The 72,089-nt window shown below is 44.2% G+C and overlaps 1 protein-coding gene across 1 annotated transcript; it reads right to left on the bottom strand.

Moving 5' to 3' along the window:
* Positions 1 to 21,716: 21,716 nt before the first annotated feature.
* Positions 21,717 to 49,347, bottom strand: IL1R2 (interleukin 1 receptor type 2). The gene is made up of 8 exons (XM_075562568.1): positions 49,213 to 49,347; positions 47,878 to 48,124; positions 41,147 to 41,327; positions 38,817 to 38,991; positions 35,978 to 36,040; positions 27,213 to 27,348; positions 24,907 to 25,049; positions 21,717 to 22,493 (listed from the first exon to the last, which is right to left on the bottom strand). The coding sequence occupies exons 1-8, from the start codon at positions 49,277 to 49,279 to the stop codon at positions 22,345 to 22,347; spliced, it is 1,161 nt and encodes a 386-aa protein (XP_075418683.1). The 5' UTR covers positions 49,280 to 49,347; the 3' UTR covers positions 21,717 to 22,344.
* Positions 49,348 to 72,089: the final 22,742 nt, after the last annotated feature.

Raw genomic sequence — 72,089 nt, 5'->3', positions numbered from 1 at the left:
TTTTTGCATGTTGTTCTTTATAAAGTCAATTATACCAGGCCCTGCTTTCTTAAGCAGAGGTTGTTGTACATACTTAGTCACTTCCTGAGAACTTCCATTGAAAACACTAATTACTGCGCATTCTATGGTGCAGAGCTATAGAAGGTGGGGGTGAACGTGTGGCTCGGGGAGATTGATAAGAAATCTGGCCAGTTCAGTGGGCTCATCTGTGAAATCAGGATAATAGTAGTACTCGCCTGGTAGAAATGTGGTGAGGGGGGAGTGAGTTCATTCAAGGAAAGCAACAAGACACAATGGTGGGCACCCTGTGTGTGGTAGTTACATAATTTCACATGAACTTGAAGATGTAGAAAAGACTATGGGGTAGTGTTCAACCTGCCTATCAGGTCACAGCCTGATGGTGACTCCTTGTAGGCGTGCCCTTCTCACAAGCAGGGCTCCGGGAACCTCTCCCCTCTCTCTACCTTCACGCTCCTGCTGGCTGACCCTGGTTGCTACCAGAATCTTTGAGATGCATCCACCTGCGCCATTGGATCCACACATGTTTGCACCCACCTGTCTGTGATCTCCCTGCACTCTGCATCATTGCATGGGGCTGCATGAGCTGGAAGAGGGCTTGAGTTGGGCTGGGATGTTCTCGATATATAATGAGCTCTTGATATAAAGCTCTTTCTTACACATACATAAGCGTCACCGGATTTGTTTCTCTAGACAACCGGACCTAACACACAGTGTACACACCCACTAGAACATGCCTGCAGTGGTTCTCACTCTGACTGCTCACAAGGATCCCCTGGGAGCTTTGTCAGAATAATGCTGTGGCCGCTAGGCAGTTACTGCTGCTCCGGCAGCTTTCTGGGAGTAGAAAGCCTCTTCTTTCTCCCACCTATACTGAAGACCTAGGTTCATGCGTCTTTAGTAAAATGTTTAAAACTGCACCCTACCATGTTAGCCCCTGCCCACTAGGCACTTCTGTGAACATCTGGTACGACACCGATTTTGTTTCCTTGTCCTGATCTTTTTCCTTCACTTTTTTTTAAGGTGATTATTGAGGTGTTGTTTGCATACAATAAAATGCACCCATTTTATTGTTTAGAATTAATTGTACAGAATGATATGTTTTAACAAATGTATGTAGCCACTTAACTAGCATTACAGACAAAATATAGAACATTTCCTACACCCAAAAAAGAGTTTCTTTCAGTCAGTTGTGATTCATACTGACCCCCTAGAACAGGATAGAGCTGCCCCTGTGGTTTTTGGGCGCTATAACGTTTTACCGGAGTAGAAAGTCTCATCTTTCCCTGCAGAGCGAGTGGTCGTTTCAAACTGCTGCCCTTGTGGGTTGGCAGCCCTGTGCATAACCACTACTCCATTGGGGCTCCACATCTTTCCTAAAGTTTAATATAAATGCAGTCATACAATGTAGTGTGTGCTCTTTTGTATCTAACTTTTGTCACATGCTTTGGGGATTGTTTCATGATTTTGCATGTACCAGCAGTTCATTTTTTTCTTGATGAATACTATTCCAATAAATGAATATACAATAGTCTGTCTGCCAATCGTCCTGCACCTAGGCGATTCCTAATTTGAGACTATTATTGCTAAGGCAGTATAGGGCTCTCTGGAGATTCATGAGCTTGAGTAGATATCTAGGATTGAAATCGGTGAGTCAGAAGAGAAGTGTGTGCTTAGTTTTTCAAGGAGGTGCCAGACCTTTTCCTGAAGTGGTTATGACATTGTGTATTCCCATCAGCAGTAGAGGAGAGCTACAATTGCTCCATCCATTTCTTTGTCAACATCTGTCAAAGTCAATCTCTTTTATTTTAACCACGCTGGTAGACGTGAGATTCTCTCTTGCTGTGTTGATGCATACTTTTCTTATCACACCATGTCTTAATCAATACTTAAGAGTTATTCTCCCTCTCAGATTTCAGTGTAGGGACCAGCTTCATATGCCTTTGTGGATTCAATGAACACAATGTAAATATCATACAGGCTCTGCCCTCATTCCACTTGAAACCACACTGAACTATCCTGAGAAGGTAGAGCATTTGTACCAGACGAGGTGGCCATCCTTCCTAGGGACATCAGGACAGGAGTTTCTCATGTTGACAGATTTTCAGTATGTAAAACATGGACAGTTCTGGAAAAACTGAGCTACTTGGCCATTCCAGGATTGTGGGAGTCAGTTTAGGAGGAGGGATAGCATTTAATCATAATAACACAAAAGTATAACTTTATTTCCTAAAAGAACTTTACTGTCTCATTAGTCCCTACTTCCCCTAATGATTAAAAAAAACTCAGTCTTTTCAGTTCAAAGCAGCTCAGATTCATATGGTCACTTAGGAATTTAAGCCAGGTTGAAACTTCTCTGCTGCCCCTTCTCCCCTTCTTCTCTCAGCACTGTCCACAGGGGCATCTGTCCTGCTTGGGGTGTGATCTGATCACTGTGTGCCATGCTGTGGATTTCCAATTTTTCTGCGATACCTGTGATTTCATGAGCCATGTGCTCTCCAGGGTGCCCCAGGGTCTTTTCCGCATCTTTCTTTAATTTTGTTGGGTGTCCTAGTCAGCTATTGTTACCAGGCTGACACAGAAACGAAGTTGAAACCTATCATGAAAATTATATGAACTTTTGGCGATTCGATCTTCGAAAAGACATAACAAATAGGGGATAAAAGGGTCTTAGTCTTATTTTGCTTTTGAAGAGCCTGTATCCTATGATGAGGGGAAAGTGGTTGCTTCTGACGCATGATGGTCCCTTAAACTTCAGAGTAAAACTGCCCCACACAGTTTGCAATGATTGGGGCCTTCAGGGAATCAGTGGCCAGATCTTTCTTTCCAGGCACTTACTGGCATATTCAAATCCCTGACATATGAGTAGGAACTCTAAATGTGAAGAATGCAGATCACAGCTGAACCCATAGGTAACATCATTCCAAAGCGAGAAGAGGTCGAAGTTGTCAAGGATTTCGTCTTGCTTGAATCCACAAGCAATGCTCATGGAAGCAGCAGTCCAGAGATCAAAACTCTCTGTTGCATTGCGGAATCTGCCCCACAAGACCTCTTGGTGGTATTGAAGAGCAAGAATATTATTCTGAGAACTAAGGTCTGCATGGTACTGTCAATCACTTCATATGCATATCAAAGTTGGACATTGAATAAGGAAGACCGAAGAAAGATCACTGCATTTGAATTGTGGTTCTGGTGAAACTTATTGATGCTCTCGTGGACTTCCAAAAGAATAAAACATCTGTTTGGGGAGAATACAGACAGAATATCCCTCAGAGGCAAGGATGGCAAGACTTCATCGCAAGTACTTGGGACATGTTATCAGGGGAGGCCAATTCCTGGATGAGGAAATTATGCTTGGTAAAATAGAAGGGCGTCAAAAACCAGGGAGGCCCTTGACAAGCTGGGTCAGCACAGTGGCTACAGCAACGGCTCAAAATGAGAACGGTTGTGAGGATGGTGCAGGGCAGTCAGTGCTACATTCTGTCATTCATCGGGCCAATATGAGTCAGAACTGCCTTGAGGACATCTACTAGCAACAAAACCAGCAGAGCTAACTTTGAAGTCACATTGAGGGCTAGAAGAATTAGTGATTGGTTTTGGGAAGCACACCAAATTTTATCTTAATATTCCTTACCTTCTTAATTCATTATCTTCATTACCTTAATATTCCTTAATATTCATTGCCTTATTCATTCCTTAATAGTCCTTAATATTCATTCCTTACTTCATTACCTTAATTACCTGAATATTCCTTACCTTCTTAATTCATTACCTTCTTGTAATACATGTAGCTTTAACCTAGGATAAGGAGGAGACTAGAATGTGTTATTCAGACTGTGGGCTTGCGCTCAAACCTCACCTGGATTCAAGTCCCAGTTCTGTCATATACTGGCTGTCAGAATTTGGGCCATTCAAACCTTCCGATCCCCAGTTTAAAACTGAAAGTGGTGCTCATAACAGATGTTTCAAGGACACCTCATTCCTGATCTGCGTCCATTCCTTCAAGCAAAAGGCATGTTGGGAGGCTTTCTATTCACTTCCCATGAGTCTGGTGGACCAAGAACTGTAAGGACACCAGGTGTGCTCCATAACGACTCTGGTCTTGGCTTTTGCTCAATTCCATCCTCACTCCTGGTGCTGGCTTTGCTACGACTCCTGGATTTCCTCCTCATGGTGTGCGGCAACTCTTTCGTTCCTTTCTAAGGAACTAAAATGAAAAGCACCCATAATTTATATCGTTGAGTTAAACATAAAATAAGTTCAGAATAAGAAACATATCAGGCCCCCAGCCTAGTACATCATTTCCCTAAATCCCTGCTCACTGGTCCCAAGTGTAGTCCACAATGGCCGCTCAGCCGGGGCTTTGCAGGATGCCAATCTCACTCACTCCTGCTCACCTTACCTCCTCTTGACCCTCACTCCCCTGAATTATATCCAACAAAGCACCACAACTCTCCGCTTCACACCACCCCATGATTTGACACTGTATTGAAATCATGATACTGTCTCTGTCTATTTTGTTAGTAGACTTTAGCCCCCATGGAGCAGGGTATATGTATGGTTTTGCTATAGCTAGCATGGGAAGAAGTCATATTTGTTGAGTGAAAGGATGACTGAACAGAACCTTCATTCTCCCATGACTCATGCACAGTCCTTTCCCCTTGGTTCCACCAACCAACACTCCAATCCACCGCGGGAAAGGGCCTCTCTCCTCCTGCGCGGTCAGAGCACGTTGTCGTAACTGGCACATATCATATTCTACTCAATGGTACACTTAGATTATCTGTTATGTGTTTGCTTTATGAAAGTCCCAATGCAAAAGCCTTAAACGATGTGCTCACTGGGAATTCAAGCAACCTGTGTAAGGAGCTCTGTCCATCCAACCCTGATGTTTTCTGGAGAAGCTCCCTGTGCTTTACGTCGGAGCTGAGAGCTCACCTTAATGCAGATCCATGGTCTCCCACCAGCCTCCAAATCAGGGAGCACTATCCATTCCTAAACTTCCAACCCAGTTTTCCTTTTGTACAAGGAAGGTGTCCAAGGTCAGCCACAGGGACCACGTCTGGGAATCGCTGTCGAAGGGTGTGGAGGAAGGAAAAGCAGAAGGCGCCAGGCTGCTCTGGCAGACCAGCTGTTTTCAGACTCAGCCCATAGAAAGAGTCGGGCAGGTCCCTAGGACACTGGGCTAGAATAGGTGAAGAAAGAAGGCCGGATGAAACTAGGAAATGGAGTACATAAGCCTGGGTCGTGGCTTTCCCAGAATCCTTTGGAACCTGGAAAGCCCATGGGGCAGGTCTCATCAATGTAACATCTGCAGAAGCCTGCAGGGAGCTTCAGGAAGGATTAGGATCAAGACAGGCCTGGTGTTTCCCTCTCCCCTTCTTCCTGTTTTGAATGAAGACACTGTGTCTAGCTTTCTACGACCCCGCATGTGACCTTGAGGAAAAGGTCAAGAATGAACCTGACATGGTCCAGCTGCTGAACTGCCGCACTACTTTTGGTAACGTGAAGAAAATTTGCTCACATTTTCACGTAAACAATTTTCTGTCAGCTTTCCTGGTTCTTGCCGCTAAATGCAGCCCTAAGTGATAGAGCAAAACACCTACAGAAAACTTCTAGCAATCATTCGTGCGGCCCTGTGTTTTCATGGCATCGCATGCTGGAGCGGCCTGGGGAAACACACAACCGTCTATGAATATGTTTTCTCTAGTCGGGTTCCATGAGCTCCTAAGGCAAATAATAAAAACACTGCCTATGCAAGTGTCTCTCCTGTGAAAGAGTCTCACGCACAGCTTCTCAATCACGGTAGATGTTCAATCGATTGCTTTTCCCCAGCATTATCTGATTTTAACCTGGAAAAAGTAGAAAACCTGCTTTGGACTACTAAGGAAAAGTGATTGAATAAATATTTGTGTTGGTGTTGTCAGTTGGCATGTGGTCAGGACACGACGCCGAGCACGCACACGCCACTCCCACCAGGCTTGCTGTGCGTGGAGGATGGTGGGAGAGAGCAGGGAAAATCCTCAGGTAGGCCCTGCAGACAAATTACTCTTGGAATATTGTCTTGTCAAGTGACAACAGAAATTTTCTATTGAAGGAGTTAAATGAATGAGATGAGAAAAATACGTGCAAACAAACAAAACGAGTGCCCGGTTTAGGATGTATCTTATCAGGATTCTGTATCCTTGGGAGGGATCCGAAATCCAATAAACCCAGGCTTTGTCTTTGAGGATGTTTCCCGAGTTTCCTCAGGATGGGCTCTGCTGAGTAAGTGCCACCTAAAACATGGAACAGAGAAGTGTTTACGGGACAAGAGTGTGCCTTGTACTTTGCATAAAGGATTTTATTCTAAAAATATTTTCACCAGAGTCTGAAAACACTTAAGCACGAACTTGGATTTAATCAGAGCTCAGAACGACTAACAGCAATCGTCTCAGACTTTGAAACAGGAAACAAAGTACAGAGAACAGAAAATATTTAAAACCTTGCCAATGACTCATGAAAGTTCATTTTTCTGTTCACACCAAATTCCAGTTTTCCCCGATTTTATTGGCAAGTGCTCCAAGTGTAGAACTGAAGGGGGGCCGGGGGTGGGTGGGGAGTGTTGTTTCTTTTCAGAATGAGATAAAGGAGATCCAGACAGAAAGTGCAGCAGACAGGACACACCCGGCAGCATCAGATGTTACAGCAAGGGAACTCTGCTCTGAGAGGGGGAGGGACTAATTCCTGGAACTGGACTTCACTCTGCTGTTTTTTATATTATAAAGGAAACCTCCTGCTTAGTTCTCAGAAGTGTCCGCCTCCAGAGAATACCAACTAGTCAACATAACCATCCATTTATTTAATGAATGGACCTTTGACATCGAGGAATCTATAACCCTCTACTTTCCAAATAGCATTTACAGGAGGGTTAGCATGGATAAGTACACAGATAGTTGAATGGGCCATGAGAGGGAAAAGCTCAGGTGAGCTTCCTGGAGGAACATAGGAGAGGAGGTGGGGCCTTTACACTTCTTGTTATTGTTTGCTCATAACCTAACACCACCTTTTGCAAATTATTCTTTTTTTTAAGATCTATTGAGTGCTTACTGTATGCCAAGTATTGTACTAGTCTCAGAGACCCCCAAAAAAGTGTTTAGATGTCTGTCCTCAAGATGCTTATATCCACTGGGGGGGAGGGGACATAAAAGTCTATTGAATCCAGCATATTATCAGGAATGGGGGGTGGGGTTGGGGAGCAATCACCGAGTGAATCAGGGGGAAGGAAACATTAGAACTGATTTTGACAATGTACCTACAACTCTTTCTAAAAGAAATTTAACTATGAAAGTGTATGATATCTGAATATTATATCAAGAAAACTACTAAAAAGACAGAAACTGACCTTGACCTATGGTTACCATGAGTGAAGGAGAGAGAGGTGTTGTTTCGGGGCCATTGAGTTTATTTTAATGTAGTGGAACAATTTGGAGAGGGATATCGATAAGGATTGGACAACACAGAGAGTTTAATCAATGTCACTGTAGAAGTTGTTGTAGAAGTTCTACATGTAGAAGCTGTTGAATTGGAGAATGTTCTGTTGTGCATATTTTTGCCAAACTTGAAAAAAAATACATGAATAACAGTGAACATAAGGAAAGAGAAAATGTTTTACAATTGATTGTAGTAAAGATTGTACACCTCTTCTTGATATGATAGAACTATTGAATTGTATGATATGAGGATGAAGTGCACCCAAAAAGGCTATAAAAAGAGAGAGAGATTCGAGCAGAAATAAATGAACTGGAAAACAGAAACAATGGGAAAATCAACAAGATAAAAGGTTGGTTCTTTGAAAGCAATAACAAAATTGATAAACTTAACAAGGGAAAAGAAAGAGAAGAAGCAAATACAATAACTTAGATATGAAGAGGGTAACACTACAACAGACCCAAATGAAATAAAGAATATTCAATGCATTTGATGATGTAGAAGAAATGAAAAAAATGCCTAGAAATACCCAAATTAACAGGGATAGATGTGGAAAATCTGAACAGACCCATAAAACTGAGTAAATAGAGAAGGCCATCAAGAAACTGCCAACCTAGAAAAGCCCAGGGCCAGATGATTGCACAGAAGATCTGAGTTAGTTAAAATTTATTGTGCTAACCTGGCCAATAAACACATGTGGAGTTAATTAAAGGGCGGAGAGATAAATGGCTAAGTGAGCCTCACCTTTCTAGTTCTCTGGTCTCTTGCTTTGTGATGGGTGGACCAGGGTGCAGTTGCCGTAGCCAGTTCCCTGCTTCAGCTGGCAAGGCTCACTTCCTGCAAGATCCCCGAGGAGAAGTCACATGGACCTACCCCGATGCAGCCCTGGGTGCTGGAGCAGCCATGTGGAGACCCCTGCCAGCACTGAGATGCTCACATGTTCACTGATTCAGTTTTCCTCCTGCAGTTGGCATCATAGAGTGTGTTTTGTGAGATGGAGGAGGTCTTAGTGGATTGGTGTCATACATATAGGTTAATGTTGGACTTGTGGGCTTGGGCAGCACTGGGTTGGAATGTTTTCTTGATGTGAACTTACTCTTTATATAGAACTCTCTCTTATGCATATGAGTTTCTGCGGATTTGTTTCTCTAAAGTACCCAGACTAGCACAAGAACTATACCATGTATTCAGTGAAGAGCTGTCACCAATTCTACATAAACAATTCCAGAATATAGAAAGGGACAGCAAACTCACAAACTCATTCTATGAAACAGCATCATGCTAACACCAAAAGCAGGCAAAGACCCCACAAAACAAAAAACTACAAACCAACATCCCTCATGAACACTGATGAAAAATGATCAACAAAATTATGTCCAACAACATACCCAAAAAATTCACCATGACAAAGAGGGATTAATACCAGGGATGCAGGGATGGTTCAACATTAGAAAAACAATCAACATAATCCACCACTCAAACTAGACATATCAAGAGATGCAAAAAAGCATTAGACAATAGCCAACACTCATTTATAATTCTAAGAAAAACAGTCAATAAAGTAGGAATAGAAGGGAAATTCCTCAATATAGTAAAGGCCATATACAAAATCTCATTGGCCAACATCACACACGACAGGGAAAAACTGAAAACCTTTCCCCTGAGAATGGAAAGTAGACCAGGATGTTCCCTATCACCACTATGAGCCAACGTTGTGCCGAACGTCTTAGCCAGAACCCTTACAAGGCAGAGAGAAATCTAGGGAATGCAATTGGGCAGAGAGGAAGTAAAAGTCTCATTGTGAGCAAATGATATGAACTAACAGATAACCCCCTCAAAGACTCCACAAAAAGAATGTTGGAAATAATTGGGGGATTTGATAAAATAAACAGGATACAAATTTAACAAGCAGAAATCACTTGGATTCCTGCATAACAACACTAAAAAGAGCTCTCTGCAAAAGACATTAAGAAAACAATACCATTTACCAAAAGACACATACACTATGAAGTACTCAGGAATAAACCTAACCAGAGATATAAAAGATTTGCCAAAAAGAACCCTGATCCAGAGAGTTATTATTTGAAACTCAAAGAGATCTACACAAATGGAAGAATATCCTGTGTTCATGGACTTAATATTGTGAAAATGTCATTACTATCCAAATCAATCTATAAATACAACAAATTCCTATCCAAACCCCAACTTTAAATAAATGGAAACACTGATTACTGACTTCATAAGGAGAGTGAAGAGACACAGGATAAGCAAAGAAGTAGGAAGGTTTGCATCACCAATCACAGTCACAATAGTTAAAATAACCTGGTACTGGTGCATTGATAGATATATAGGCCAATTGAACAGAATTTAAAACCCAGAAATAAATCCACCCACCTACAAGCAACTGAGTTTCAGCAAAGGACCAATGGAAACTTTGGATGAGTAAGGGACATGCTCTTCCATCAATGGTGCTGGAAATTGGGTCTCCATCTGCAGAAGAAGAAAAAAGGATCGATACCTCACCCCATGCACAAAAGTGAACTCAAGTTGGATTACAGACCTAATATAAACCCCAGAGAAGGATCATCAATGAGAAAATTGGGACAAATTTAAGGGCCCTATTGCAGGGCACACAGAGACTAGCAAATCCAAAAAGGAAAGAGGAACATGCCTTCACAGACAACAAATAAAATGCCGTGTCCACCTAAAGACCTTCTCAAAAGCATAAAATGAGAGCCCACAGACTGGGGGAAATCTGTAGCAATGACACAACAGATAAGTGATTAATTTTTAAAATTTATAGAAATACTTCAAAAGAGAAAAGCCCAATTTTTTAAATGGACAAACTAGAGTTCATAAAAAGTACACTCAAATGGCTAACACACATATGACAAAATGTTCATAATCACTAGTCATCGGGTGATGCAAATTAAATCAATGATGAGATATCACTTTACACCCCCAATGATAGCCCAGTTCAAAAACACAGAGAATAGCAATTACTCAAGAGGGCTTGGAGAGGTTGAAACCCTTTTACACTGGTGCTGGACCAGTAAACAAATACAATTGTGACACGCAATATGGCACTGCCTCAAACAACCGGGAAATGCCCTCTGATCCAGCAACGCTCTTTTTGAGCATGCACCCCAAGGAAATGAGAGACGGAACAAGAACAGATGTATGCGGGCCTATGTTGATGACACAACAGTTCACAACAGCCAGAGGCTGGAAACAGCCCGAATGCCCTTCCGTAGAAGAATAGATCAAGAAACTCTGATGTCAGGGGAGCCTCACGCTCTGATACATACACACAGTAGAATACTGTGCACCTGTTAAAAAAAAAGAGGGATGAAACCACAGAGCAGTTCATGATACAGGTGAACCTAGAAGCTATTGTGCTGCATGAATTTAGTCCATCACAAAAGGATAATATTTGATGAGTCCACTTCCATGAGAATAAACACCGAGACAGAGGCAGGCTTCTGTTCAACGGTCATACTCTAGTCTAATCCCATCTCCCGCGGGATGTGGTGGCAAGCTGGTCTAGTGTGCACGAACTATCTACCGTCCCCTTATTTGGTCATCTTAAGAACACTTTGAGAAAGGAGGCCTCACGTCAGCGAGCATGATTAGTGAGTCTCACTGGATGTTCAAATCAAACCCAAGTGACTGGAGGAGGCAGGGGGGCGGGGGCATGGGCAGGGAGGGCATGCTGGTCTCAGAGAAGGCACACTTACACTTCTTTTCTTTCAGATCATAATATTGGGGCTCTTACACCTGCAATTGCACTTCTGTTGGTGAGTCAACCAGATGGAGCAGCTGGTCATTGTGAAAACTGCTTACTACTACTCAAACCCAAAGGGGAAACCGGCTCCAAATCACATTCCTAATTGGCTACTGTTGCTCTTATTTCTAGCCAATCTTGATGACTCGGGCCACGTGCTACAGGCACCTGGGACTTTAGACTCTGCTCTTTCAAGGTGCACCACACTCTTCGCAGGCCACACCAGCGGGATCTCAACACTCTCTAGGTGTGCGCCACACTCTTCGCGGGTGTGCGCCACACTCTTCGCGGGTGTGCGCCACACTCTTCGCGGGTGTGCGCCACACTCTTCGCGGGTGTGCGCCACACTCTTCGCGGGTGTGCGCCACACTCTTCACAGGCCACACCAGCGAGATCTGATTTGGAAGCCCCACGAAGTGAACCAGACTTGATCTTAAAATCACCTGTAGCAGGTTTGAGGCACTGAAATATTCCCTGGGGCTTAAGACTGAAGCATCCCAATGTGAGAAAGAGCGATAACCACTATCCCAAAGATGTGGAATTGATGGTCATTGGATCTGAGTTCATATCTCTTCATTTTCGGTGTCCAATGTATGGTGTAAATGGTGTGCAGTCACTTAAGCTGTTAATCTCTACAAGTCAACTATTCACGGACTGTGGTATAAAAAGCTGGGCTATACATAAAGAATTTCCTTTTCTCAACTGTTTTTAATTATATACCACTGACTAAACTAATGATACTGTCAATAAAATTACCTTATGCCCATGGGGAGGATTTATAATTTTCTCCAATAAAATTATAAATCTGTCTGCAAAATGAACCAGGGATATGTGTAAACCATAGATATACAAATGAACTTTGGACTCACACTTAATCATAGCCCTAATCTAAGAATAATGAGTTCTAATGACATGGCCTTACTCAATACTCGCCCACATGGAGTGATCACTGAAAATATGGGTGTGGTGGCAGAATGTGGTGAAGAAATCAGATGGTGTTAGGCTCTCAGAAAGACTATTGCCTGGGTTCCTCAAGGACTGTCATAAAGCAAGCAGTCATCTATCTCAAACATCAGCCCTGTCCACACAGGAGAAATACACCTACCTGTGTGATACAAAAATTATCAATAATAAAGCCCAAACCCAGTCGAGGAAATGGTACAATAGCTTAAGTTCTGGTTTGCAGAAAGATGACAGTGGAGGCCCAAAATCCATTTGCAGGGTCTCCACATGGACAAAGCCAAGCCTTCTGTGACTGTGGTCCAGGCCTATAAGGAGCCTCGCCATCCAGAGTGGTTATGGCGCATGCAGTTTGCTTAAAAGGTGACACCTTATCAGTAGATAGCTCCCTTTTGACCATTTCAAAGCTGTTGCAGTTTTTAATGTTTTCTGCTTTCTTTTCACATCATTTTGTCTGGTTGTTTTTGTTTTCTGATTCTGTTCTGTATGTCTTTTCTGTATATGAAATCCAGGATGGATAAATCCATAGAGATAGTAACTCGATTAATTATTAACTCTCCTGTGTTTCAGTCTTGCAGTGCTGTCAGAATTCATGATAAATGTAAAACCTTTCAGTATTTCCCTTTAGAAGTTAAACTTTGGCTCACCTCCATTTGAAACGGAGAACTCCCTCTTAATACTGGAAGCTGGAAGGGGGGTACACCCCTCCAAAGGAAGAACAATCGAGACTACACATACTCAAAATTCAATCTCACTGCAATCAAGTACAATCTGACTCATAGTGACCCTATAAGACAGAATAAAACTGTCTTTGTGGGTTTGAACGGCCAACCTTGAGGTGAGCTGCCCAACGTGTGACTATGCCACCAGGGCTCATTTCGTGGGTACCCTCATGCACTACTTACTGCCATTCAGTTTATTCCAACTCATAGCAACTCAATAGAACAGAGTAGAACTTCCCCTGTGGGTTCCCAAGACAGTACTCTGGCTCTCCTCTCCATCTGGTCTTCTGAATTGGCTCACTCAAGACAGACTGTCCAAATGACCTGCATCGTGTAAACAATGTCAAGGGTTTGGACTCTGCCTATACTCCTTGCTATTTTATCACTAGGACAAGTTACTGAAGCCTTCCAAGCCTCAAACGTCCATATGTAATTGTGACTATTATTAGTGGCTAAGGAGTTGATAAACCACCATACTTGTTCAATCTGTATGCCGAGCAAATCATGAGATTATGGGTTATATGAAGAAGACTGTGGCATCGGGATTGAAGGAAGATTTATTAACAACCTTCAATATACAGATGACACAGCCTTGCTTCCTGAAAGTGAGGAAGACTTGAAGCCCTGGCTGATCAAGATCAAAGATTGCAGCCCTCAGAGTGGATCACAACTCAATGGAAAGAAGAATCCTCACAACCAGACCAATAGGCACATCAATGGAGAAAAGGTTAACATTGTCAAGGGGTTTGTCTTGCTGGGACCCACAATCAAAGCTCATGAAACAGCAGTCAAGAGATCAAAAGATGCGTTGCATTGGGTAGATCTGCTTCCCAAGACCTTTCAGAGTGTTGAAAAGCAAGACTGTTACTTTGAGGACTCAGGTGAGCCTAATCCAAGCCATCATGGTATTTACAATTGCCTCATATGCATGTGAAGCTTGAACCTTGAATAAAAAAGACAGAATAAGAATCTATGCATTTTGCAAAGCAAAGCCACAAAGCCCGTGAGGAGCCCCCAAAATAGACTTCAGGCTAGGAAAGGACCCCCGGAACCTCTCAGAACCACCCCAGGACTGGTCGGGAGATCATCATAAAAGTCAGTGGACAGACCTGGAATTATGTATGCTCTTTCGGGTTGTTGTTGTTGTTGCTAGGTTCCCCCCCTTCTTTTTATTCAATATTTTGTTTTCTTTTTGTTTTGTGTCCATTATTATTGTTTTGCCTACATGTACACTGGGATACATAGGAGCTCATGACATGCAGAATCCAGGTCAGATAAATCCCTCAGGAGCAGAAATGGGAGTAGCAATACCAGGAAGGCAGGGAGAAGGTGGGGGAGGAAGGAGGAACTGACAGCAATGAGTGACACATAACCCTCCTGACTTAGTTAAAGTTTATTGTGCCAACCTGGCCGATAAACACATGTGGGGTTAATTGAAGAGAAGAGGGATAAATGGCTCAGTGAGCCTCCCCTTCCTAGTTCTCGGGTCTCTTGCTCTCTGATGGTCGGACCAGGGTGCAGCTGCCTTAGCCAGTTCCCTGCTCCAGCTGGCAAGGCTCACTTCCTGCAAGACATCTCTGAGGAGAAGTCACATTGACCTACCCCGATGCAGCCCTGGGTGGTGGAGCAGCCGTGTGGAGCCCCTGCCAATGCTGAGACGCTTTCACGTTCACTGATTGGGCTTTCCTCCTACAGTTAGCATTACAGTGTGTTTTGTGAGATGGAGGAGGACTTTGTGGATAGGTATCAGATATATGGGTTAATGTTGGACTTGTGGATTTGGGCAGCCCTGGATTGGGATGTTTTCTTGATGCACACTTACCCTTTATATACAACTCCCTCTTATACATGTGAGTTTCTGTGGATATGCTTCTCTTAAGTGCCCACACTAATACACCTCCCTGCCATCAGGGGGATGAACAATAGAAATGTGGGTGAAGGGAGACAGTGGTCAGTGTAAGATATGAAAATAATAATTTATAAAGGGGTCATGAGGGTAGGAGGGAGGAGAGAGGGAAAAAAGACGAGCTGATACCAAGGGCTCAAATAGAAAGTAAATGTTTAGAAAATGGAAATATATATACAAATAAGCTTGATACAATTTATGTATGGATTGTTATAAGAGTTATGAGAGTCCCCAATAAAATGATCTTTAAAACAACAAACATTCATTGTACTCACTTGCAAAAATTAATACCAAAAAACCCTCAATGTCAATTAATATAGATATTGTAAAAATTAATTGGACTAAAAAAATGAATATTACTTGGATATTAATAAAGATATCAATATGAACAAAGTAAGAAATATACTTTTCCATTTGTGAGTAGGAGGCCTAAAGAGAAATATCCAACAAAAAGGAGTTTACGAGTCTGCATAAACAAAATATCCAAGGCTGAATGAGTACATGGGGATATCTATAATTACCTTAACTATAGAGTAGTCCAGGTTTATTTAATTTCTTTGATAAGACCAAGTCAAATGGTGACCACAGTCCTCTCTACTTTGTTTTCTGTTGCTTAATTGATGACCATGAACAGCGGCTGCTTTTTGTTGTTGTTAATTTGATTGCCATAAAAATAAACCAAAAATCTCTTTTAAAAAAGAATCTATGCATTTTAATTGTGATGCTGGCAAAGAATATCGAAAGTACCATGGACTGCCAAAAGAGCCAGCAAATCTTTCTTGGAAAAAAAATATGACCAGACTGCCCCCACAACAGCCCACTCTTTGCTCTGCTTTATAAACATGACTATACAAGACTCCCTACCCCCAACAGAGGGCCAGGTGTCCTCCAGCTGTGAGCAGTTCCGAGAGTCCTTATTAGGAAGAACGTTGCTAGGCACCTCTAAGCTCCCTTCTCTAGGGTGCAATGTAAACACTGGGAACTGCAGAGGTTTTTACTCTAACAGGAGGGGAACAGTTTGCCACTGGGTGTTTTGGAGGATAAATGAGGAAATGTGAAGAATCAGGCACATGGCAGACGGGGTAGAGTTAGTTTCCCCTTCTTCCGTCTTGCCTTTTCTCCTTCTGTTCTCCTCTGGAACCTCCTTTAATCTTCTAAAGTCACCTCCCCCATAGTCCTTGCCAAGGAGCTCTGTTCCCACACAGCCTGGCTCCTGTCCCCCCCACACCAGGGCCCAGCTTTTCTGCAGAACTGGTGGGCAGCACTTGAGGGAGTTTGTGCGCAGAGACCGTTTTGCTCTGCTCTCTCTGAAGAGTGAGGGAGTGGCTTTGCAGGAGACCAAGTGGAGGAGGAAAAGGGAGCCCCAGTGACCTAATACGTTAGGTGTTGGGCTACTAACTGCAAGGTCAGCAGTTCAAAACCCCCAGCTGCTCCACGGGAGAAAGATGAGGCTCTCTACTCCCATACAGAGTCACAGTCTCGGAAACCCACAGGGGCGGTGCTACCCTGTCCTGTAGGGTCCCTAGAAGTCATCACTAACTTGATGGCAGTGAGTTTGGTTTTGGGAAGAGTCAGAAGAGGAGGGATATGGTTGAGCCCTGAGGAGAGGGCTGCAGGCGAGGAGGATTGACAAGAACAGTAAAAGGGCAGCACAAACAAGAGGGTAACTATTAGCAAGAAGTGGCAGAAGTAGCCAGAGATCGGCAGTTGGGGCAGCAGCAATGAGAACACCTGGCTTCCTGCTAATGTGCATCTACTAGTTCACACTGGCTGGCTGTCCTGGGAAATCAAATGTCACACAGTGTGTCCATCATGCAACTGATGGGCCTACTATGTTGCAGGGCACCTGCCAAGACCTGAGGATACATCAAAGGACAAGAATGCTCCTGCTCCACAAACTAACGGAGAGGACGAGGGGGCCGGACACAAGCCGAACTATGTTGACCCCCTCCCCAGAAGAATATAAGACAGAGGACAGCACTGAGGATGTCGCCTGGGAGAGTAGCAGACCGCATGGATATGAATGAAGAAGGAAAGAGAGAGAGAGAGAAAGAGAGAGCCTCATCATGACCCACCAAGCCCCAGGGACGACAACCCTGCTCAGAGCAGCCAAAGCACAGAGAGGACCACAGGGCCAGCCCCACCAGGAGACACAACATTCCCTCACTGACCCATAGGGGACAGCACTGGAGACACTGTGCGTTAAGTGTGCCCAGCCTGCCCCACACACAGGGGTAGAACACAAAAGGAATGTGACAGGGCAGCAAGGGGAGCAAAGTAACAAGGTCCTAAAGGAATCCTGAGACCTCTGACTCTGGGACAGGACTTGGCACTGCATCAGATCTGATTGGAAAGCATTCATAAGACATGGAACTATCTATCAGTATTTGGGGGCTTTTTTTCTTTGCGTGTTTGTTTTTCTTTTGCCCTGTTTCTATCTATATAAGATAGGCAGGACAAACAATCCTGAGGAGAAAACAATGGGATTCGTGGTCCAGGGGGCTGGAGGGTGGGGTGGGAAGAGATATGTGAGAGGACAGGGTAGGGAGGGGAGCGGGCAGGCCAACAAAGTCAGGGAGGAGAGAACAATAAGAGATCTAAAAATGATAGCAAGGAGTCCTGCTGGGGGTTGATCAAATGCAAGGTATCCGAGAGGAATTACTGAGAGCCAAGTGGAAGGTGAACATGATAGTGGGACAGGAGGAAGGTGAAAGGAAATAGAGTAAAGAAGTAGGAAGCAAAAGCTATTTATAGAGGTATAGCTATAGGCGTGCATATATGTAAGTGTATTAATTTATAATGAAAGGGAGAGAGGCCAATGTGCATATATTTATGGTTAAGTATTAAGATGGACTTTGGGTCTCTACTAAAGACTTCCATAAACACAAGAACACTTTGCTCTAATAACCCGGAGCTCTTTAATACTCACCTTCCCAACACAGTCACTGAAGATATAATGGGTGCATAAGCAAATGTGGTAAATAAAGTGGATGGTGCCCAGCTATCAAAAGATAAAGTGTCTGGCGTCTTAAAGACGTGAAGTTAAACAAGCGGCCATCTAGCAGGGAAGCAAATAAGCCCACAAGGAAGAAGCACACCAGTCTGTGTGATCTTAAGGTGTCAATGGGACCAGGAATCAGGCCTCAAAAGATCCAAAACAAACAATTATATCTATGTGAAAGAGGAGGGTTGAAGTGTAGACCCACACCCCATCTGTAGACAATTGGACATTCCCCCAGAGAAGGTTTACAAGGAAGGAACAATTCAACCAGTGAGCAGTATAGCACTGACTAAACACACACCGTTCCTCTAGTTCCTGAATGCTTCCTCCCCCCACTACCACGACCCAGTTCTACCTTACTAATCCGGCTCTCAACATATGGAATTCAGGACACATAAAACCATCAGGAACAGTAGGGGAGTAGTGATATCATGAGTGCCAGAGGGTGGTAGCAGCGAGAGGGGGAGGGGAGAACCCATCACAAGATTGGATATATAGCCCACCCCTGAGGAGGACAAGTAACAGAAATGTGGGTGAAGGAAGACAACAGACAGTGTGAGACACGAAATAGCACCAACAATATATAATTGATCAAGGATTCATGAGTGTGGGAGGGTGGGGGGATGAAAGGGGGTAAAGAGGAGCTGATCCCAAGAGCTCAAGTATAAAGAAAATGTTTTAGACATGCTGACGGCAACACATGTACAAGTGTGCTTAATACAGTTGAATGATGGATTGTCATCGGGTTTGTAAGAGCTCTGTAATAAAGTGATTAATAAAAAATAATAAAATTAAAACTTAGGGAAAAAAAGACATTACCATAAAGAATAAATAATAATTAATAAAAAAAGAATGTTCCTGCGCCTAAGGGTCTTGCAATCCACCCTAGGAGAAGTCCCAGATCTTCCACGGCCTGTGAAAGGCTAAAGATATCAAGTGATTCTTCAGTGCCTACATGATTGTGATGGCTGATACTCATGGCCACCGCCGCCCCGTCAGTTCTTGAGGAGATGGTATTTTGCTACGTGACACTTTGGGGTAGTTTCTTTTTCCTACAGGGGCCTTCAGAGGGGTATACGGATGCCCCAAACTGTCCACTGCCCACTCCTATCCGGACGTCTTAGGAGATGAGAAAACCACCTGCTGAGAGGTAAACTAATAGAACCAACATAAAAGAATGTAGTCAGCCACCGAAAGGCAGGAGAGCCTCTTGTTTCATGTTCAGAAGATGTGCTTTATCTTTAGAGCAGTTTTCGATTTTACCAAGAGAGCAATTGTTTCCAGATTACAGATTAACTCGTGTCACTGTAGTATTTCATTGGGGCTCAAGGCCACACAATTAGATTAAACATCTTTGGTTCATGACACTTTCCCCTGTCTGCTTTTTAAATAAGTGTGCTTGATATTAAGCCAGCATAATCCACTACCAAACTGCATTCACGAACATAAGAAAACATACTGCTTCCTCACCCACCTCAACTACACCACCCCGACCTTGAGTGTGTACTTCTCTTGCCTCCGTAAGAAGATACGCTGAATCGACCCAGGAGGAGTGTCTGCGGGGGACACATTCACCTCTCATAGACGTGCTCTTCCGATGACATATGTGGATTCAGGGGGGAAGAGAAGGATACAGGAAGGTTTTTGTTTGAGCTGTTTGCATTTCTAGGAAAGGGCGTCATGCTGTAAACAAACATTTCTGGGACGCAGTTGATCCACTCAACGATTGATTACCAGTATATTTTTCATCTAGACTCCCATCAAACATTGCGCTGTTTTGAAGCAAATCTTCGTTATGTCATCCAATACGTTTCCCAGGATAACTGTGCTCCACAGGGCTGCTAACTAATTGTGTGTATTTGGGCAGATTCCACCTGACAATTTTCTGGTTACTAGGTGAGCGCTTCCCTGGTTTCACCACTCAAGGATTCCACCGCAAGTGGCTTCTGAACCTCACAGAACGAAGTTACAAATGGTTTCCTTATAGGCTGTTTCAAATCAGCCTTGGTATCACATCTGCTAGTGAGAAGATGGGAATCAACTGAAGACGAAATCATCATCGGCAAGTTCGAGGTGAAGGTGAAGATACTCAAAGGCAAGTTCAAGTTGAAAGGTAAAGAAATTAAAACAAGTCCACAGGTCACCACAACACGAAGAACTGTATGAAAGGGCCGTGGCGTGAAGAAGGTGGAGCACCACTGATTTAGAATGGGCTAATAAAGAAAAGACCAAGCTGGTTTTCAGAAGCTACTCTGAAGCTTTCTCTCAAACATGGAGCAGCTAAAGCAAATGAAAGAAATGATGAAGTCGAAGAGATGAACAGAACATTTCAAAGGGCAGACCTGAGGTTAGAACACCACAAGGGAGGCTTCATTGGGTTATTTTAAGGATTGGGGAGCTATAGAGTGGCGATATTTACTCACCATTTGGAATGTAAATAAAGCCACTTAATTATACACTTAGACATGGTTCAAAAGGCAAATATTTCGTTATATTTTGCTACAAAAAGGTAAAAAAAAGAATAAGAAATAAATAACATAAGATCTGGTGGTGACAATGGCTACAATGTAACATAGCAGGAGGGAAGGGACACGAAGGGATGGGATGAGATGCCATTTGCAAAGCACCTCTGATAATGTCACAACTCAGCAAAGACCTGGACAGGTGTAGGAGGCAGCCATGCTAATTTTCCTGTAATGCGATTGCTTTTTTAAAATATTTCTCTTTGTTTTAAATCATTTTATTGGGGACTCGTACAATGCTTATCACAATCCATACATACATCCATTGTGTCAAGCACATTTGTACATTCATTGCCCTCATCATTCTCAAAACATCTGCTTTCCACCTGAGCCCCTGGCATCAGCTCCTCATTTTTTGCCCTCCCTCCCCCCACATTAGCCCTTCCCTCATGAACCCTTGACAATTTACAAGTCGTTATTATTTTGTCATATCTTACACTGTCCAATGTCTCCCTTCACCCACTTTCCTGTAGACCGACCTCCAGAGAGGAGGTTATATGTAGATTCTTATAATCGGTTCCCCCTTTCTACCCCACCTTCCCTCTACCCTCCCCATATCATCACTCTCCCCAATGAACCTGAGTGTGAATCTGTCCTGTATTCCCTGTGTTTCCAGTTCCCATCTGTAACAATGTACATCCTCCAGTCCAGCTGGATTTGTAAGGTAGAATTGGGATCATGATAGTTGAGGGGAGGAAGTATTTAAGAACTATTAGAAAATTGTATGTCTCATCATTGCTCCATTGCCCCTTGACCGGCTCATCTCCTCCCTTAAATCCTTTGGTAAGGGCGGGGGGGGGGGGGTCCAGTGGCCTATAAATGGGCTTTGAGTCTCCACTCCACATGTACCCTCATTCACAATGATATGATTTTTTGTTCCTTGATGCCTGATACCTGATCCCTTCGACACCTCATGATCACACAGGCTGGTGTGCTTCTTCCATGAAGGCTTTGATGCTTCTGAGCTAGCTGGCCACTTGTTTACCCTCAAGCCTTTAAGACTCCAGACACTAGATCTTTTGATAGCCAGGCAACATCAGCTTTCTTAACTTTTACTCTTTTGGCATGTTTTTAGAGATTTTTTCCAATTTTCATACTGTTACCTCAATACCCTGCTTTTCTCCTCTCTTTGGGGAGCACTGTTACTACATCACATCAGTTTCTTCATTCGCTGGAATGTTCCAACTTGTGCATTTTTTCTGACAGTCCATTCTATCTTAATTGCTCTTTTTTGATCACTCAAAAAAAAAGTTGTTTTTTTTACCAGTTATTCCTGATTCGTATTCAGCATTTCTAAATCATCTGTTCGAGTTCCCAAAATTAAATCCCTTCTTTAAAAAATATTTATTTTATGTTGTTGTGGTTGAAAAATACACACACACACACATATCAATTCAACAGCTTCTACATGTACAATTCAATGGATTTGATTTCATTCTGCAAAGTGTACAACCATCTCGTCCTCCTTTTCTGAATTGGGCCTCCAATGAGCAGAAACCTGCTTCCGAACTAATCTTCTAAGTGGCTGCTATCAATTTGATCACCTATAGAAAGATCTTTAGAGGGCATAACATTCAAATTGCATCTTCTCTCTTTGTGTCTAGGACACCTCTCAAACAACCTTGCAGTATAGATTTCTACTTTTGTAGAAGGAATAAATGAATAAATTCAAAACTCATGTAGGTATTTTCAAAGCTCATTCTTCATACAGATCAAAAATGGCAGAATCACTCTGCCCCTAACCACACGTGTACACATATTCCTCTATAGAACAATGCTCCGTTCCACTTCAGATACAACGTACATGGTACTCCAGGGCTTGACTGCAAACCTATTATAAACATAGTGGCTTTGTGAATAATTGACAAACAAAGTTCATCACAGAGGAAGCGCCATTTCCCTAGTATAGGATACAGTTTGTACTTGAATTACTTGAGTGCGCTTGTTCTGATTAGATGGAATTAAAAATCTTCATGGCCGGTCTTTATCTTGGTCAAACCATAGGCTTTTCCAGCTCTGTGTTTACAACGTCTGTGCATGCAGATTCCCCCCAAAACCAAGAAGATCAGCGAGAGGGGCGCCAGTGCAATCTCCCAAGAGAAGGCGGAGGCTGTGGAGAGAACAAAGCCAGGTCAGAGAGGCAGTCCTTCACTGGCCAATCAGAACATGGGTTGACTGGGTGAAGGGGGTGAGAGTGTGTTCATTTTTCCTGTTCCATGTGTCTTGCTTTCAGAAAGTATTTCTCTGGCACTAGGATTGGGGGGATGTAAGGAAGATGTCTGTGTCACTTAGAGAAATAAGCAGGTAGGAGAGAATCGACCAGAAGGAGCCAGAGAGAGAAGGCAGGCCTCAAGAGTCTAGCCCTGTTCCCCCACTTGGAAAGAAGCATTCGAATGTCAGATATGGGTCTGGATGAGCCATCTGTGACATAGCCATGCCACGGTTTCCCCTTCCTAGTGAACCCAGGTGTCGGGAGGATTAAGCAAAGTAACAAAGGAAAAGAAGACACGGTTTGAACGGAAGAACTTTAGGTGCCAGGCATGTGATTGTTTAGATCCAGCTATCCAGCTTGCATTCTGTTTCTTGATTTCTCCGTGTTATGAAAATATAAAGGAAACTGAAGGGGGAAGTAAACAAAACAACAGGGACCTTATTGGGGAGAAGGCCAGAATGGGAATTTTGAAACGATTTTTTGTGTCATCTGCTTAGACATCTGGGAACCAACACAATCTCAGCCTGATGCTTCATTCAGATGATTCTTACCCTTACAGCCCCCCCCCACCCCCCGCCCAGGGAAGCATGTTTGTAGGGAGCAGGGAGCTGACATTTCTAAGCAGCCGTTGGATGCGCATGGCAGTCCTGGAGCAGGTGTTCTCAGCCTGTGCTCTCTGGAATCGGCCAGGCCAGCAAACAGGAGGCAGGACTGGGAACCACAGGACACGGTGAAGCTTGTACAAGCCCCAGTGGTGGCACCACAGGAGCTCTGGCGACACAGTGGTCTCAAGTTAGACTGCTAACCGAAAAGACAGCCATTCGAAGCTACCAGCTGCTCCACAGGAGAAAGACGAGGCTTTCTATTCCTGTAAAGAGTCACAGTCTCAAAAACCCACAGGGGCAGTTGTACCCCATGCTGTTGGGTCGCTGTGCATCGTACTTGATTCAATGACAGTGAGTGGAAGAGTAAGTGAGTGAGGGTCCCTACTAGACAAACCACAGAGCTCCCAAGGGGACTGGTCTGAATCCCAGTGGTCAGCATCTGCTTTCATTGGATCTTCTTTGACTGAGTCTCAGCACCCCTCACCTTTTCCCACCAAACCTACCACGGGCAATTCTGAAGCACCGTCTTTTTGTATCGCGGTCCTAGGTGCCAACCAGTCTCAAGCCTTGATATGAAAAGGAGCTTGCTATTTGCCTTTGGTCAGTGCCAAGAGAGAGTGACTCCATAGACCCTGGCTGGACAAGGGAATCGGATGCTCGTGGCCCAGACTGTATTTACAGAAACGGTGTTGGATCATCATTCTCTGCATGGAAGTCTTGACCCAATCATCCGCTTGCTGATTTGAAAGGTGTCTGCAGTCTCCACCCTCACAAAACATGGAGTTGGGGGGTGATTTAGGCTCATTGCTCAGAGACATAAGTGGGAGCCCAGTTGGAAATCACGTTGCTCTGTCTGTAGATATTTGATCTGGTCTGTAGATATTTGATCTGGGAGAATCATTTGCCTCCCTCTCCTGCTCAATACTCACACTGTCAGAAAAATTAATTTGACCAACAATGATCGTTTATGTTTTTCATGCCTTCTTTTTTTGTGAGGTCATTAAATGGGCATTGGCATGCTTTCACTGCAGATCACTATGTGATTTTTTTTTTAAAGGCTTCTCACCCTACAGCTGCCCTGAACCTGGGACACTGGTAGGCCCCGACTCTTGGATGCTGATGAGTCTCAGCTGTAGGGTGGTGAATGTTCCTCCCTCCTGCAGGGGCCATGCAAACCCAGATGATTCTGATGGGCCAGGGTAGAACCCATAGTGGACACAAGGGTGTTTCAAAGTCTAACTAAGAGCACTCCTAGCATTGCCTCTTAAAAATCAACTGGCTATTAAAATTTTCCTTTGAGCAAAACTTTCAAGTCCAACTTTCGCCCTTCAGTAAAAAGCTTAGCAGATCAGAGGTGTGCTTCCCATGCGCCATTGCAGGAAGTAACGAACACTCTTCCAAGGAATCCTCTGGAAACTTTGTAGCGTTGCCCATCATCCACAGAACATTTGCCATTTGACCTACTTGCAGGCTCAAAACTCACTGCCATCAAGTCAATTCCAATGCATAATGACTCTGCAGGGCAGAGTTGAACTGCCGTGTGTTGTTTTCTGAGACTATAAATATTTACAGGAGTAGAAAGCATCATCGATCTTCCCTGGAGCAGCTGGGGGTTCAAATGGCTGTCCTTGTGGTTAGCATGTCACTGCATTGCCGTTATGTCAACAAGACTCTTTACCTTCTACTTAGGGTCTCCAAACACTTACCCTCTTTGACCGTGGTTCGTAGTGTCTGCAAACTCACACTACTCCTGACAGAACATTTAAAGTCCGTGTTCAAATCTTCTCTTACGACGGGATCAAAAATCAATGGCACTTCAATGTAGTTCTCATTATTTTCAGAATACCCCCTGAGTGAGAAAACATTTACTTCAATCTCAAGTGTTAACTTGTCTTAAAACTAAGACGTCTGTTTTCAATTGGACACATCCTTTAACCAGCAAAACTAGACTGGTGCCTGGCTACCACTATCACCTGTTCTGATCAAGCATGTGATAGCTGGATCCTGATCGAATGGGAGGTAAACATGAGACAGAACTAAAAATAAATAGATAGATAGATATTAAAAGAAACAAAACTCAAATTATTTAAAAGTCCCAACTTCCTGGACCACTTAGAACTGTGACACCCTGAGACGATCACTCTTAGATGCGTTTTAACCTTTGAGCCCACGATGTCCTTGGAGGCTGTCTTTCAGTGAAAGAACAAATTCTGACAGGAAATAGCGGACTTTACCCCTGAGCGTGGCACTCCATCTGTGCGTGGCCAAAGGTAAGCAACTGCTTTAAAGTCAAGATGGGAAGATGAAGGGGCAGGAAAAGTAGAACACTGGAAATGGAACAGCCAGACCTACCAAGCATCTATTGATGCATTATGGAAAATGATAACTAACATCACAGCACAATTGGCATAGAAATCGTCGACTACACACAAAAAACATGTTGTGTAAACTTTCACATAAAACACAATAAAACGTTTTTCTCAGAAGGAGAAGAAGCATTCTTTGTGCTTAAATTGGTTTCAAGGTTCATCAAGTTGGAACAAAATAACACTGCTTGTTTTTTTTATTGGCAAAACTTTAAAGCCCATCCTGAAGGCAAGAGGATCATCGAAGATGCTGGTTATTGTAATAGGAAATACGTTACAGTGAGAATTTACGGTAACCACTTTTGTTTGGATAATAGAAAATTAATTTTTTAGGCCTTTGGTAAGAAAACAAATAAGAAGCAGTGGTGGGAATAGCAATGTTTAGTTATGGGGAAACTCTTTTGTATCACCAATAATTCATTTGCATATTTAAGGTTAGGGAGTTTCCAGAACTCCAATGCTCAAAATCTCCCTTTCTGTTCCATTGCTGACTCTCTTTCTGAAAGCTCAACTTCTGACGGAGAGTCTGCAGACAGACTGAGAGAAGAGTGCTGCTCAGGAGAATGCACATTATCTTGTGACAGATATCCAAAGACTTGCACACTTTCTTACCATTAATATAAAATAGATGTCTATCAATAGACATATATTCTAAGGATTTGCGGAATGTCTATGGGGAGAAAATACGACCCCGTGAAGCAAAGGAAGAGTATGAGTACGTTGACAAGGGGCAAGTGAATTGTGGCCAAGGTTTGCGCAACCAAAACTGGCAAGAAAAAAAATGTGATAACTACATGTCTAGAAATACATTATTATCATGGCCAGCAGTGAACCAAAAGTCAACCAAGTTCACTGCCATAGATTCTATTCCACGCAAAGCAACCCTACAAGACAGAGTAGAACTGCCTCATCGTTCCTCCATGGAGCAGCCAATGGTTTCAAACTGCTGACCTGGCAGTTAGCAGTCTCGCATGTAACCAACCATGCCACCAGTGCTCCTTGGCAAATGTTGATTCAAAGCCCTAAAACTGTAATTTTTAAATTATTTAATCATTTTTAATAATTATTTAAATTGGTTCCCCTTTATGAAGTCTAATTGGTCTAGTTTCAGACTAAGAAAACATTTTCTAGAAATAAATATTTCTTAGAGTAGAATACTTTCTTTTAATACCAATCTTCTTTCAAGACTAAGACTGCCTACCGTTCCCCTGACAAGCACAGTAAGCAATACAGCCATTCTGACCCACCGACTTTTAAGATTTTATGAAAATGTTTGAGGCCCAGGCTGCAGTGTTGGAGATGAAAGTGTATTTGCTTCCACATGTGAACATCACATAAAAATTTTAATGACACACTTATCCAATGCAATAGCAGTATCAATAACTGTAACTCACCTCGTACTTGGTAATCTTCATATAACTTTTGTTTCACAAGATAAAGAGATAATTCATAGCAAAACTATAATTTTTTAGCTAGAACAAAATTTAATCTCTTCTAATACAATATGTAGGTGAGATTTATATGGTTGGTTTTGGGGTTTTTTTTATGTCATTGTCTCCAAAAGAAAGAGTAAGGTCTACAGAAAACATCCAATGATTCTGCCCAGGAGATTCTTCTACAATAACAAAGAAGGCGAAACCACTTACTTGAATGGCCCCTCCGTCACTCGGCCATCTGGGTAGGCCTTTTCTACCACGGTGTCATTTGCCATCCACCAGACAATGGAGCCTGACGTACGGCTCACTCCCAGGAATACTTTACACGGGATTGTCAGTCTGGACCCTGCAAAGCACAGGCCAAAGCCATCAAACCCTGCACAGCAAGGGAATTCCCTGAGCCTGCCAGCAAACTAGAGCTGTGGGTGCTTCCCCCTGCCAGTCTCCCCACCAACCAATTCTTTCCTTTCAAGGACATTCTGTTTCCTCAAATGAGCCCGATCACACACAACTGTAATATCGATCCATCATTTTCCAGTACAGACAACTGGTCTGATAGGAGATATAAGCATGAAGGGAAAAGACTTCCTGGAAGTCCCTTGTCTCCTGCAGGACACTCTGATATCAAAGGTCATCTTCCACCGAAGTTTCCACGATGTACCTCAAAAATCCAAAGTCAATGTCTTTCCTATCCCGGCCAATCTCAACACTAAAATTTCTCTTATCTACCACCAAAAAAAAAAAAAAAAGTGAAAGCAGAGAGATGTTTCAGATGGTTCTCACGTAAGGCTGACCCTTTGGGCAGTCCTTGTATTGTAAATAAACGACGCCCCCTGCAGCTGTGCAAGGCACCCCTGTCAGTGGTTTTCCCTCCTGTGTCCCAGAGGAGAGGAGAGAGGGAAAGGCAGATCCTTTGCCACCTTTTTTTCCCCCTCATGGGTAATAACTCAAACCTGAAATGAATGAGACAGTTGTCTCTGGGGGGCCACTCAGGTGAGCCTGCCCCTCCACTGCCCAGGGGAGCGAAAAAGCGATTGTGCTGATCCGGATATGCCTTACAACGTGGGGAATGGGGTTTCCAATAAAAAGAGAGGACAGCACCCAGTTCTGCTGAGGGTTCGTTCAGTGTGGTCACTGGTTGAAAGACAAGGCAGTCACAGAAATGCAGTCCAGACTCAGAATGGAAGAGACAGTGATAACCAGAGAAAGAAATCAGCGCACTTGGTAGACAGATGAGCACGTGGTCTCTGTTCTGTTGAGCAATGCCCCAGGTGGACAGATTTATTAGTGCGTGTTCTCTATTCTGATAGGGAGAGGATGGTTTTGAAGTGTGAATATCATGAATAGTATACTGAGCAAAACTGTCTTCAAAATGATTACAAAATTAATGCATTCCAAGAAAAATAAAAGGTCAGAGAGTTTATATCCACCAGATCTCCCAACAAGAATGCTAAAAGTGTGTCTTTGAAATGGACCCTAGAAAAACCTTGGTTAAAGGTAACTACAAGCGGAAATATAATTTTGCTTAATGATTCTAATCGTCATGTTCTCTATATGTCATCATGATAAAGCATACAAAATAATTATAAATTTATAGTAGAGGGCATGCTATATACAAAGACCTGATTGGTGATAAGAAAAAAAGCTGGGAGGAGGAAGAAATGGTATGATCATAGAATTTTTATGTATTACTGAAGCTAAATTGTTATCAATTTAGTCCAACTCAGGTTGCTATAAATACAAGATGTTAAATGCAATATTCCCAGTTAACACAGGAATGTATCTTTAAAATACACCCCCAAAAAGTGGTAAGGAAAAATAATCAAAATAATTTGCTGTAGAAAAAAAAGCAATAAAGCACAAAAATTAGCAGTATTAAAGAAAATGAGAACGTTCAAGACACACAAATAAGCAAATGAAAAATTGATGAAACTAAGTCCTTCCTTATCTGTAATTACATTACATGTGAATGGGCAGAGTGACCCCATCAAAAGGCAGAGAGTGGCAGAATGGATAAAAACCACGATTAAGCTAAGAGGGGTTACCCACCCCCCAAAAAATCCTGAATCTTTTCCCCAAGCTATATATTTAAACTTTTTTTACAAAACAACCTTATCACCTTCAAAGTAGTCTCCATTATACTTAAGATATTGGTCAAATATGCAATTCCATTCTTGGAAACCTTTTTTCATTTGTTTATTTGTTTGGGGTCTTCTGATGCCTGTTACCTGATCCTATCGAAATCTCATGATCGCACCAGATGATGTGCTTCTTCCATGTGAGCTTGTTACTTCTGCGCTAGATGGTTGCTTGTTTAACTTCAAGTCTTTAAGACCTCAGATGCTATATCTTTTCCAACAGTGTGTTTGTTTGTTTGTTTGTTTGTTTGTTTGTTTTGGAAACCTTTTTCAAACTCATCTGTTTGGATGGCTGACTACACCTCTCTCACTTTGTTTTTCACCTCTTCTACATCATCAAATTGCTGTCTTTTCATGTTCCTCTGCATTTTCAGAAACAAAAAGAAGTCGCAGGCCTCAACAAACACTGGTGCACTGATGGCTGCATGAGCAGGATCATTGTCATGATGGCGAAACCAGTCCCCCACCTGCCACAAAGCAGGCCTTTTTTTTGCTCACCCACTCTTTTCTTTTCAGAATCTCCTAACAAAAAGCTTGATTAACAGTCTACCTGGTGGGAATAACTTCAAATACACTATGAGTTGACATTTTCAACCATTCCAGAAGTTGACAGATGTCCAGAACGAGGTTTGTCATCAATCGACATTTTGCCTTTTTTGAAATGAGAAAACCACTTGAGTGCTTCCCATAGTGCTGTCCTTTTAAGCTGTGTTCAACATCACAACAGTTTCTGCGCACCTTTTCCTGAGCAGGAAACAAAATTTCACAGCCACACACTGTTCTCTTAAATCGGCCATCAATGAAAACGAGGTTTGAGGGAAATCGCTTTTACAAAAAAATTGACTGTGACCAGAGAGAATATTCCCAGGTGATGCCACTGGGCGCATGAACTCAGATTGAGTTGCTCGATGCTTGCCTAGTGGGAAAAAATGCATACTACAAAATTCTGCTCCTCCCTGCACAATTCCAGTTGTTGCTTTTCTGTTTTTAGTGTGTGTGTGTGTGTGTGTGTGTGTGTGTGTGTTGGTGGGGAATCCCCCCTTGCATATGCTGTCTCCAGGAGACACGAAAGTGAAAGGGTTGGGGGAAATTCCATACAAATAAAAAACAAAGGAGAGCTGAGTGGCAATTTAACGGCAAACAAAATAGACTTTGAGTCAAAATCTCTTAGAAGTCATAGAGAAGGGTATTATAAAAGGTTAAATTCATCAGAAGCTATAACAAAGATGCACCTAACATCAGAGCTCCTAAATATATAAACCTAGTCGTGATAGAATTTAAAGAAGAAACACAGAGTTCCACAATCTTAGTTGGAGACTTTCATTAATAGACAAAATATTGAGGAAAAAAATTATAAAGAAATAGATGACCTGCATAATACTGAGTAGAAATTAACTAAACCTAGAAGGAGAAGTCTAGAGGTTTCTGCATAATTCATAAAAACAGTAAGCATCTTTCTGTTATCCTCTGCTTTCAGTGACGATCTATCTGACATCAGCAATATCTCTCATTTCATATCTGTTTCCAAATCCAGCTTGAATTCCTGTCAGCTCCCTGTCGCTGTTCTGCTGTAACGTTTTTAAATTATCTTCAGCAGGATTTTACTTGCACATGAGGTTAATGATATTGCTTAGTAATTTCCACCTTCTGTTAGGTCATGTTCCTGTAGAATGAGCACATCCCTCAGAAGTCAACAGCCTGTTCCTTCTTTTGAGCCTGTTCTTAGTCTAGAAGCTCCACGTAAACCCTGGCCGACCCTGGTGATATTTGAAATACTGGTAGCATAGCCACAGCCTCACGAACCCCCTCCCTCCCCCTACCCCCCACAGTATAACAAACTGAGAGGCAAGACTCAGTCTTGATATTGAGGTCTAAACAGTCCAAGTGGTAGCCCTCAATCTTCAGCAGTAAGGGTTTCCAAGTCTCATTTTCACAAAGCAAGATCGGCTGTCTGCAGACTGCAGTAGCTCGTGCATGTTGAGGCTGTGTTCATGGTCATGTGGTTCCGGTTTTTGGATTACATGGTGAGCATCAATGAGCTGGGTGAATAAGAAGGATGAACGGATGAGACCCTGGTGCACAGCTTCCTTGATTTTGAACCACACAGCATAGGTTCCTCGTTAGGAGAATTCAGTGTTCAGGAATTCCCATTCTTTGCAAAGGTTATCTGTGATGTGTTCTAACCCACGCAGTTAGTGCCTTTACATTGTCAATAAGACACAGGTAGACATCTTTCTGGTGTTCTCTCCTTTCAGCCAAGATCCATCCGACATCAGCAATGCTATCCCTTGGTCTGCATTCTCTTCTGATTCCAGCCCGGCAGTTTCCTGCTGATGCACTGCTGTAAGTGTGTACAATTACCTTCAGCATCATTGTACCTGTCTCTCCTCTCTCTCACTGACATCGCGTCCTTTTTGACTCTTAGCAGCCCTATAGGTCAGCATAAAACTGTCCCTGTCGGTTCCAAGTATAATTCTCTATCATAGAAAGCTCGTGAGGTATGAATTATCCTCATAGAAGCGTGTGTGTTTCCAGGGTTGTATCCATTTGTTGAAGCACTCTATTGGTGTTCTGGCAGTGACTGGAGGCTTGTTTTGTGTCCTGGTGGTGTAATGGGCTATGCGTTGGGCTATAAAGGCAAAGCCAGCAGTTCAAACCCACCAGTCATTCCTCGGGGGAAAGATGAGGTTTTCTACGCCTATAAACTGTTAGAGTCTCAGAGACCCATTAGAGCTGTTCTGTTCTGCCCCACACGGTCACCATGAGTCAGAACGGACTTGATGGGCAGCGAGTTTGGGTATGTTTTGTACCAGCTGAATTTTCACAGACAAATTAATGAACCTGGGCCTATAACTGACACAATGTAAAAAAAAATGACTCAAAATGTTACAGACCTACACATAAGAACTAAACCACAAATCTCTTAGAAGAAAACTCAGAAGTAATGTTTCAGCACCTTGTTTTTAACGATGGAGTCTTCAATACGACACCCAAAGGACAAGCAGCAAAGACAAAAATTTTAAAATGCAACTTGATAAAAAAATGTTAAAGTTTTGTTTGTTCAAGGATTCTGACAAAGTAATAATTTATAAATTATCAAAGGTTCATGAGGGAGGGGCAGAGGGGAGAGAGGGGGGGAAATGAGGACCTGGTGCCAAGAGCTTAAGTGGAGAGCAAATGCTTTGAGAATGATGAGGGCAATGAATGTGCAGATGTGCTTTATACAATTGGTGTATGCATGGACTGTGATAAGAGTTGTATGAGCCTCTAATAAAATGATTTTTTAAAAGGAAAGAGACGAGCTATTAGATAGGATGAAAAAATTGGGAAATGGTGTATCTCATAAGAATTGAATGTCCAGAATATATAAAGAACTCTTATAACTTAACAACAAAAAGTTAACCCAATTAAATTAGGGTCAAAGGACTTAAGTAGACAATTTTGTGAAAAAAATGGAATTAAAGGCGAATGGAGTCTTCCCATGAACTTATTGAAGTCCCCCTTGCATGAAATGTCTCACTAGAGACGTTTTAGTGGCAACCAGGGGTAAAGTGGGGAGGGAAAAAACCCACTGCTCAATGAGCACAGAGCTTGTTAAGCATGTTGAGCGAATTTGTGAAGAGATAGTGGATATGAAAAGATTCTTAAAATGGCAAAAACCTTGTTATGTATAAATTTACCATGTTGTTGGGGTTAGGTGCCATTGAGTCCGTTTCAACCGAGAGCAATCCTTTGCCCAACAAAATAAAACGCTCCCCTGTTTACCATTAGGCAGGGGGAACAAGCAATCCGGTGGGTAATCAGCTCACTGGGAGGCTGGAGGTACCAAAGGGCCCAGGTGCTGATCCTCCAGTGATTACCAAGAGTTGTACCCATTGCAGTACAGCACCGATGAAACATACAACTTTCCTCTAACTCTTAATGTTTCCTCTCCCATGACTACCATGATCCCAAGTCTACCTTACAGATCCGGCTAGACCAGAGCATGGACACTGGTACAGATCAGAGCTCTCGACACACGGAATCCAGGACAGATAAACCCCTCAGGAACAGTCATGGGAGTAGCACTACCATGGGGTGGAGGCAAGGGGTATGTGTGGGGAGGGGGGAGAAACCAATCACAATGATCTACATATAACCCCCTCCCAGGGGGACGGGCAACAGAAAAGTGGGTAAAGGGAGACATCAGCCAGTACCAGACATGAACAAATAATAATAATTTATAAATTATCAAGGGTTCATGAGGAAGAAAGAGAGAACAATGAGGAGCTGATACCAAGGGCTCAAGTAGAAAGAAAATGTTTTGAAAATGATGATGGCAACATATGTACAAATGTGATTGACACATGGATGAATGTATAGATTATGATAAGAGTTGTACGAGCCCCCAATAAAATGATTTTTGAAAATTGGTTGTACCCATATCTTTGAGGCTTCCCGATGGCTGTCCTGAGAGCAAAGCCAGCCATTGAGGACTACCATGCCCACGCGTCGTGGAAGGCCCAGTTCTGCACAGTAGCCATGCTGCCTTAGGAACTTACTGTGAGATCAGTAGGTTGAATACTTGAAAGCGTACTCATTAAACGTGTACGCTAAGTAAAATAAAGGGGACACAAAGGGACAAATATTACATGATCCCACTTAATTTGAAAAAAAATAAGCTAGACTACGCAAATGCTAGGGACAGAAAGTATATCACCAGTTATGAGAGGCTGACAGGATCACCGGGTGTTGCTTAATGGATGCTGAGTTTCTTTTGGTGGTGACGAAAAAGTTCTGGAATAATCAGTGGCCATGATTGCCCAACAATATGAATATAATTAGTGCCACCGAACTGAACATTTAAGACGGGCTTCCTTCGTGTATACGTTACCATGACCACCATCACTACCGCCACGCCAACAACAAGACGAAAATTAAAGATCAGAGGACCCCACAACCAGGTTTCTTTAATTGAGCAGAAGCCCTTCAAATCCATCCGAAGAAAGCAACCACACAAAAGGGGTACAGGCTTCCCCAACAGGCTAGGGTCTGAACACCACTCCTACTCCTGACTGTGGCTTTCTGCCCCCCACTCGGCACCCTGACCCACCCCCCTGAGCAGCTCTGCCGAATGGAAAATAGGAGAAATAAACTCTCACAGGACCAACATCGGGATCCAGTGAGATCACGAAGCTAATCAGGATGGACTCACTACATCTGGTAAGGATGGACTGGCTAGAGAGGCTGGCCCACCATGGCTAACAAATGTCAAACTCCACCCAACAGGCTCATGACACCACTCACCCGGCTGACCAGGTATTTTGGCAATGAGAAACTCATTTTTCATTGGTAGGCGGTTGTCGTGTCTGCCTTGCTTCACAAAGGAAGGCCTAGGAAAATGTTCAATCAAGCTTGGGTCAAGTGATTTCTTTTAACTACAGTCAGTTACTGCTATTCATAGCAGTTGTGCTCTCTAAAGCCTCTGTGATGCTGAATTCGTGAATATATAGTCAGAGTTCCAGAGGGGAAATAAGGTTAAGCCCACCCAAACCCACTGCTCCTGAGTTGCTTCTAATGCACCTCACTGCCAAAGAGTTGATTGACATCTATCTAGGCCTCTAAAGATCCAACTCTCCTCAGGGGCAGACTTCCTCTCTCTCCCAGGGAGCGGGTATCCGGGTTGCAGTCAGCAGCCTCAGGCTTACCCCACAGCGCCACCAGGCTCCTGCTTGTGGCCACAACACCTTCACCACCCCACCAATGGATCTGCCTCGTTTTGTGTGTGTTTCTGTCTGGAGACAGGTTATGGAATCTGTATTGTTGACTTACTTGCATTGAACTCACAGCACTGGCACCAGAATCCATGCCGAAGCACATCTTCACACACACACACACACACACACACATCGTTTCCCCCACAAAGCACATCACACTGTTCTTGAGCTTTGGGACACTACACAGCCTGTCAGCACTGTGTTTGTTGCCATTTCAAACATCGACTCACCAGCCAAAAGGAAAGGACAAAATACATACACGGTACACAAAAGGCACACTCCGTAGACCACCGCGAAAGGACGTATGCGCAGTGTGGAGCTGCACCAAGAAGACGGAGCATGGCCTTGCTGCACCCCAACTAGGTACAGGCACGGGAAGCATCGCAAATGTTTGATGTCCTTCACCTGTCCCTGAGCGATCATGAGAGCCTCCCTGAGCCTTCATTTGGGAATGACAAAGAAATGCTCGCAGGCGAGCAAATCCCCAGGTGCGGAGATTGCCTGTAACGAGGAAGGACTGTGTCGAAGCTGGCAGCGATGTAAAGCAACCACAACCAGGCAAGAGCAATACATAGGAACCTTTCATGAGGTGAGATACCTGCTCCCAAGATGATTTTTTGACATTTAGAGGTTTTTTTTAATGCAGGATTTTTTGCTTTTCACTTACTGAGTTTTTAATTAAAGTTTAAAAGACAACATAAAAAATTAAATGACCAAGAACTACATACAAGGGATTTCAGGTTCTTTTCACTCCCGACTCCCAGTTCTTTCCCAAAGCAATCTCAACTAATAGGCGCTGCTTCTTTATTTTTCAAAAAAAGGCTCTCTGTGGATACTCGCTACTTTTCCTGCCCGCAGGGCTTTTCCTGCGACCTGTTCTAAAGGGATGCCAAGTCCAGCAAAGAGATGGCGCCCTTCATCTGATGCTTCCAGCTCACACCTTGGGCTTCTAGGGTGCCCCCCAGAGACACTGCACAGCAAGAGAGACAGTTAGCACAGATGAGGGGCCTTGAGAGCCCGGGGTTTGTGGGTCTAGTCACCCTCACTGGCCACGTGGGTCCACGGTGCCTGCGGACCTTACCCAGAGAAGTTAGTATGGTCTGGTGCGGAGACACAATCACGGGAATCGGCTCCTCTTCTTTTTCTGAGAAGGATACAAAGGAAGGAGATCCGGTGAGCAGAGCGCGACCGCCAAGCTGCTGTTCAAGCTCCACTGCTTAGCTAATGGATTCGTTCCCTTCACAGAGAGTTAGCCTTTGGCTGAGACCGTGGGACATATCTTGCCAATGCCTTTCCCAAGCGAGAGATTATGGGACGAGATCACGGAAAAACACACATTCCCTGACAGACATTCTTTGCTCGCAACGAAATAATAAGCCACCCTCCCCCTAGCCTTACTGAGGGCATTTATAAAAGCAACATTCTGCCACATAGTATGGATTACCCAAGGTTAATTTGCCCTTAGTACCTCCCCACTCCCAAATGCCTGTTGGCCATCTTTTTCTTGGGAACAAAAATGGGCACAAGGAACTCAAAATCTACCGGTTTGTAAAGGTAAGCCCGCCCTGGATGATAGAGTATTGCCCACTCATGTCTTCCTTAGTTGGTGAGATCAAAGATTTTAGGAAGTAGATGTCGATTTCCAAGGAATTAGAGCCAGGGCTCCCAGCAGCTAAAAGGAACCGGCCCCCGAAATGGAGCGCCCAAAGAACACTTGGGGAGAGTTCGTGCCCACAACTGGCACTTCTCTTCATTTCTTCCGCTGGAGAGCATTTGGAAATCCTCCTATGAATAGATATTAAGCAATATGATAGTCACAGTGCAACCATCCCCAGCCAAGGCGACTCAAGGACGAGTCAAGAGTGGTTCTCAAACTTGACCTTGCATCAGAAGCCCTTAGAAGGCTTATTAAAAACATATTGCTGTCCGCCAGGTTCTACTCCTCCATCCCAGAATGAATGATTCAGTAGGTCTTGGGTGCAGCCAGAGATGTTGTGAGCCTGCCAGGGCAGCTGGCCCTTTGAGAATCCCTGGGATGCAGTATCCCTGAGAGACAGTACCCCTGAGATGCAGAGCCGCAGCAACAGAGGAGACTGTGTACGTCGGCCGCCCCCTCCTGTTCCTGTACAGTATTACACCAGCAGGGTATTTAGTGATGTCATTCAAGGTACAGCAAGTCTCCAGTACTGTGGGGACACGGAGCAAATATGAATGAGTCCTCCCAAGACAATACAATAAATTTATAGAGAGACGTCATTTCTTGGGAGGCATGAGTTCCTGTGGAAAAGCTGACCGTTGGCATTCTCTATGAGAGAAAGCTTAGTCTCGTCCCTTCAGACACCAACTATTTAACCCAAACAGTGTGTTTCCAACGTTCTCAGAGGTTCCCTTAAAAGACTCTGGTTGTATTAGCTATTCACACTCAGGAATTTTCCTTCAAAAAATTAAGTTTTATTGACATATACTTCACAGATCATAAAATTCAATGGTTTCAGCATATGTAAAAGAGTGGTGTGATTATCAATATTATCAATGTGAAAACATTTTCTTCTTTCTTGTACTCATGATTACTAGCTATTCATTTCCCTCCAGCCCCTCACCCATCATAAACCTAAGAAACTACTCATCTAATTACTTTTTCTAGAGAGTTATCGATCCTGGATTTCATATAAAGAAAAACATATCCCACCACAGCACACCCCCACCCCCACCCCTCAAAACCAAACAGATAAAAACCTTGGTTTTAAAGAAAGGCAAAAATTACAAAACCTGGAATAAATTTAAAATGGATCAAAAGAGGGAATTTTTTTTTCAAATTTAACCTAATTATGTCTGCTTTAATCCACTTTCCAATGCCCTCTGTCCCATAGCAAGGCTATGCACATCCCTGGTCAATGGCCAGAGGGGATGCACCAGAGGTTTAACACATGAAGGGATGCTGCAAATGGATTCGGGGCTTCCACGGTCATCCATAACCTCCTTCAAACTGGGTACTGAGAATTTAAGTTCTAGTCTTGGATTTTCTTATTTTCGATCTTTGGATCACACCGGCTGGTGTGTTTCTTCTGTGTGGACTTCGCCGACACCTCACTCAGCTAGCTGCCTATTTTGAGATGCCTTGAAGATTCCAGAAACTATTCTTTCTGCTATCCAGGCAAAATCCACATGCAGGAATATTCTTAATTCATAAGAGCAGGAAACTTCCCTTGGCAGAGTCTAAGATTGAAACATGTTTATGACAACTCCATAAGGAGTCCTGGCGGTATACTGGCTTGGTGTTGGGCTGCTATGAGTTGGAATTGACTTGATGGCAGCGAATCAAGACCAACTCTTTCTAATTCCTAAGCAGAGAGCAGTTATAGAGTAAATGCTGAACAGACTTTACTAGCCAAACCTGTTTACAATATTCCTTTCAAGTATAATTCATTTAAAGAAATGAGAACTTTCACTCTCAAAATGAAATCTTGCTATCAAGGGCCACTAATCATGGCTTGGGAAGACAAAGCAGGGTGATATCTACTGAACATGCCCATCCGCAGCCTTCTGATGGGAAAATAACATCCTAGAGTTATACATACGGTTCTGGCAACTATGTGCTGATTGCTGGTCCGACGGGTGCATGTCTTCCAACAGGAGCTTCCAAAGAGGACTTCCATTCCCTCCAGTGGTATGTTTCAGTATTAGACTTGGAAACCTCTCACCACATCCCAGAACTCACCTTTCCTCACAACACCCTGCTTTCTGCCATTCGTTGTCACCCACGTGTGCCGATTCACCTGATGTCCTGGGTGATTGACATATCTGTTTTTCTTTACCCTTCGTACCAAAGACCCTCGACAGATTCCTTGTGAGCCTTAGCAGTCCTTTGCAGACTTATTGCTGCACCAGGATGAAACGGTCTCTCGACGGCAAATACTTACGTTTGACTTGCACTTTAATAGTCCTTGTGATGTTGTATTGAGTGCCATTATGGGAAAATTCCATCCCACAGCAGTAATAGCCAGAATCCGCCACCGACACATTTTGTATTAATAAGTGAGTGGTTCCTTCCAAAGCTCTAAACTTCCTATTGTCGTGATCCAGAAGAGCAGAATCCTTTTATAAAAAAAAAAGGGGGTGGTGGTTTGTTTTGTTTTAAGTTATCCTATACATCAATGATCTCTCAAAACCAAGGCTCACAGCATGATTGCTACCAAACAATATTGAATTTGTGACCCCAGAATTTTCTCTGGTATTCTCGCTGCACAACCCTACTTTGGGTATACGTCTAACTACATTTTTATAGAGGAAGATTCATTACCACACAAAACAAAAATATCACAACGGATGACAAAGACAATCTCTTCTTGGAAAAAGTAGGTCATTTCAAACCTAGTCTGTTCATGGCCTTCAAACAGCTCCCGATAGGCCTTAGGAAACCTCCAGAGAAGAAAACGTCTATGGATGGAGTCACCGTGATTTGCATGACAATATTCAGAAGCGGTGACATGGCAGCAATTAAATTGAAATCATTTTAATTTTCGGAGTCCATAGAGATAGAGACATGTTTGTAAGAAGAAACTGACTGGGAGGAATGGGCCGTTTATTTTCATCCGGACAAAGAGTTTTGTGAAGTCTCCACTAAAGAGAACTCTCCCGAGCATGGCTTCCCATAGAATATAAAAAGCCAAGTCCGAATTGATGAAGCATCCTAGTGAGCACAAAATGTTCTCAGGAACATTTCGTTCAAAAACCATAATGATCAGAAACTTGCATTAGTCAAATATAGCCTGAGTCATTCCATAATCTAGCTCTGAATGACAATACAGGCATCAAGGAAACCGTTTGTTAGGCACATGACTCATAAAGTACAACTTTACAATGGGTTTAATTACAAGTAAAAAAATGGCATTGTTTCTAATCCATTGATGTCAAGGCTCTTCTGAGTCATGTGACCCTACAGGAAAGAGCTGAATTGCCCCATAGTTTCCAAGGTTGTAAATCTGCATGGACACAGACTGATACATCTTTCTCCAGAGGGATGACTGGTGGGTTTCAACCACTGACTGCAATTAACAGTGCAGCACTTGCCCCGCGGGGCTCCTTCCAAAGAGCGAGCCAAACTCACTACCACTGAGTTACTTCTGACTCCTAGTGACCTGCAAGGACAGGGTGGAAGTGCCCCTTCGGTTTCTGAGGCTGTGCATCTTCACTGAAACAGAAAGCCTCATTCTTCTTCTACAAGGTGTAAGATGGATTCAAACTGCTGACCCACTGCACCACCAGGGCGCCTTGATGGTCTCACTACTGAGTGGCTCCTAATGATCTAATGATTTCTCCTCAGGAGCCACTAAAACAGGTGTTTGTTGCTGCATCTGTTGTTGAGGTTACAGTGTGTGTTCAGCCAGGCAAGGGGCTCCATTGTGTTTATATTAACTCCCTTAGCCAAAGGTTAATTACCACGGGCTTTCACCATGATATCCTTCAAAGGAGGCTTAGGAAGCATTAGGAAAGATGACTATTACATAAGCACGGGATTGGGCAACAACATTCAAAAGAGATAACCTTGCATTAACTCATTTTAAGTCACTTTTAATTTTAGGGGTCAATAGTGCTGGAGAAAATTTCTTCTCTCTACATTCTGCATCAAGTCTGACTCATTGGTGACCCACGTGTGCAAAGCAGGACTCCGTGAAGTGCTCAGTGTCATGATATTTCCAGAGCGTGTGGCCCGGTCGGTTTTCTGAGGTGCCTCTGCGGAGATTTCAACCACCAACCTTTTGACCACTAAGTTGAGCACTTAGACATTTGCACCCCTCAGGGCCTCCACTATGTGTATACAGTTGCTCTAAAGACTGAGGAGTTGATACCAAGGGCTCAAGTAGAAAGCAAATGTTTTGAAAATTATGAGACAACATATGTACAAATGTGCTTGACACAATGGATGGATGGATTGTGATAAGAGCTGTAAGAGCCCCCAATAACATGATTTTAAAAAATAGAGAGACTAAGAGTTTTTTCTAAATGTTTATAGGCAAAGGGCAGAGTTAAAGACCCATTTCTTTTAGCAGTTATTTATTGTAGGTTCATTTTCTTACCTGTCTTCCCAAGCTGCATAATAGAATATATTAATCATGGCTCTTTTAAATGAAGTGCTTATGAACATTCAGAAAGGCAAAAAGGAATGTGTCAACTTCAGAAATAGGGATTTCATGCTACCCTTTGGCAAATAAAACACTTGTTAATAAAACGGCAGCTTATAGTGATGTACCTTGTACCAGTGAATAGTGACGTCAGTTTTGTCCTGGATGAATGCACTCAGCTCTGGGCAAACTATTAACCCCGAAGGTGACGCCATTAGAACCTGCGGGTACGAGATGAATGGCAGCGATGCCTCCGTCTTCTCAAAGACCTTGAGCTCAACAGACACTTCGTTGCAGTAGGAGGCATTACTGATCCAAAATAACAAGGCAAAAGAAAAAGCAAATGAAATTTAAAATAAGTTCCCCAACCCCATTAAACCCTACAGTCTGCATTTTTTTATCTGTATTGCAAGATTCCTGCTGAGCTCCATGAGCGTTCTGGAAAGACACAAAGGAAATAGCAGCAGGCACATTGTGATACCTGTAGAGAAGCGATGGGTGCGTCCTGCGTTTCCTCCCACCCACCTGTCAGTAATACCTATGACAATCTCCTGCTCCAAGTGCAAAGACTATTTTCCCAGGAAAATTCCCTTTACTGCTCCTGGGAATCATTTCTAACTACAATTTAACTTCAGAAAACTGCTGTAAACTTAGTACACATTCTATAAAGATTCTGCCAGACTGCATGGGGGCAATGAACTTGGCAGTCTGTGATAGTCTGTTATTTGGTGGTGGTGGTGGTGGTGGTGCTGGTGGTGGTGGTGGTGGTGGTGGTGGTGGTGGTGGTGGTGGTGGTGGTGGTGGTGGTGATGGTGGTGGTGGTGGTGGTGGTGATGGTGGTGGTGGTGGTGGTGGTGGTGGTAGTGGTGGTGGTGGTGGTGGTGGTGGTGGTGGTGGTGGTGGTGATGGAGGTGGTGGTGGTGGAGGTGGTGGTGGTGGAGGTGGTGGTGGTGGTGGTGGTGGTGGTGGTGGTGGAGGTGGTGGTGGTGGTGGTGGTGGTGGTGATGGTGGTGGTGGTGGTGATGGTGGTGGTGGTGATGGTGGTGGTGGTGGTGGTGGAGGTGGTGGTGGTGGTGGTGGTGGTGGTGGTGGTGGTGGTGGTGGTGGTGGTGGTGGTGGTGATGGAGGTGGTGGTGGTGGTGGTGGTGATGGTGGTGGTGGTGGTGATGGTGGTGGTGGTGACTGTCATTATGTTGTTAGGTTGAGCTCACCATAAACTCAAAACCGTATTTCTATCAAGATCCCCAAACTGCGAAAGAGGAGAGAGTCAAAACCAGTCTGTAAACATGGAGGAAAGGGAGAGAAGAAGGATATGTAAGAATTTATATCTACTTCTCCACGTAAAGAAGCATACCGCATCATGATCACCGTTGGTCCTGGCTCAAGGAAGATGTGGGTTACATACTGGAGGGATAAGCAAGTTCCACGGCAAAAAAATACAAGTAATTTAAAAAAATGCAAGTAATATCTAAAGAGGCAACCAAGTATGAACCACAATGAGGAAAATGATTGCTAAGGACTTACTACCCCAAAGTGAAAATAGTTCATTCAGATATATGCCTAATCCTTGCACATATCTGGTATAAGAATAAAGAAAAATGAACAGATGTTTTATGCACAAAGATGTATCAAGTTTAACTATCTCCTTGAAAACAAGCACAATCTTCTTGCCTTTTGTCAAAGAAAGGCAAAGATGATGCTCAGAACCGCGAACACTTGAAAAAGAGCAACCCTAGAAACACGCATGCCTGACTCTGCTGAGGGCATCCTCGACCTTATTTCTATACAAGGAGCTAGGCATGGCTGCTCTATCCCTTTCTGTGTGTTTACTTAACTGCAGAGACACTCGGTCATTTCCTAAAGCTGCACAAAGGCTCATACGTGGTTGAAATCTGGCAGGCGTCTGGGAAGACTCATGAATTAAGACATTATCTCTGGAAACCATGCTGATTTCATATCACAAGGATTGCAACCCTTTTAAAATAATTGATGGAGTGATTTTCCTTGAGTAAAACACTCCATGAAAAAAGAAATTCAAAAGCAGGACAGAGCAAGGAGGTATTTATCGGGCAGCCTAATAAAGGACTGCTCAGCAGTGCTTTCTCGTGCTTCCTTTCCTGAGCGCAGGGGGGGATCGCCTATCCCGGCCCCACTGCAGGTGCACACCGCTATATGGCTCATTTCTTTCAGTAAGTTGTGAATGGGTCACTCCTATTCCAATGTTTTAGTGGCCACGAGAAACTCTCCAGGGCCTATTTGTTTCTGGTGCAGTAGCCAACAGTTTCTGAGATGATGGCTGGTCCTTCAGCCTGGCACCTTGAGTGCTTGTCAACTCATGATGGGCATTAGCCTGAATGAGAAATGAACTTTTGCTGTCTAAAGACACAGTGATTTTATTACAGTGTCTAAAGACGCTGTGTGTTTATTGCAGAGCTCAGCCCTGCTACTCTGGTTGTAGAAAGGCTGGGTGGGTACATGGCACAGGTGCAAGACCATCAAACCATCAAACTCACAGGGAGAGGACCCTCTCATACCCTATGACTATGATATCAAAGAGCACATTGATGATGCTATCCATTATCCCTCCACTAGATGCCCATGTTTGAATGGCAGAGGGCCCGGGATGTCATTCAGGCAAATTCCTTCACATGTTAGAAAACTTGGAACACATTGGGGCTTCCATTCCACCCTTAATTTCAGATCTCTTTACTCTGGCAGCTTTGAAAACAAAGGATATCCATTTTGTAGATATTCTTACGCCTCGTGGAGTGCACCGATGAGCTTCAAGACAGATATGACTCTCCTCAAGTCTCCCCCAATTTTGCCTCATTATCAGTTCAGTGGTCTCTAAGTACTGTCTTTTTGGAGCCGAGGACGTTCCCTGGGGCCACAGCAGCCATCTAATGTGATGCTCCCCTTGTCAGGTGCTTGCTATTGAGTGATTTCATGTAACCTTCCCAACAAGCCTCTTTCCAGCTCATCAATATCAAGTAGCAAGTTCGAAGGGCTAAGATTCTAGCTATATATACATATGTTACAACACGTTGCTGCTTCCTGTGGCAAGACGCCTAGGCCCATCGGGTTCCTCTGCATTTGAAAATAAGAGATTGCTTGCATGCTTCCTAGTCAGGGTTCACTGGCAGAGTGAACCTGTGCCTAAATTCATTGTAATGGGATGAGGCATTTGGGGTAATGGGTAATAAGCTATGCATGTCACACACCCTGTCTAGAACTGGGGCTGAGGCAGTCTAAAATTCTGCCATTCACCAACACTTTCTTGGTGATAGGAGCATCCCTTTCTTTGGTTTTCTTTTGATGGAAATATTCCTAGGCACAGTAGGTGGGTTCCTAAATCCACCTAAATCAGTAGGTGGATTAAAGATGGAGGGACTCTCAAGCTGGCTGGTGGAAGGAACAAGAAAGGAGGATATGGTGGGGCTTGGTCAAGTGCAATGTAACCAAGAGGAATTCATGAAAGCTGATTGAAGGCCAAATATGAAAGTGGGACAAGAGGAAAGTAAAAGGAAATAGAGGAAAGAACTAAGAGGCAAGGAACATTTATAGAGTTCTAAATAAAAGTGCATACATATGTAAATATATTTACATATAACAATAGGGAAATATATCTATGTACGTATATTTATATATTAAATATTAAGGTAGCAGACTGACATTGGGCTTCTACTCAAGTACCCCATCAATGCAAAAACACTTTGTTCTAACAACCCGAAATCCCATGATGCTCAACTTCCCAACATAATCACTGAAGAAAAAGCTGGTGCATAAGCAAATGTGGTAAGAAAGCTGATGGTGCCCAACTATCAAAAGATAAAGTATCTGGGGTCCTAAAGGCTTGAAAATAAGCAAGTGGCCATCTATCTGAGACGCAACAAAGCCCACATGGCAGAAGCACACCAGCCTGTGTGATCATGAGGTGTCAATGGGATCAGGTACCAGGCATCAAAGGTCCAGAACAAAGAATCATATTGAAGCAAACAAAGGGGAGGGAGAAGTGGAGACCCAAAGCCCATCTGTAGACAACTGGACATCCCCTTACAGAAGGGCCACAGGAAGAGATGAGCCAATCAGGGTGCAGTATAGCACCAATGAAACATACAACTTTCCTCTAGTTCTTTAATGCTTCCTACCCCCACTATCATGATCCCAATTCTGGCTAGCAAAGCATGTATACTGGCTAGTAAAGCATATACACTGGTACAGATAAGAGCTTACAACACAGGGAACCCAGGACAGATAAATCCCTCAGGACCGATAATGAGAGTAGTGATACCAGGAGGGGAAGGGAGAAAGGGGGACTGATCACAATGATTGACATATAACCCCCCTCCCCCAAGGGGAATGAACAACAGAAAAGTGGATGAAGGGAGACATCAGTCAGTGTAAGAAATGAAAATTTTAATAGTTTATAAATTATTAAGGGTTCATGAGAGAGGGAGGGTGAGGGAGGGAGGGGGGAAAATGAGGAGCTGATACCAAGGTCTCAAATAGAAAGCAAATGTTTTGAAAATGATGATGGCAACATATGTACAAATGCGCTTGACATAATGGATGGTTGTATGGATTGTGATGAGAGCTGTAAGAGCCTCAATAAAATGATTTTTAAAAAGAAGAAGAAAGGAGGATAAAGGCAGCTTCTACTTAGAGAATTCTCAGGAATTCCCTTTCACAAGTAGGCCACTGGGTCTGCCTCCATTCTTTTACAAATAAGAGCTCCCCTCCCAAACCAAGAAGAAGGAGGAGGAGGAGGAGGAGGAAAAGAAGGAGGAGGAGAAGGAGGGAGGAGGAGGTTATCATCTTGTTCATTTGGATTGACGGAGACTCCTCGTATGTGTCAGGAGTAACCTGTGTTCCATAGACTTGTCAAGGGCTGCCTTTGGGGGCTACAGATCAACAGCCTTTTCTTCCAAATCTGCCCAGGCCTCTAGTAACTACTTCATGTTAAGCATTTGCACCACCCAGGCAGTCTACAGGGAAATTTTAAGGTAGCCAATGCTAGGCCTATATCTCTCATTCAAGAAGTAGGAGCAAGACTCAGTGTCAGGAGATGCGAGTTCTAGTTCTAGACCCAGCTCCACCCCCTACCACTTGGGAGAACTTCATTATAAATGACCTCACCCCCCTTATCTGAGTGATAGGGCTGGTCGCCTTCATCCCTAAAGTCTCATTCAGATCGAAATTTCTTTTCACATATTTCTCGTGAAAAGAAGAAACCATTCGGATTCAGCAGTGAATAGAAGAGCCAGAGCTCCTGGCCTCCTGGGCTTTCTGTTCGGTGCTATACTGCACCCTGAATGGCTCGTCTCTTCCTCTGGCCCTTCTGTAAGGGGGGGTCTCACACGCACATCAGCAGGAAGAAAATTTAAAGTAGAGGCTGGGAAAAGGACTGTCTTCCCGCCAAGCCCCAAAGATATGTTGAAATCCTAACTCCATACCTGTGGCCCTGGCCTTGCTTTTGGCATAAGGTATTGGAGAGGCTAAGTTCAGTTCTTTTTACATAGTAGTATCTATCTTTCGCTTTTCCTTTTGGAAAAAAATCAGCTATGTTAACCTGGTGATGAGTTGGACTATCAATGTCAGTGTCAGCAGTTAGAGCCCAGCAGCCGCCAGAAGGGCGAGGCCTTCTAACTCTCAAAGAATTGCCGCCACGCACTCCCTCCTGGAAGGGCCACAAGGAAGGGATGATAAATCTAGGGTGGGGTGTGGCCCTGATGAACCACATAACTATCCTCTTGTTGTTTAATACGTCCTCCCCTTACCATTAGGGTTTTTTATGTGTTATAGCTCATCGGGTGTGTTAGATTTTCATGTGCTCATTTGTATATTTTAAATAATTCGTCACGAAAGCCAAGATAGATAACCCTTCAGAAACAGTAACAGGAGTAATGGTTCCCTGAGGGTACAAGATGAGAGGAAGGGGAAAGGGGGGGAACGGGGAGCTGATAACATTGATGATTGCATAATTCCACTCAATGGGATTGATTAACAGAATTATATGTGAATGGGCATATTGTATTGTGCAAGATATGGGAAGGGGCAGAATAAGGATTCATAGGGGGTGTGGGGGGGAGGGAGGGAACAAAGGGGAGCTGATATCAAGGAGTTCCCGAAAAAATAAAATGCTTTGAGACTGATCGTGGTTGCAATTGTACAATACTGCTTGATGTAATTAAATATGGAATGTTATGTCTGTAAGAGCTCCCAATAAAATGATTAATTTTTTTTTAAAAAAAGAATTACAGTCACAAAAATCCAGAGAGGCAGTTCTATCCTGTCCTACAAAGTCGCTATGAGTCAGAATCAACTGGATAGCAGTGATGTTAACCTGTGGGTAGAGCAGAGGAGGATGTGCCTGGATACCGTCGGAGGGGGGTCCTTATTTAAGAGGAGAGCAGACACAGAAGAGACGGACAGCTGAAGATGCATCTAAAGATGAAGAACTACCCGGAACACCAGGGCTACAAGAAACTGGAAGAAATGGTTCTGCCAATTCCTTGAATTTAACCTCCTAGCTTCCCAGAAGGTGAGACAATGCATTTCAATGGTTGGAAGCCACCCAATGTGTGGTACTTGCTACAGAGTGACATCGGAGCTAGGGACGTCCTCTCCGTGCAGTGAGCATTTGAGAAAACTTGAGTGAAAGGACTGGGGAGCCACAACACACCTGGGGAGGGGGCCTCAAGTGGCATGAACTTTAGGGACATAGGAGTGGACACGATTTGGATTCTCACCAGTGCACTGGATTTTGAAAGCAAGCCCATCTCTGGGAGACTGAACGGGAGTCCATTCTGGGAGGGAATTCAATATCCCCACTCTCCACGCTCAGCCCTAAGGGACTTACCTGACAGTGCAGACGTAGGTACCAGAATCCGTCTGTAAAGCCGGCAAAATCCAGAGGGCTTCATTCTGGATCTGCATACGACTCTCTTCTCGTGGGACCATCCTTCCAGAAACATTTCTATGCCACCTCATGCTGAAGTCGGGGCTGGCCAATGGCGCCTGGGGGCACCTCAGGACCACAGGCTCCTCTTCCACTCTTAAGTATTTCTTGAAATACTTGCCACGAGATTGACATTTTCTTGCAGCAGCTGAAGAATAGAAAGATGGCAATCATGCTGTGCGTCTCGAACAAAACCGAACGTGTCACCATCTCGGCAGCCCAGACCCACAGAGGCCCCACGTGCTGCAGACTAGCGCCGCTCCGTGGGGTGTTCTCGGCGGTCAGCTGTACCCAAGTAGAGTGTCAGAACTTCTTTCCATGGCGCCTCCAGGGGGTTGGGGGGCTGAACCATCAACGTTTAGGTTATTCAAATTCTCAAAGCCAAACTCACGGTCACCGAGTCGATTCCTGCTCATAGCAACCCCATGGGACAGGGTACCCTGTGGCTTTCCAAGCTGTCGCTCTTTCTGGGAGCCCAAAAGCACATCTTTCTCCAGCGGAGCGGACAGCTGGTTTGCAGTTAGCAGCCCAACTTGTAACCTACGATGCCAGCAAGGGTCCTTCTGCTGCCATGGAGTCGATGCTGGAGAAACGACTCTGTGGACAGGGTAGAACTGGCCCTGTGGGTTTCGGAGACCGCAACTCTTTACTGGAGCAGAAATCCCCAGCTTTCTCCTTTGGAAGGGCTGGTGGTTTCAAACTGCAGACCTTGTCCTTAGCAGCCCAATTTGTAAGCCACTAGGTCACCAGAGGCCCCCCCCCCCCCCAGGACTCCTGCTCAAGTTCAGATTGCACCATGGAGGGACTGATGTCACAGAACTTCCCTAGATCGGTAGAGCTGGGCTCACTCTGTCAGGCACTTTAAGGACCTGCACCCTGGGACCCATTAACTCCATTTTTTTTATGATTTCAAAATTTCTAAATAATACCCTTAGAGCCACTATCAATTCCAATTTATATTTTGTGGTCAAAGTAAAATGGATTGTTTCCCATGATGGAAGAAAAATTATATTAAAAGTGTGCCTCTTTTTTTCCCTTCTTGACTGCTTGTTGGTTGGTTACAGGCTCTCTGAAGAGGTACCCTTTCTCTGGCTCACCCATCTTGGCATGAGTGGCCACTGCCCCTAGCTTGCATAGCGACAAGAAGAGATGGGTGAAGAGAAGCATCTGTCACCTATCAGACATGACTGTCAATTTCCACAGAGAAGCCCTTCGTTTCCTACCTTGACTTCTTACCTGTGTGTTCCTCAGGCTGAAGGGTGAAGGCAGATGCGCCCACAATCACCAGGTGTAAGAGGAACATGGTTCCAGACAACTTCTGGAGAACCCCGGCAGCGGAAAACTGAGGCCCAGCAGTCAGTAGTCTAGAGGATGAGACAGAGGGGTCACCAGGAGCCAAAGGCCCCCAAAGAGAAAACTGAAAAGTGACCGCAGGACCAAGGTATGCAGGCTGTCTCCTGTTGAAAACTTGCTTACTTGGTTTGGTTTGCATTTACCAAATAATAATAATAATTTTATACTTTCTCATCAATGGTATATTAACTAATCAAGCCAAATGTCAAATCCCTGGAGCTCTTATAGACTCTTACTGCAGGGGGTTCATCTAGGGCTTCTCTCTCCTGACAGGGGAAGGGGACAAGAAGGCGCCTTTGCTCAGGGGGAGCCGCTGCTCACTCCTCTCCTCTTTGCTCAAGTATCACCTGCCAACCTGTGAGCTTTTCCTTGATCTGGTTTAAAACTGTCCCACCCTCCCATCCTCCGATGCTACTTTCCTTTGCTGTCCACTGGTGTGCATAGCACCGGCCAACCCCATCCCCTCTACAAGGTAAGTCCATGTACAGAAGCATCCTGGTCTACTTTGCTCACAGTGATGGCCCCGACTCCGTTTGGTGAAGAGCAAATGGATGGCTGAATGACTAGAACCCAAAACCTTCTCCTATTTGACTCATTAGAAAACCTTTCCTCTGGTCCCCATGGATCAGCTTTTATTTTACATACGAGGCCAGTATGTGATTCTGACGTACACTAATGGATTTCTCTATGTTGCTGGCTCTCTGGTGTAAGGCATGCTGGGGCAGGGGAGCAAACTAAGGGCCAAATATGACCAAGGCATGCAATTGCATAAAGCATTCTTCCCTACAAGCCTCCCCAAGACTGGAGTCAGTGATTCCTGCATCTTTCTATAGTCCTTCTGCACGAAATCAAACTGCCTGGGGCATCAGCTAGCCTCTGCTGCAGTAACACTGTGTAAGAAACCACCTCAAAATTAGAAGGCATCAAAGAACAGTCTTTTATTTTTCCTCCAAGCTTTTCAGGTCATATGGAGGCTGGCAAATCTGGACTAGGCTGGAATCAGATTGACTTCAAGCTTCAGGCAGTGTCCAAGTCAGTTCCTCCCATCGCTCACCCTCTTTGGACCAGTGCGTTTCCTAAGAGATGACCTTCTTATGTAATAATAGAAGCACAGGTGGTATGAACAAAAATACACAAGGCCTCATGCAGAACTAATTGGCTCTTGTCTCTCCACATCCCGTTGAACAAAACAAGCTACCTGGCAGAACCTGTCATTAATGGGGTGAGGAAATATGCTCACCCCGATGGAAAGAACCGCAAAGTGACACCAAAACTCAGTGCCAACAATCGATTCTGACTCACAGTGGCCCTATAGGACAGAGGAGAACTGCCCCCTGTGGGTTTCTGAGACTCTAATTCATTATGGGGGTAGGAAGCCTCAACTTTCCCCCATGAAGCAGCTGGTGGTTTTGAACTGCTGACCTTCTTGTTAGCAGCCCAACAAGTAACCCACTGCACCACCAGAGCTCCTTAAAAAGTGACACCAGGAGAGGTTAAGAAGTGGGAAGCATCCTGCAGTCTTGTCTCTTGTGTGACTTCCCATCGTTCGCGAGAGCAGAGGCTAGGCTTGCCGACAGCCCCCACTGCCCACCTAGTGCCCGGTCCCAGAGAGTACTTAGAAAATATGGATGAGTAGAAGTTTCCCACCGCGAGATTAAACTGTAACATATCACTTGTTTTCCCTGTTGACCTATTTTTAATTTGTCCTAGTTTTGACTGTGTTCTCCTTTTGGGGGATGGAGGTGAGATATTTCTGGTTTATTTTGTTGTTGCTGTTGTCAGTGGTATGATTTTTCTTATATGAAGTCCAGGATAAATAAAATTTATACAGATAGTATCTAAATGAATAGATTTTCTTTTTTTAGGATTCTGGCAGGGGAGATTGGAGCTGGGGGGAGGGCGGGAAGCTAATAGCAGTGAGTATGAAAATCAAGAACACATTCTCAGGTTAATAAAGGTGGTGATTGCACAACTTTAAAAATAAACTCAGAGCATTGAGCTGCAGGGAATATTAATTATATGTCAAAAAAAGAAAAATACTAAATAAATAAATAAGAATTATATGTCAATAAAGTTGTTCAAATAAACACACAAACCTCTTCCAGAGAGTTGGAACAATTAAGTGAATCCAGGGGGGAAATTTTTTTAAAAATTTTATCCCAGTCCTTATCCCTGCTTTCCTGTTCTGCTCCTGGAACAGACGCTATGCCAGAGCATGGTTGGTAAATTGAGCTGCACCCTAGAAATGGGCCCTGTCAGACCTGTGGGGTCAGGGTTGCAGTCTGAGCTCCCCCTTCTGGCAACGAGGAGCCATGGGAGAGAAAACAGGGACACTGATCGATTCCTCTGAGCTGGTGAGGTTTTGTCCCACGTGTGCCAGGTCTTCATCCTTTGCGTGTTTCTGCAGCACAAATATTTCCAGCAACTTTGCCTCTACCCTCCCCCTTGGGTTTGCCAGGGCACCTGGTTGGAATGCAGCCCACATAAACAACCAGATTCCTTGCACGTGAAGTCCCTTATGTAATGAATATACTAGCCCCAGCCACATCTGCTAGTTCGTTAGTAAGGACATGCAAGAAGGAGGAATTAAATATGTTGTTCATCACCAATACCACAGAGCACAACAAATAAATGAAGTGGAGGATGCTGGTGTAGGGCCTAGTGCAAAGATAACGGTACTGAGCATATGTACTTTCATCTCATTCTCAGGATATATTAGTTCATATTTCACAGATGATTCAATGGATTATAACATGCAGGTTATGTGGTGTGACCAAGATCTGACAGCTAGTAAGTAGAAGTTGAAAACTAAGCTGAGAACCAGCCAATCAAAACCCTTGTTCTCCAAATGCGTCACTGTCTGTGCCTGCTTTTTCCCTTCCCTGGTATCTTTCCTCTCTGAGTGTCCCGTAAGACAAGCCCTGGCTTTTAACTGGCCACATGGCCAGCCCAAATAACAACTGCATTTCCCATTTTCCCTTGCACTGCGAGTGGCCATGTGACAGTGTTTCGGCCAATGAAACCTACATGGAAATGATACGCAGGCTCTTCCCTCTAGTCGCCGTCCTTGCTGCTAGCTCAATATGGACATGATTGAAGTATTGGAGTCTTTGTGGACCATTTTGCTTAAAACAGTGAGGCAACAACAGAGAAGGAGTCTGAATCTTTAAGGGATTTGTGAAGCTGCCCCACCTCCCTGGACTACTTTCTTTTCCGTGTTTAGACCTTTATTATCTAATCAAAGCCAATCCCAATGAACTGTATTTCCAGAACTTCCTGGAGAAGGCACTGCAAGATCCTGCAGGTTCGGTGTTCTCAGCAGTCCTCATCCTGGGACTCCACCGGATTCAAAACCCGGTTTCTAAAAAGTCACTTCAACTCAAAGGTAGGATGAGCTCTGCAGCCTTGCTCCCTGAAAACACCCCGGGTCTAATGTTCTCTCGCGTTCGGACTTGCCGAACTGCAGCTGCTGGCTTAGGCTTCTACTAAGGGAAGACTCAGCAACATGTTCAAAAGTGCTTGAACGCCACAAAGCCAGATTGCATCCCTGCAGGTTTGGTGCTACCAGAAGCGTCACAGAGCTACAAAGTTGGACAGAATCTTACATAAGTCTAGTCCCAACCCTTCCTGTTCCAGACGAAAGTAAATTTGACGTTGAGTGTCTTCTCAAAACTCACATAGACGACCTGGGTGAGGGACCATCTCAAGAAGGACTCGGTCCCAACAGGACAACATCCTACAATGTCCCGTCTCTCAAGCACGCCCTCTCCTCCACACTCCCGCCGCTCCAACCCAAGGGAGGGGGTGGCCTCAGTTTCCACTCAGTGGGCTTCGACAAGCAACTGCCTAGTCGTGACCTTTCCAGGAAATGGCTTCAGCTCCTTAAACCACAAACACATAATAGTGATCGTTTTAAATCATCAAAACGCCAGGGAAAGGCTGGAATCAATGTTGCCATATTGTGGGAAATAGCAAAGTCTTTGGCTGGCCTGGAGGAAAAGGAATTAGTTCTACAGAGGTCTGCAGCAAAACACACTTCTTCTGCCCTACTTTCTTGCCACGCATTTTTAAACCACAGGCAACTTAATCGTTCTGCTGCATTGACCTTCTTACTGGAAGAGTGAAGACTTCAGAGCAGCTCAGGTCAAGTATTTTAACTAGAGGTTTTATTCTAGCCCATTATAGAGTCATGTTTTCCCTGACTCACACAGAGGTTAAGCGCCCCACTGGTAATCAAAGAGTCCACAGTTCGAACCTACCAGGCACTGATCAGGAAGAAGGACCTGGCAATTAGCTTCCATAAAGATTCAAAAAGAGAGCAGGAAACTGCCATGGAATCCATTCTGATTCATACTGACTCTCGGACAGAGTAGAGCTACCAAGCAGGATTTCACCGGTTTTTGGTGGGAAGACATGGCCTCATCTTTCTCCCAGGGAGCAGCTGGTGGGTCCCAACTGAGGACCTTGCAGTAAGCAGCTCACTGTGTAACCACAACACCATCGGGGCTCCTGGAAGAAGGCAGCCTTGGCATCCGATGGATAAATAAGTGTCTGAGTTGACTTCACAGCCGGAGGTTGCTGGCTAGTTTGTTTATGTGAATGTAGGAAAGCAGAAAGACCATTTGAAAAGCAGGGCCCGGGATAAGAAAATGGAAGCCAGAGGACTAAGAATGTGAAGAGCTGTAGCCAGCAAGAAAGAATCCAGTGGGAAAGAAAGGAATTCACCAGGCACCGAGCCAGGTAGTGGCATGTAATAGCCTGGGAAAGCTCTTCCAAAGGCCCTGGGTCACCCTTCCCTGCCAAGTGTCAGCCTTCTGCTCATGAAAATGAACCTAATTCTGGGGTTGGTGCACAGGGTTAATTCATTGGACTGCCAAGAGAAAACCTGGAGGTTCGAATCCACTTCAAGACACCCCTAGGGGGAAGCTAGTGATGGCCTTCTGAGAAATCCCCTCACTGTCACCAAGTCAATTCTGACACCTATCGACTGCACAGGGCCAAGCAGACCTGCTGTGGGGGGGATTCAAGGCTACAAATCTTTCCAGAGACAGAAAGCCTCGTCTGTTCCCCCAGCTGGTGGTTTGAACAGGCAACCTTCTGGTTAGCAGCCCAACTCTTAACCAAGATGCCACCAGGTCACCAAAAAAGCCCACCGTGTTCAGTTCTGCTCCAATGAGTCAGAGTCAATTTGACAACATTGTGTTGTTACGTCACCTTGTAATTTAATTTTGAAAAGTTGAAAGAATAGTACCATGATCATCATTTTATCTCTCACCTAAATTCACCGGCCTATAGTTCACATTTTACAGAATTTGCCTTATTCTCATCCTATGTATCTCATCCTATGTATCTCTGCAGCTCTATCACCCCTCTCTATCTTTCCTTATGAATTACTCATCTTCATCATTCTCTCTTTCTCCTTTTCCAGAAATTCAAGACAGAGTCACAAGAGGACATGGAAAGAGGGCTGTCAAAGCTGACGTCAGAGGAACCTTGAATGAAAGCAAAGAATACCAGGAAGAGGTTCACTTGTGTTGTATTGACTATGCAAAGGATTTTGATTGTTTGGATCATCACAAAGTATGAATAACCTTGTGTGGTGAAGAGAAAGTACTGACTTAAGGAGCTTCTAACCCTATCTTTGTAACTCCCACCAAGTCATTGGGTAGGACCATGCAAATAAGATGGGTGAAAGAGGGGTAGAGGGGATTGGTCTGGTTTTCTTCTGGATATAAGAGAGCTGTCTCAGAAGCACATCTTCAAGAAAGAAGAGTCCTTCTCAATGCACACATGAGATCCCTGCCTGGTGTGGCACCAGAGGCCACAGCACAGAGATCAGGAGTCAGAGCAGAGGAGAGGCACTGAGACGGTGAGACAGAGCAGAGAGCAGTACAGGGATCAAGAGGTGGAGCAGTATGCTTTCCAACCCACAGAACAAGGCAGAGGCCACGAGACCATGGGGCTGAGAAGCTGAGGGCTGTAGAAAGATGTGACCGTAGGCTAAGAAGAGGCACTGCTCTGGGCAAAAGACTGCCTTCTGCTCCTGCCTTGTGTGATCTGTTAGCTTCCCTCATAAAACCATAATTGTGAGTAATGTCTGTGAGTCCTGTCTGGCCCTTTCAACAGATTATCAAACCCGGCAGAGAACCAGCGTGTCTGCCGTGGTGTCAGCATAGGCTAAAGCAAGTGGCATGGTGGAGGCATGTCTGACCTCTGCCACGTAGCAGTTGGTCTTGGGTTGTTGTAGAGTTGGATCTTCCTTCTCACTATGAGAGCCTGAAGAGGTTCGATATGGCTTCCATGATGTTTCCTGACATTGCAAATAATGGGATTCCAGAACACTTGATTTTTCTCATGTAGAACTGTACACAGACCAAGAATTTTCTTCAAACAGAGCCAGGGGACACAGTATGGGTCAAAATCAAGAATGGTGTGTGCCAGGGGGTATTCTTTTGCCACACAAAATCAACATCTTTCATCATACATCTTCAACCTGTGTGCTGAGCAAATAATCAGAGCGGTTGGATTGTATGACAAAGACTACAGCATCAGGACCAAAGAAAGCCTTCAGGCAATAACCTGTGATATGAAGATGGCTTATTCTTTTTTATAGGAGGCCCTGGGGGCGTAGTGATTACCCCTTGGGCAGGGAACCACAGATCAGGAGTTTGGCCCCACCCACTGCTCCAAGGGAGAAAGACGTGGCTTTCCACTGTGAAGAGTTACCGTCTCAGAAACCCACAGGGGTAGTTCTATCCTGTCCTGTAGGCTCATGATGAGACAGAATCGACTGGATGGTAGTGAGTTGAGTGGTCCTTGTTTTCTGGAAGGCAAGATGACTTGATGTGTTGATGAAGATCAAAGACCACAGCCTTCAGGATGATTTACACCTCAATGTAAAGGAAACCAAAATCCTTACAAATGGACCAATGAACAACATCACGATCAACAGAATTGATTGAAGGATTTCATTTTGCTTGAACTCACAATCAGTGCTCGTGGAAGCAGCCATCAAGAAATCAAATAATGTATCGTATTGGATCGATCTTCTGCAAAATATCTCTTTAAAGTTTGGGGTTTTAAAAAAAAAGCAAAGATGTCACTTTAAGGGCTTAGGTGCGCCTGACTCAAACCATCGTCTTTTCAATCACCTCATGTATAGGTGAAAGCTGGACAAAGAATAAGCAAGACTGAAGAAGAATTGCTTTGCAGTGTGGCATTAGCAAGGAATATTGGATGTGTCTTACCCTGTCAAAAGAATAAACAAATCTGCCTTGGAAGAAGTGCCACGAGACCATGTGGCCATCAAATCCATTGTGATCCCCAATGACCCTACAAGACAGGGCAGAACTTCCCCTGTGGGTTTCCAAGACTGTAACTCTTTACAGAAGTAGAAAATATTCTCCTACAGGGTTGCAGGTAGTTTTGAACTAACTTTGTGGTTAGCGGCCCAGTACATAAGCCATACGCCCCTGGAAGTATAGCCAGCCATAGCAGAATTCACAAAGACAATGCTGTGCGTCCTACTTCAGCACATATGCACATACACAAACGTTCGTAGGAAGGTGCAATTTTTTTCAAATATGGAACTTTCCTATGAATATTTTAAAACCTCTTTGTATATACCCATGAGTAAGTCAAAAAGTACTGCTGCCAATGTTAGTGCATACATCATGGGTTTATTCCAAACAAAACATGTTTAAACATGAATTTTTTTTTATCAGTGAATAGCTGCAGACAAGTCCTCCCAGGAGTAAAGTTGACTTAGTCTCAGAGCGTGCTTTCAAAAAAATAGTCCAATCAAAACAGTGGCTTCCAAAGGGTTCTGCTAGTCAGTTCACTGCAAGGTAGAGAGGCTGTTGTGAGGTGCATTTTTTTATTATGGTTCTTCTACCCGTGGCTCTACCCCCACCAAATGGTTGGCCAGTTTTCATGACCGGTGCCTGGCTATGAGTGTGAGCTACTTTGAAGCAGCAGCCAAGAGAAAAAGCTCAGGACCATCGGAGACCACCTTCCAGATCTCTGGTCAGAAGTAGCAGAAGCCAAGAAGAGACTGCGGCACAGAGACTGAGAGGTGTCATGCTGAGACGATGGGGTACCTGCTCTTCATCTGGCTCGTGACTGTGAAACTGTGAGATGGAACCACCGGCGGGCTGCCTTCCTGGCCCACAGGGCGGAAGCCACGGGGCCATCGGTTTGTGAGGCTGTGGACTAGAGAGAGACTCGGCTGTTGGCTGAGAAGAGGTGCTGCTACAGACCAATGACTGCATCCTCGCTATGTAGTGATCCTTATTTGTGACAACCTGTTACCTTGCTGAGTAAGCTCTCGTGATTGTATTGTCTACAAGTTCTGTGTGGCCATTACCATGGATGACTGAGGCCAGCAGAGAAGCGGGATGTTGAGGTAGGAACAGTTGGCGTCAGAGTAGGTAAAGAAGGATCGAGTGGAGAGGCTTGTGTGACTCCTGCCTTGTGGCAAGAGCGAAGCCTGAGGAGCTGGAATCTGGCCACCTCCATCCTGTTTACAGCAGAGGTCTCCGAAGGCTACGACAGCTGTGCCCTGGGATCCCAAGGTGGTCATCTGGATAGATTTTCTTAAAGGACACACAATTCTGGGAGCTTAGAAGGAAGAAGCACTTTTTTTGTTGGTTGGGGGGCGGGGTTGTTTTTAAGTCCTAGAGCATGCCAAAACTATCATTTCAACGTGATCTGAAGCAAAAAGAGCAGAATTCTTCAAAGAAGGATCAAAGAGTGGAAACGACTGCCTTCCGAAGTGAGTAGACCCAGATAGAGGATAGGTTGATGAGCACGAGCTTTGCATGTTGACATCTTTATTTAGTTGGGGTTTCTAGCACCGTGCAGTCCTACTTCCTGATGAGCCGCGCCCCCCCCCGCCCCCCCGTATCAGAGGTGTTCCTCAATGGGGTGAAGGAGCCTGGCTGTCACTGAGTTACGTGCTGGACTGGAAACCCTACTGTTGGCGGTTCAAACTTCCCAGCCAGTTGATGGGAGAAGGAGAAAGTTGTTTACTCGTAGAAAGATTTAAAGTCTAGGAGCCCTATGAGGCCACTATGAGCCAAAATCCACTCAATGACAGCAGGTTTGGGTTTGAGATTGGGTTTGGCTTTGGCTTTGGGTTGGGTGGTGCAAATGGTTAAGTACTCCGCTTTTAATCTCAAGGTTGGGAGTTTGAATTCACCCAGAAGCTCCTTAGATAAAAGACCTGATGATCTATTAGAGTCACCGAAAAGCTCATGGGCCCTCTGACTGGAGTCATGAGACCTGAACAACCTCGCTATCAGACAAAGACCATTGTAAACTTAATTAAGGCAGATGGAATGAGGGTCAAATGGTGGCAGAAGGAATGTGGTACCTGGTCATTTGATCTCCCTCTTGACCCATTTTGGAATTTTTCTAGGTTTAAATACCTCCTACTTTTTTTCTTGACAGGGTTTTTTTCTCTGGTTTATTTTAATTTTGCTATTTGTCTTTGTTTTGCTTGGGGGGTTTTGTTGTCCTTTTTTTTTTTTTACTTCTTCCTCTCTCTTAATATCATTGTTATTTTGGGGGGTTTTATTTTTTGGGTACATTTTCCAGTATATGTAACATAAGATGGACGGATACAGAGAGCCAGTCACTGGTGTAGTGACTTACTGGGAATACAGAGGGTGTGGTGCTGGAGGGAAATAGGGCACAAATAGTGAATACAGGAGAGGAGAGAATGTTCTAGGGCTGATTGTAGTGATGTATATACAACTCCTTTTAAGTACAACTGAACTATGGGAGTGTATGCTATGTGCCTGGTATCTCAATAATACTATTGGGGGAAATCGGGGTTTACGTTCTCACAGATTAAACAAAGAAAGACAGACAATCTCATGGAGCACTACTGTGCTGTCACTGTGAATCAGTCACCTCGATGTAACTGACACTGCTCCATTCATTTGCTGTATTTAATTATAGATTTATATTCTAAATACGCTATTACTCAGTATGTATTTTGGAGAGAGAGAGATAATCCTTTCCAGTGAACATGATGCCAAGGGCTCAAGGAGAAAGAAAATGTTTTAGAAATGTTGATGGCAACAGATGAACAAGTGTGCCTACTACAATTGAGTGAGGGATTGTCATGAGATTTGTAAGAACCCCTAATAAAATGATTAATAATGATAATAATCAAAGAATCCCCTGGACAGCAATAAATAAATAAACACACATACACACACACACACATGCAAAATAATCCCATTCTAAAATACTTTAGGATTCAGAACTAATAAGAAAATGATAACTGGAGAAATAAACCTGTAAACACTGAAAAGGAGTCTATTTATACTGTAGCATATTTAAACTTATTAGAACACATGCAAAAGGAGCCCTGGTGGTGTCATGGTTAAGAGTTAGTCTGAAATCTGTATGGTCAGCAGTTCGAGACAACCAGCACCTTCGAGGGAGACAGACTGGGCTTTCTACTCTGGTCAGCAGTTACAGTCTCGGAAACCCACAGGGGACACTATGAGCCAGCACTAACTCCATGGCCATGGGCTTGGTTTTTGGTTAAAGTATGTTATTTTTCCCTGGTGGAATAATGTTTACAGAAGAAAGATGAGGCTTTCTACTCCTGTAAAGAGTGACAGTCTCTGAAACCCACAGGGGCAGTTCGACCCTGTCCTTTAGGGTCACTAGGAGTAAGAATCAACTCCAATGCCGTGAGTGCTGTTCAACCCACCTAGACTTAGTTCACTTCATGCCAAGAAGTTTGTAGGCAACAAGCCACACTCTCTTAGTCAAGTGGCATACCCCACCAAAAATATTTTAAAACAGCAGGCAGGGTTTTAATATTAATAACATCAAATAGCTATCATGCTATATACCTATAATTTACTCATCCACAATTTGGAAAACAAATTCCTGAAAGTCCAAATTTTCATGCACATGGTATAAAACTTTCTCAACCCCCACGGGAAAATAAATGATGATATAAAAAAAATGTTGAAAAAAAAAGTCTGAGCCAAAACTGAAGTGACACCAAGATTATTTTTTAACTAAGCCTGTGGAAAGCACAGAATTCCAGATTTTCCATCGCACAGAAGAAGCTCCTCCAGGTTCAGAGACAGGGCCAGGATGTCCTTTACCAGCCCCTGATTTGCACTCAACTACTCACCTAAATGGTGGTGGTTCAAACCCACCCAGTAGAACCAGGGAAGAAAGGCCTGGCAAACTGCTTCCCTAAAGATCTCACACACACATACATACACACACACACACACACACATAAATAAAAACAGAGCTCAGTAGCATTCTGCAACACATGGGGGCATCATGAGGCAAAACCAACTCTCTGACCATCATGGGGTTGTTTTGTTTTGTCTTTCGTTTCACGTTCCTGATCCCACAGTACGGCCGGGAAATGGAACCGTTTACTAGAGAGCCACGGATGCCGTGTTGGGCTGAATCTCAGCAGGGCAAGCCTAAAGAGGTACAAGTGGTTCCACTAAGGGCTAGGCATTCACTTTGCGTACTGCCTTTTCCCACCAAATACCTCTTTTCACTAAATCCCTGATTTCCCTGCCAAATATTTGACCTTGATCAAGTTCTGCTTCAAGAACCACTGAGTAAGAGATGCTTCAGCAGAGCAAGCCCTTTTGCCATTCTCTCAACTACTCTGTGCGTCCTTTCTACTCGCAGGGGAAGCCTCAGCTATTCAGGACCCCCAACGATGCTGGGGTCACCGACTGAGAGAAGCTTCCTTCCCCCTTCCTCCTGCATCACACAGCAAGTTTTCCCACAAGTTAACACCCACAAGACTAATACTTCCCTCGCCCGAGAACCGTCAACTTCCTCCCCAGGGTGACTGATGAGGAAGCTATGTGTCCACCATGCCTGTGCACTTCCAGTGTGAATCAGTCCGGCTGCGAACCCTCCCTGCCTGGTATTTGGGTAGGACCAGGTCCCCGGTCTGTACAGCTCAGAGGGACCAAGCTCAAGAGGTGGCAAGAGTGTATCATGCTCATTCTAAACCTGAAACCAAGGAATAGGCTCAGATACATTAAGTGATTTGCCCAAGGCAAACTTCACAGAACCAGCATTTTACAGAATTAATGAGCTAATGAAGCAGGACAGAAACATAAGCCTAAGGAGCCCTAGTGGTACGGTGGTTAAAACACTTGGCTGCTGACCAAAAGGTTGGCAGTTTGAACCCACCGACCGTCCCAGGAGAAAGGTGTGGAAGTCTGCTTCCAGAAAGATTTACGAGGCGGGGCTTCTCCCTCCTGTAAGGTCCGTGTGAGTTGGAACCAACCCGAGGGCAGTTTGGGGCTGTGGAAACACTAGCCTGCGTGATACTCGGTCTCGGTGCTCTTTCTCTGCTCCGTACAAACAGCAAAACCTGGAGCTAGAAAGCATTTCCGGAGCGCTGCAACTTCAACTAGTGCACCCGAAACCCAGAATTCACCATAGACAGCCGAGCTCGGCATTCCCCTTGATAGCCACCCCCCAGTCTCAGGAGGGCCCCAGGATCAGAAATTTCATTTCAAAGTCCACATCTGCCTGTCTCGAATCTCTCCCCACTTATCAGAATCCACCTTCTGGGGCAGTTCCGAAGCAGTCTGTCCGGACTTTCCCAAAGTCGGTCAACTCGGAAGTCTGTAAGGAGAGGCAGAGGGAAAAACTGGGGGCTTGAGCGTTGGACAGAACGTGAATCCACCTTTCTGCCTCTGCAGCTGGATGATGCCGAGGAGCTTACCCTCCCTCTCTGAGACGCATCTTCTCCCCGGAGCTCAAAGGAGCATCAAAGCCCATGGGCACTGGGTTGCTGCTGGCTCCCAGAGGTCCTTTAGGACAGAGTAGAAATGTTCCGTAGGAATGTCAAAGCGCTAATCTTTCTGGGCGCCAACGGCCACATCCTTCTACCACGAGGCAGCTAGTGTGTTTGAACCTCTGGCCTTTGAATGCGCAGCCAAGCACTTCACCACTGAGTTCCCAGGGCTCCTTAAGGAGGAGAAGAGCATGTGTGGTGTGTGATTTTTAGCTTGGAACTTTGCTAGCAAAGAGAGAGCACTTTACAACGGTGCCTCTTGTCGGCAGTTTACAGAGCCAGAGAGGCCAGTCATGTCCTCAAGATCACACAGTGGACAGAACCTGTGAGAAATCAGAGCTTCTGGTGTCTGCGTGGTGTCACATTCTTGATTAGGCCTACTCACCACCGCCAGGAACTACCTAGAGCATCATTGGTAGCTTAACTAATTAAAAAAACCACCAAATCAACCTGACTGTCATTCAGTCGATTCTGATTCATGGTGACCCCATAGGACAGGGTAGAACTGCCCTTGTGGGTTTCTGAGACTGGAACTCTATGGGAGTAGAAGGCCTCATCTTTTCTCCCTCTGAGTGACTGGTGGTTTTGAACTGCTGACCTTGTGGTTTGCAGCCCAACGTGTAACCACTATGCCACCAGGATTTAACTAACAGCTGTGATTATATGCTCATATAATGGCATCAATAAGTCTATGCACATCGATCCACATTATAGAAATGTGCTTAATGAACATAGAAATACATAATTACAAGTACCCACACATTACTGTACTGTTTACAAAGCTTCCATTTAGACTCACATCTTAGTGATAGAGCCTTTAAGCACGTGGAACTGGAGATTGAAGGTGGATTCCCCTCTTCACTCTGTCATTAGCCAGTTATGTGATCTTACGCAAGCCACTTAACCAACCTGGTCAGTTTCTTCATCTCTAAAATGGGAGGGTTAAGCTGATGAGAGCAACCAGGTCCCTCCCAAGTATAAAATCCTATAATGCTAAATGAATCTAGATTTACGTTTAGGCCACAGCCTAGGATACCATTTCAAGACGCCAAGTCAGGGGGCTTAAACAGGTCCCCCCGGAGCCTGGTCAACTCACTTGCTTTAGGTACAGAGCCAGTAAAAATGGTACAACCAGAGCACCCTCTGTGCTCTGGGGCCCTTCACTGGGTGATGCGGACTTGGTACTGGATGCAGAGTTGACTGTGAGTAGACGCACCCTCTTTCAAGCAAGGGAAGCGTCCACTCCCCACATTTCTCTCTTCCAAGCTGAGCAGAGTAAACATTCCAGACATTTGAGTAATCGAGCCCCAGAAAACATATTCATCTAGACCATAACTCAGAGGAAACAGGAGCAGAAGATTCACAGAGCTGAAAAGTAAGTCAGAGAATCCTAGCCCACCGGCATGTATGTTTTACTCACAAAAGAAGTTCTCAAGGCCTCGTTCAGAATCACTCTTCTCTGTGTGAGGTGAAGTTGGCTCTCAGAGTGGCGAGCTGTATTTTCCAAAGTTAGCCCTACCCATGTCTTCCATCCCGCATGGTCCTCCACAGTGTGACTGTACCACTGGGCCAGCAAGAGGTGGAGTCCAATTCGCCTCCCTTGAAGCTGGGTTGGCCCTGTGACTCGAGTGCAACCAATAGGATCTCCCAGGAGAGATGCTGTGTGACTTCTGAGACCAAGTCAGGAAAAAACCACGCAGTTTCCATCTGCTTTGCCTAGGATACTTGCTCTGTGGGAACCCAGACCGTGCATAAAGTCCCCTGATGGGAGAGCACTTTGCTAAGGAGGCCCTGTGTAAGGTGGATAGTCCCACCTCCGCCTCACCTCCCGAGAATCCCATCAACCGTGTCAGACACATGAATAGCACCATCGGAGGCTCTCTGGACAAGCTGATTCTCCAGCTGTGTGCCAATGGCAGAACTGTATCTGTGGTTCTGGGGCTGAAGACTCACTTAGCTGAGCCATTCTCAAATCCCTGACCTGCACCGTGTGTGAGTTATAATAAAACACTTGCTCTTTTAAATCACCACGTTTCAGAGCCGTCGGTGATGCAGCACGAGATGACCAGAGTCCTCAACTAAAGCAAGTTAGAGAAAGCGAATTAGAAAGAGGGAGAAGCTTTTGGGAGAAAATATACAGAAAGATGTGTCAGTTGATGACCCAATAGCAGAGGGAAAGATAGAAAAACCACACACACACACACACACACACACACAAGATGTAAGAACCTCAGGAGAGCCCTGTGGGACTACAAGAGAACACACAAAAGCTCTCCACCCACCCCCCTTCCACCTCACTGCGCTCTCCTGATGTGATCACATGAAAACAAAACAGCGATGATGTTCATCATGATTTCCCAGAGTCACAAAGGAAAGTCTACAGTTTGCCCAGAATCCACTTTTTCTAGCATAGGACAAAGCATAACATCTGGACGAAGATTCTAGTTTAATGATCTCCCCAGGTGTTTCCCTTTTGGTACTGGGTGCTTCTGCCATGGGGGCCCCCAGGAAAGGGGAAGAATACAGAACAGCCACACTAGAAAGGAAGGAAATGGACATGACATAGGAGAAGTTCCTTCTTGGTGGGAAGGTCAAATACAAGAGAAAGGCCCCTGGGGCTCCTAGGTGACCACAGAGAAGTTGAAAGAAGGAGCAGGGAGCCATTGCTGCCTGCGTCAAAGCCATCCAACTCCAGGCCCTAAGGCACAAGCGGTAGAACTAGAGCGGGGAGTGGAAAGGAGAGAACCTTCTGTTCTGCTTCCGAATTGGGTCTCTAGAGGAGTCTCGCTTCACAAGGAACATTGACCAAGACGGGGAGCCACGGTAGAACAGAAATAATGGTGGGGTTTAAGTAGAACAGTGCCAAGGGTTAGTTCCCTGCCGGGCTCCGTTTTGTCGTTGTTGTTGGCTTTTTTGTTTTGTTTGGCTTTGATCTTATTGTTTTAAACACATTATCTTACACGACATTTGCCCGGTCAACATGTTTCAGATGCACAGTTGAGGAATATTGATTACATTAATCATGCCCCCGTTTGCCTCAGTTCTTCATGGGCAGTGAAGGGCTCCGGACCCTCCCCCTGTGCTTTCATTGAAGGAACCTGAGATCTTCACTGCTTGGGGGCCGCCATGATCAAGGGCAAGGGGACCTCGATCTCAGACAAAGGATGCTAAATCAGCAAAGAGCAATGTGACCAACTATGGAAACACTTCCTGGCTGATGGATCAGAGCTGAACTGCTGAGCACTCAGTCATTTCAAGAGTTCACTCTGTACAAGTCACCACTCGTGGGTAGCAGTTCAGAGCTGGACCACACTTACAGAACTTCCTTTTCTCAATACTGTGTTAAATTATTAGCAGTTGGATCAATTAATGAGCGTAGCAAAAGAATTCCCTTACGCCCCAGGGGGATGATTGATACGTGCTTAGTCATAAAATGATAATGAGTCCTCTAAAGTGAACCTCAGGGGAATGGATTGGCATTATGGTTCCAACAATGGGGTCATGCTTAGGAACAACTGTGAGGATGGCACAGGACCTGGCAGTGTTTCTTTCTACTGTGCATAAGGTCACTATGCACCTATTAACAACAAAGTGAGCCAGAGTCGTATAGAATCTGTGGACAAGTGAAGAGATTCTTAACTCCCACTTAATTCTAACCCCAATCCAAGGACAGTTCACTATTATGGCCTGGCTCAGTGCTCACCCTCATGAAGAGATCATTGAAAAGATGAGTGCTACAGCAAAGCATGGTGAAGAAAGCAGATGGTGCCCAGCTATCTAAAAGAATAGTGTCTATAGTCTTAGAGGCGTGTTTTCAAACAAGCCAGGGTGAGGCATCAACTAAGACCACATAAAAGGAATACACCAGCCTGTGTGATCCAAGGATGATAAGCTACAAAATCCAAATACGAAGGAGAGAGAGATATCAAAGCTTAAATTGTGAACATCTAATTTTCAGAATGCTGCAAGTGACAGTAAGAGCCCAAAATCCATCTGCAGGGGCCCCACGTGGATTAAGCCTCTGGTGGATCCTCTCAGACCATAATCAAGGCAAGTGAATAATCTTGCTATCAAACAGAGACTGTTATAACTTGATTATGTGGTTGGAGCTAGGTTACAATATGATAACTTGGGCATTTGATCTCCCTCTTGACCCATTTTGGATCTGTTCTAGTTTTATATATTTCTTTCCTCCTTCTCCACAGAGGTATTTTCTCAGGCTCATTTTAATATTGTCAGTTGCCTTCCTTTCTTTTTGTTTTCTGGGTTTTTTGGGGGGGTTATGAATTACAGGAGGGGTGGGTGTATAGCAGAAATAATTAGTGTAATGGCTTATCGGGGTTGGGAGGGGGTGGAGGTTGGAGGGTAATTGGGAGCAAATGATGATCACAGGGTGGGGATGATGTTGTAAAACTGACTGTGGTGATGTATATATTTCTTTTGAAATATGTTTGAACTGTGGACGTGTATGATATGTGAATTATATCTCAATAAAACTATTGGTAAACAAAATTCTGAACACTAGGTTTGCAGAAGGTTGACAGTAGAAATCCAAAACCCATTTGCAGATCCCCCTTGTGAATTGAATTCCTTCTGAGTATAAACCAGGAGGGTGATCATCTTGCCCCCAGGCAGAGTGCATTACAAAGTGGCTGACCATCACCAGCCCTAACCAGCCCGGGGGGAACAGCCTCCTTTCGGGACTTGACGGAAAGACTCTAATACATCACAGGTATAGGTGAGACAACAGATTCAGGAATGGAACCTTGACTGGGACACATGCATCATGGTGGACGAGCTTGTGAGATTGATCCGGGACCACCTCACCCAGGCAGTGGAGCATACAACTGTGCAACTTTCAGTATTGTGTTCTACGTAACGGATACACCTAGGCAAGCCTCGAAGAGAGATAGCCCCTCCCTGGCTGGCTAGGTGGAGTGGAAGCAATCTATTTTCCTATGCAAAACTAATCACATCCCATGTTTATGGCCAGAAACAATTCACTGGAGTCTTAAAATCTACCCAAGAACTCTGCGAATGGATTTTGGGGTTTCACTGTCATCCATTGTTGTTGTTCTTGTTAGATGCCATTGAATCAGCTCCTACCCATAGTGCCCTCTGCACACAGAATGAAACACTGCCTGGTCCTGCACCATCCTCACAATTGTCCCTCTGCTAGCGCCCATTGTTGCAGCCACTGTGCCTTTCTCTTCTTCATTGTCCCCCTACTTTACCAAGCAGGGTACCCTCCTCTAGGGACTGAACTCTCCTGGCAGTCTGTCCTAAGTATGCAAAGCAAAGTCTTGCTGAGCTTGCCTCTAAGGAACATTCTGGCCATACTTCTTCCAAGACAAGTTTGTTTGTCCTTTTGGCAGTCTATCATGTTTTCAATATTCTTATCCAGCACCACAACTCAAACACACAATTCTCCTTTGATCTTCCTTAGTAAATATCCAACTTTGACTTGCATTTTATACAATTGAAAAGACCGTGGCTTGGGTATGACCAAGCCCTCAAAATAAAATTTAGTCCTCAAAATTAAATCCTTGCTTTCCATTGCTCTAAAGAGGTCTTGTGCAACAGACTGACCCAATGCAGTGCATCATTTGATCTCTTGACTGCTGCTTCCAGGAGCATTGATTGTGGATCCAAGCAAAACAAAATCCTTGACAGCTCAACTTTTTCTCCATTTATCTTGATGCTACCTATTGGTCCAGTTGTAAAGATTTAGTCTTCTTGACATTCAGCCGTAATCCATACTAAAGGCTGCAGTCCTTGGTCTTCATCAGCAAGTGCTCCTCATTTCTCAGCAAGCAAGCAAGCTTGTGTCATCTGTAGATCACAGGTTGTTCATAAGTCTTCCTCCAATCCTGGTGCCAAAGTCTTCTTCATATAATCCATCTTCTTTGGTCATTTTCTCAGCATACTGATAGAATAATTATGGTGAGAAGATACGACCCTGTCAAGCATCTTTCCTGATTTTGAACCATGAAGTATTCGCTTGGCCCATTTGCACAACTGCCTCTTGATCCATGTACAGATTCCCATGAGAACAATGAAGTGCTCAAGAATTCCCATTCTTCTCAAGGCTACTCATAGTTTGTTATGATCCACAAGGTCAAAAGCCTTTGCATAGTCAATAAAATACAAAGAAACCTATTTCTGGTATTCTATGCTGTCTAACAAGATCAATCTGACATCGCCAATGATATCCCTTGTTCCATGACCTCTTCTGAATCTAGTCTGAACATCTGGAAATTCCCTGTCAAAATATTTCTGCAACCATTGTCGCAGGATGCTCAGCAAAATTCTACTTGCACATGATATCCACGCTATCATTCTACAATTGGAGCATTCTGCTGGGTCACTTTTTTTTGGAATGGGTACAGCTATGAATCTCTTCCAGTCAGTTGGCCAGATAGCTGTCTTCCACAGCCTTCTATGAGAAGCTTAGAATGTAAGCTCTAAAAAGAAGTCAGTGAAAGTATCCTAGGTGAGCAAATGAGCATTACACACCCTCCCACAATTCCCTGTGACATGTCAGCTAGTTGTTGGTGACATACACTTTCTTGCCTAGAAGAATGGGAGTCTCTGAGAAACTCTAAAAGACTGAGAATCTACACAAGAGACGTAATAACTCCAAGAGAGGCCAATTTAAACCGACTGAGCTGAAGCTCGTGTGTATTGGTTGGTTCAGTTCTCTTTTCCTTATTTATCATAATGGTTACACATTGTGCTGTGGTCTGAATGGTCGACGGTTGAAAGCCCAGTAGTTCCGTGTTGCAGTTACAGACTTGGAAACCCACAGAGGATCGCTACAAGTCAGCATTGACTTGATAGCAGTGAGTTTGGGGTTTTGGTATTAGGAAATGTATGCAAGGTACATTGGGAGAGGGGCATAGATTTGTATTGTGTTATCAATTTTCATTATGTTACATAAAGTTTAGAAATATTCCCATCCAGGTTGGGGCTTGCACTAAATCCTAGCTCCGACTTCAGTTCTTCCATTATGGCCCTGCACAGAACTCACCTTCATGAAAGGATCACTGAAGATAAGGGTGCTACAGCACAGCATGGTGAAGAAAGCAGATGGTGTCCAGCTATCAATCTGAATAGTGTCTGGAGTCTTAAAGGCTTATAGTCCAACAAGCAGTCATCTAAGCGAGAAGTCAACTAAGTCCACACAGATGAAGCACCCCAACTTGTGTGATCCAAAGATGACAATAACAAAATTTTAATATGGTAATGAGGAAAGCATCAGAGCAAAAATTATGAACGTCCAATCTCTCGAGGGGCATGGGGGATGGTGGGAGCCCCAAACTCATGTGTAGAGTGAGATGGAGTCACTGGAAGATCTACTCTGGCCACAGGCAAGAGCCTCGAACAGCCTTACTATCAGACAGAGACCATTGTCATCTTGCTTGTGCTGGATCAGACTCAACATTTGGTCAGTTGACCACCTTACAGGCGCAGCCTGAATTTGCTCTGCGTGCAAGTACCTCTTCCTGGTTCCATGACAGAAATGTCTTCCCTGGCTTTTCGAATATTGTTGGGAGTTCTTTTCTTTCTTACATGCTATTGGTACTTTTGGCTCTATACTATTATGTCTTTATCCTTATCACCTTAGTGTGATTTTGGGTTTTTTTGTTTGTTTGTTTCCTGTTTGGTCTCCCAGCTGTGAAGCACAGGAGGAGTGGAGGCACAATGATAATAATTGATGCAAGGGGATGTAGGGAATACGGGGGTGGGGTGGACGATAGGGAGGGAAAGGGGGCTTCGGGAGTAACTAATGAAGATGGGAGGGGAGCACTAGAAAAGATTGTGATTGTGACTGCATAAACTCATATGACAGGCAATTTAACCATTGGAGAGGGGGGATGCGCTTAACGTGATGTGGGGGTGATCGTACACCTCTCCCTGATATGGTGGAATGATTGAACTATGAAATTATATGTAAATAGATGTAAATTACTTGCCAATAATACTGTTGGGGGTGGGGGAGAATCAGTCTCATCCAAAATGCTAAAATATAAAACCAGGTGGGATTTTCTTTTCATGTTTGAATGATCATCTTCTGCCCTCTGAAAAAATATGCCCAACTAGAAGGAATCCTTCTCTGAAGGTCACAGAGAGCATAGCAGTCTTGCTGAACCCTGTGTGGAGAGTGTCTGGAGAGCAGACAACAGCCAAGCCAAAAACAGAAGCGAAGCTTCATTCTACATCCAGAGATTGTTATCAATGCAAATACAAAGGGAAATCCCTGGCCACAAGAAAGCCCAACCTTTAAACGGAAGACAACCCAGTCTATTGGGTTTTCCACAGACTCAGAAAGTCCCTCCAAGAAACCCTCCGCTCGACTCTTGAGCAGCAGGCAAGAGTATCAGTTGCACACGCACCTTTCTTTGCTGCTTCGGCTTGTAGCTGCCAGACTGCTTTCTTCCCTGGGGGGACAAGAGCTCTAACATCTGGCTTTCTTTCCCCACCAAGTCAACTGGTGTGACTGATGAGCACAACGTGGTGCATGTGCCAACATCTGGTGATTGTTTTTTCCAAACAGATTTTGCTTCTCTGTACCCTTCATGTTATTCATGGTCATATAACTGGGAACGTGAACAGCAAGGACATATGTCCTTCCAGCCATCTCTTGTCCTGCCATGGTGACTTCAGAATCCTTGATGGTATAAAGCAGCACTATAGGGTGCGCACGGCAAATCTATTGATTTACGTATACCTACGGTGGCACTCACTTTGTTCCTGCTGTATCTTTTTCTTTTTACTTCTTTTCTTTCTTTTAAAAAAATTTCTGTTAAATAAAAATAATTCTTCAAACCTTAAGTATTCATATCAAAACCATTTTAATCCAGTGGATGGTATCTTTAAATTCTGTTTTGCAGATGCCCTGAGTCCTTGTGTAACTATAGTGTGTTGTCCCGGTTGGCTCAAACTAAGCAATGGTGATTATAAGTGGGAAATAAGCTTGTGTTAAAGTGCCAAGATGTTTTTTTTAATTTTAACTGCAAAATTGGACTGGTAAACAGCAAGCGGGCATTAAGACGTTGTGTTCGTTTTCTATTGCTGTGTAACAAATTACTACAAACTCACAGATTTAAAAACAATGCCCACTTATGAAGTCACAGTTCTATAGACCAGACGTTTGGGCTCTACTCAGAATCTCGTAACCTGGAGATAAGAAGAACTAGATGGTGCCCCAGTTGCTACTACCAACTACTCTGAAAGGGTTCACATTAGCAGATTCTGACTGGAGTGGGAGGAAAATGTAGAACAGAACTCAACATCACAAAAGACAGCAGGCTTACTGGTCAGATAGAGACCAGGAGACCACCCAAGATGACAGTCCTTTGGCACCCTTCAGGTCTGGAATGGAACTCACGCTGGTGGCTCAACTTTCTGCCAGAAAATAGATGGGTCTACAAGGGGACCTATAACTCTAGTGAAGTACACACACCTTAGATAATAAACCACTGAAGGTAAACAGGGCAGCATTTCCCCAAGACAAAAGATCAGAAGTATTTGGAAAGGAGGAATGGGAGCAAGAGCCACAGACAGGACATGGAATAAACAATGGCCCCTGGGAGGGTTTGCAATGGACGAGATGAAAGGAAATGCGTGTGAATTGTTGAATGCAAAACTGATGATGTCCTCTGGAAACCTCACGCCATTCATAATAAAAAGCTCTAGGTTTTTCAAAACTCATTTTCTTTCATAGAATAAATTCCTAATGTTAAAACCAAAAAAATGTTCTTGGTCATATAATACTAAGAAAGAAAACCAAGTTTGCAAGTTATCATTGTGGGAACTGTGGGGAAGATTATAGTTTAGCTAAATCCCTTCCCAGAACTCAGAGTTTCAAGTTCATATAGTGGTTAACAGAATTCCATTTATTGCAATTATAAGATTGCAAAAACAGTTGCATTTTCTTGCT

Source organism: Tenrec ecaudatus, chromosome 11 (genome assembly GCF_050624435.1).
Source record: "Tenrec ecaudatus isolate mTenEca1 chromosome 11, mTenEca1.hap1, whole genome shotgun sequence".
In the NCBI taxonomy this organism is placed as follows: domain Eukaryota; kingdom Metazoa; phylum Chordata; class Mammalia; order Afrosoricida; family Tenrecidae; genus Tenrec; species Tenrec ecaudatus.
This window is presented reverse-complemented; position numbering and strand designations above follow the sequence as displayed.

What these genes read in the sequence shown, in the direction of transcription:
- IL1R2 (XM_075562568.1), bottom strand. Translation starts at nt 49,279, where the DNA reads ATGTTCCTCTTACACCTGGTGATTGTGGGCGCATCTGCCTTCACCCTT. An exon ending in ACCTACGTCTGCACTGTCAG is followed by an intron (nt 41,328 to 47,877) that starts GTAAGTCCCTTA and finishes ATTTTGGATCAG; the next exon opens with TAATGCCTCCTACTGCAACG. An exon ending in GTGACGGAGGGGCCATTCAA is followed by an intron (nt 25,050 to 27,212) that starts GTAAGTGGTTTC and finishes TTTCTCACTCAG; the next exon opens with GGGGTATTCTGAAAATAATG.